Source organism: Cajanus cajan, chromosome 10, assembly GCF_000230855.2.
Source record: "Cajanus cajan strain Asha chromosome 10, NIPB_CcT2T_4, whole genome shotgun sequence".
In the NCBI taxonomy this organism is placed as follows: domain Eukaryota; kingdom Viridiplantae; phylum Streptophyta; class Magnoliopsida; order Fabales; family Fabaceae; genus Cajanus; species Cajanus cajan.
Genome location: NC_138526.1, coordinates 11191595 through 11263683, shown reverse-complemented (window position 1 = coordinate 11263683; position 72089 = coordinate 11191595). Strand labels below are relative to the sequence as shown.

The 72089-nt window shown below is 34.4% G+C and overlaps 2 protein-coding genes across 2 annotated transcripts; one reads left to right on the top strand and one right to left on the bottom strand.

Moving 5' to 3' along the window:
* Positions 1-9350: 9350 nt before the first annotated feature.
* Positions 9351-9737, bottom strand: LOC145952296 (uncharacterized). The gene has a single exon (XM_083064638.1). The coding sequence runs from the start codon at positions 9735-9737 to the stop codon at positions 9351-9353; it is 387 nt and encodes a 128-aa protein (XP_082920764.1).
* A 40342-nt stretch (positions 9738-50079) lies between these two features.
* Positions 50080-52405, top strand: LOC109805432 (uncharacterized). Its single transcript, XM_020367498.3, has 3 exons — positions 50080-50728; positions 50821-50950; positions 51586-52405. The coding sequence occupies exons 1-3, from the start codon at positions 50599-50601 to the stop codon at positions 52295-52297; spliced, it is 972 nt and encodes a 323-aa protein (XP_020223087.1). The 5' UTR covers positions 50080-50598; the 3' UTR covers positions 52298-52405.
* The last annotated feature ends 19684 nt before the right edge of the window (positions 52406-72089 follow it).

Below are 72089 nucleotides of genomic sequence, written 5' to 3'. Positions count from 1 at the left end.
TCAATTATTCTGTACGAGTATTATTTCGGCAAGCCTCTCCAGGCTCAGTTATTTTGTACAATTTGTTGGGTTTTCTGTATTTCGCCTTTTTTTGTTGATTTTTGGCTTTTTCTGTATTTTTGCCTTTTTTTGTCGATTTTTCGACTTTTTCTGTTGACCGCTGCCATACACAAGCAATTTTTCCTATTTTTCTATTTTATACAATTGCCTCATGAAGAGGTCTTTGAAAATTTCTTTGTGGCTAATACGGCCATATCCATTTCAGTACGCCCGTATTGAGTTGAAAATTTGTTCATAACCCTATTTTTAGTACGGGTGTACTGAACATGATACGGGCGCATTTGTTTTTTCTGAAGTTTGATTTTTTTTTTTTTTTTTTTTTGAATAAACAGAGAATAAGTGATCTTCCATTACACCTATCATCTGTATGCATGTATGCGGTATGATGCACCTAATTCTATTTGATTTATCTTTCAAAAGAATTAACCGATGCGTTTTTGTTTGGATTCTGCCATTCCTCAAGACGGACTGTGCGCTGCCGTCTTCTATAACCGAGGAATGATGCGTATTATATTGAGATTTGGTGTTATCAACCAAGTGATTCTTCCCTTCCTTTAGAAGATATGTCAACCCTCCTATTGACCACTATATCTCCATGTTTCCACTAGATTATTCTAAAATCGTTTGGGACAAGAGAGAAAAGAAGGGAAAGGTATATTTTTTGTTCGAAAGTTTGTGTTTTAGAGGGGATTTTATTTTCATTTTGAAAAATGGTTTTTGTAAGAATGGCTAGCCGAGGTAGGCTTATGTGTTTAGGCTTGTTTGATTAAACACTTATGAAGTTAAGAAAATCTTTGTTTATTGACGTTGTGACTTGACAACTTAGATAGCTTCCCTTGAACCTTTCTTGAATTCGGCTCGGGGTACCATCATGGATTTCTTTTGTTTTTTGATTGTCCTTATTTTTGCCTAAAACACCCTTTTGTGGCGTTTTAGCGGACTTTTGTTTTTGTTTATTTTGCAACCCTAATTTTTGCCTAGGTCACCCTTTTGTGGGATTCCTAGCGGGTTCTTTGCTCTTATTTTTGCGCAGCCCTCTTTTTGGGTTTCCTGCCGAGCTTCTTTTATTTTAAAAGATTTCTTTTTACCCATGATGGCACTTGTCGAGGCCAAGGGAAGGTGCTCCAAGTTGTCACACACACTTCCACATAAAAATGATGCGGGTTTATTATTATTAAGATGATTTTAACCTCATTCATGTTTATTCAAACAGGGTTAAAAATAATGTGGTTTAGAATTTTATTATAAGCAAGAAAAGAAGCAAAAAGAATGATTTCATTATAATCATAGCGGAAACATGTGTCCTTATTTCATCACTGATATGGGTCCCAATGTTGACCTCTTTTATCTCTCGGCCCTGCCCCAAATTCACAGTCTCCAATTTCTCTTGATACGGTTGGAGTAGACGAGCTTCTTGATCTAGCAGTCTTTGCAGATCCGGAGAGATGGCCTCCTCATCACTGTCCAACTCAACCCATTCATCCTTAACTTTCGGATCCCGGTCAGAGCGAACAATTACAGACATAATTATTTTATTGGTTCTGTTTAGGTTTAGAATTATTAATGTTAATGAGGAAAGAGAGAAAAGAACAAAAGAGAGAATGATATGTGAAAAATGCCTCTTTATTGATATGTATTAAAACTGTACAAAAACCCTTATTTACATGAAAAGGTTCTCATGATCTCGGGTACTGATCATGAGTCCCTAAAAGAGAAATATGAAGGGGCCCTATCGTGGCTTGTTCTTCTCTCTATTCCTGCTTTGGCCGAGGATTCTTGCTCACGTCGGGCGCTGTTGAATCAAAAGTGATCCACCCAGCATCGATAAGGTTTTGGACCTTATATTTGAGAGCTCTACAGTTCTCCGTTGAATGCCCCGGTGCCCCCGAATGGTATAGACATTTATCTTGTGGATTGTACCAATCGGGGTAGGGTGGATCCATTTTCTTTGGTGGAACATAAGCTAGAAGACGTGCTTCCACTAGCTTCGGCAGGAGGTCGCTATATGTGGTCGGAAGTTTATCAAACTTCTTCACAGGGTTGTATTGCGACTTTCCTGACTTCGAAGTGGAAGAAGATGAAGAAATATTTACGGCATTGACTCCTCTCTCCTTCTTCTTCCTAAAGGTCTTCTTAGCTTTAAATGATTGGGAAAGTTTAGCTAGCTTCCCACTTTTCAGCTCTTGTTCCACTCTTCCTCCAACATGATGGGACTCATGGTCACTGTGCTCAGCCCCGTGTATGTTGTGGTGACGCATGAGTTCCATCATTTGCGCCATTTGCTCCTTGAGCTGTGAGAGCTCAGCTGTAAGCTTCTTATTTTGTTCCTCCAACGCGTCCATCTTCTTGATTTTCTGCGCGCGCGTGAGGACAGAGAGATGACCAGCCACTTTCTAAAAATGAATATTTAATCTAATTTTATTTATGGAGTGAATACACTCTTGACATGAGCTTGATAACCCTCCATTTTTAAGGCGCTGCCTTCTTAAAACAGAGTGTTACCACCCTCCTTGACTTATGATCCCTCCCCAACGGAGAAACTCGATGATTATGGGTCTCTTTTACTCATGTCAAGAGGTATTGGTGAACCTAAAATGCATGGTTTGTGAGGATGCATGATGTCTTATTGGTAATGATGCACATGCTCCTCACTTTTATTATATTTTTGCACATGGTCTTTCCTCTCATGTCATGGTATTTTCATGCATGGGGATTATTCTTTAGACCTTATCACGAGGTTTTATTAATGCACAAACAATATCACATAAACCTATACACAAACAATTCACTCATCCACGAACAGTCACGAGCGAATCACGAGGTAGGGGTATCCTGCAGAAAAGTGCATATTCAAGGTGGATCTAACTGTTCTCACCGGTCTGAGGCCCCCAAGGTGCCCCCATTATAGGGACCCAATTCCTCTTGTCGTAAGTCGATGGAAAGTTCCAACGCAATGTCGGACTCGAGTTCATGGTTATCACCTTGAGTGATGCTTTCCGACAACGGTCTACGGGCAGCTATAGACCCATTCGACAACCGGCCGTACTAACATCCACTCCCTATGGCTTTCCACTCATGCCCCCGGGTATAGAGGGAACTGTTGTGTGCAAAGGTTTGTGTGCAGTTTTTATTTCAAACAATTGCGGAAAATTAAACAAACAACAGTTATTGAAGCCAAATAGATAAACATGTTATCATACAAGTGAGGGGTAATGAAGTAATTTTTAAACTATTATTTTAAAAATAATCCATCACTAAATGGGACTGACTCTCGAGGCTTCCCCAGTGGAGTCGCCATCTGTCGCCACCCGCCGAAACGGACCTTGGCATTCGCGACGATGGTTGGACTCGTTTTAAATTTTGAAAAATGATGGATTGATAGAACGACTTATTCTCAAACTGAGACCTTGTCGAGCTACCAATTTTATTAAATGATTCACCAATCCATATTAATCCCAAGCGGGACCCTCTATGGATTAGTGGTTTTCGCAAAAGGTAGGGTTCTTGGAGTCGCCACCAATGTTTTACTCAAAACATTGGAAAAAGATTTAAGGCAATTGATTTTATAAATCAACCTTGGCCATTACAACCAGAGTTGGGTAAGGGAGTCGGTTACGTGCGGGGAAGGTGTTAGCACCCCACAACGCCCCTTTCGGGTTCCCTATGACGGATTATTTATTAAATAATAGCGTAAAATTACTAAATTACCCCTATTTATTATAAACGATTATATATTAAATATCTACATGATGACGAATTTAAATATGCAACAATCAGAAAGCGGTAAAAGAAGGGATTTTTAGAGAAGAAACCTCTTGAAGCGTGCTTTTTATATATCAATGAAGTTTAGGAGGCTTTTTGGCGCTCCCTCCCTCTACAAGCTCGCTCGCTCCTTCCTAAAAAATAATTTTTACTATGGAAATCCAAAAGATTTCCCTTCGACTAAGTTCGAGACTCAAGCAAATGGCTCGTGACTCAAGAACTTCGTCGGATCGACTCCCAGAGAGATTTCTAGGGCAGAACACTGCTCAAAAACCCCAGAATACTCAAGGAGGGAGTCAAAACTGTGTGTGAAAGTGTGGAATGACGTCCAAATGACGTCCTATTTATAGGATGAGGCGCAGTACGGCCCCTGGGATCAATACGGCCCGTATTGAGTTTTTGTACTTCAATACGGCCGTATTGAATTCAGTACGGCCGTATTGAAATACAGAAACTTCAATACGGCCGTATTGGTTTCAATACGGCCGTATTGTAGTACAAAATGTGCAGTACGGCCGTACTGAACTCCAAGGAGGCCGTATTGAGCTCCAAACCTCCCACTTTCTTATTTTTGGCTACTCTAAGACCTCTAAACCTACAGATAGTCATCCTATGGTCTTCTGGGAGTCCTTCTGGCTGACTTTCCTTTGATCTTTGAGAGTCTTCGAGTCTTATTTCCGACCCGGACAATTTTAGGGGTCTACACACCCTTACTATAATATAAACCCGCCACTAATTATAATTGTTCCTGCGTAAAAACACTCCTCTTATCGTTCTTCCTTCTCGATCTTCTAAGTCTTCGGTGCCGACCAAATCCTGTCTCTGTGAGGTGGGGAGGGTACCTGCAAAGGCACTCCGACGATCAAGTAAGTATTTGGTACTGAGCAATAAGTGCTTTTATATGGAATAAATCGTACCTCTTTTATGTCCCATCACCTGTGTATTTATAGTGACATGTGTGGGCCTGGTGGGCCTTTTGTCTTGGGAGATGGGTAACATTTTAATTAACCTTAATCTTCTCTTAATCAGGCATGGTAATTATTGCATAATAAGCATCTAACTTGCCACGTGTTGTTTGTGATCTGTCTTTTGTTGAAGTCTTCGGCTAGGCCTAAGGCCGAAAGGGTGTTCGGCCTTCCCCAAGGCCGAAGAGGTGTTCAGCCTAGGTCAAGGCCGAGGAGGTGTTCAGCCTAGGTCAATGCCGAGGATATATTTGGCTCGTCCTTGGTGGTGGTTGGGGTGTTCGACCTATCCCAAGGCCGAGGGGGTGTTCGGCCTACCCCAAGGCCAAGAGGGTGTTCGAACTATGTCAAAGCCGAGGAGGTGTTCGGCCCAGCTTAATACCAAGAGGTTTCGCTGGGTGTCCACTCCTAGTGGTAAAGGAGTCCTAGGGTGCCCCCTTTGGCCGAGAGGGTGTATTCGGCCCGTCCTCCAGCCGAAGTGTTGGTGCGTTTTCCTTAGCTCGGGCACTCCGTTCGGCCCATTGCCTGATTGAAGGGGTGCCAACTGGTGTGTTTTCCTCGGCTCGGGCACTCCGTTCGGCCTATTGCCTGACCGAAGGGGTGCCTACTAGTACACTACCCCCCCAAGCCCAAGGATGGAAGACGAAGGGGTTTTATGTGCTGAAACGGTTTGGGGGTTTTTAGGGTTTTGATTTTTGGGGGGACGTGTTTTTCGGGAGGTGTGTCGTGTTGATAGTGTCCGTTGCATGCCATGGCCGCCTTTGGGTTTCACGCCCTAGGGTTATGTCTCTTTGCATTCAGGCGCATTTATGACGAGCCTCTTGGGTTGCCTTGTGTGGCCTATATAAGGTGTGGGGGTGGAACTCCATATCTCACGCCTTCTCAGTAGTTATACAGCCTCAATATCATTTCTCGTGTAAGCCGAGTACTCCTAAAAGGTTCGTTCTTTTGTTTTTAGATTATTTTTTTATAATGGCCACCGAAGGTGTGACATTGTCGTCAGGGTCCTCCGCCGGTGATAGGGTGTCGGCGCAAGATGTCGAGGCCGAGATGTTAGCCTTCAACTACGAGGTGGAAATGATTGGGGTCATATTGGGTTAGGGCCTGAACGTAGTGGGGAATCTGGGAGTTCTTCATCCGGGTCGGACTTGCCTGACGCCGAGATGAGTCCTGGGGACTATAGGCAGAAATACCCTCCATGTGAAGTCCCCGGGTACGATTGGGTAGATGGTGAGGTGGCAGCGTACTTCTCTCGTTTTCATGAGAGGGCTGCCGTGGTACGTCTTCTAAGTCTTTGCACGTTAGGTCGATGGGAAGGTTGGGATCCTTATCCCATCATGTTGCGTCGATGCCGGGCTGAAGGCCCTGGGGAGCTTGATCTGGTTTTTCTTGCGAAGCGGGAAGGTACCGGAGATTTTTTCTACATGTACGAGTGCTTCTTCCGAGAGCTCGGAATGTCGCTCCCTTTCGACGATTTTCAGATGGGTGTCCTTCGCGTGTTGAACGTAGCCCCGACGCAGTTGCACCCGAATGCATGGGCTTATATGCAAGCATTTCGGGTGCTTTGTAAATACCATTACATAGAGCCGACCGTAGGTTTATTTTTACATTTTTTCTGTACTCGTCTATCCAATAAGACTGTGAAGTGGCTTTCTTTGATTCGGAATGTTGACCGACCGCTCTTGACGCCCTTCACATCATCCTTTAAGGGTTTTAAATCGGGGTTTGTGAAGGTAATCATAGACCCCGTAGCCGGACGGAATTATTTTTATGATGTCGAGCAAAAACCCCTTTTTCCTTTTTATTGGACCCGGCAGCCTCGAAAGTACGATGACTTTCCGGAGGACATGATGACCGACGACGAGTTGTCGGCTTTAGACGTTCTTAAAGGATTGCCGAAGTGCATCCCCTCTCGGTTTCTGGTGCTGCTGCCCAAGTCGTCTCGACCTCGTGTTGATTTAGAGGGTATGTTTAGTTATTTCCGATTGATTGTGCTTGTTAAGTTGATGTGTGACTCTTTGATTTTCGCAGGCTGGATGGCGCAACAAGGTTTAGGATTGTCGTATCGGCAATTGATGAGGAGCAAAGCTCCGGCCGGGACCTCCGCCGAGGATCATCGCAGCGTGGCCATTGATCAACAACCACAAGCCATGGATGCTCCTCGGCCAACACCTCCTGTTATCGCCCTTTCTGATCCTAAGGGCAAAAAGAGAAAGGACAAGGGGAAGAGGAAAACCGATGCCTCAGGTACGGAAGTCTCTCGGCCCAAGCAACGAAGGGTTGAGGGTCCTTCAACGGATTTGGCCATTCCTTCGGCCATTGTTGCTAAGGACTTCATTTCGGAGGAGATCAGGCCAGCCCGGATGATGACGTCGGATCTGCTATCGGCCCAAGGGCATGTAATGCTCGACTCGGCTACTCCTTCAGCTCGATGGGCGATGGCTTGCGAATTGCATGTGCGGGCCACCGCCATATTTCGGAAAATGGCTTTGGAGCCGATGGGCGACTTGCACAATCTCCAGAAGAGCCTAGAGGACACTAAGTCGGCTCTGCAACAATCCCTTTCGGCGCAAGAGGCTCTATCCGGCGAAAGAGCGTCGTTGGAGGCTGAGGCGGCCCGATGGAAGGAAGCTTATGAGGGGATGGAAGGCCGAGTTATGGCGGCGGAAGATGCTGAGCGAATGCGTGTCGAGGAGGTGAAGGAACTCCAGGCCGAGGTGGAACGAGTGAAGGCCGAAGCTGATGCTGCAATGGCGACCTTCTGGGCTGAATGTGAAAGCAAAATCGTGAAGGAGCACGAGGAAGGGTTTTGGCACGCCGTTCGGCAAGCCAATCATTTCGGTACTTTTCCCCCGGGCTTCTCCTTCGAGCTGAGCAAGGACTTCTTTCAGGGGGAGTTTATGGATTTCGCTAACGCGCCGGATGACATGGAGCAGGATGACGTGGCGTCGCCCCGGTCAGCCCTGGCGAAGGATCCGGGGACGACCATGAATGAAGACGAGGAGACCGAGGAGACCACCCATGCGGATTGAAGGGTGTTAGTGTGTTGTTTTTTGATTATACATCTGTTTTGTTAATGATGTATAGATATAGGGGTCTTTTGCTTTTTGATTCTTTTTGAGCCGTTTGAGCCATACTTGTTTGTACTTTTTGGCCAATAGTGCCGCTTTGACCTCGGAGTCTTAATGAATTCATTCTCACTTTTATTCATATTCTACTTTGTTTCTGTACACTTTAACTGTGAACAATTCAACATTAAAAATCGAAGTGTCTCGGATCTGTGCTATATAAAGGAGTTTCTTTCAAGTTTTTCTTTGGCCGATGGGGTCGGAATTTCCTTTTTGGTGGGCAAGGTGATTTTGTTCGGTTTTGGCCAAGTGAGGGAGTATTCAAGTGAAATACAATAATTTTGACTTCGGTTGAGGAAGTTCCTCGGGAAGTAAACTTTGGTCACCCTTAGCCGAATAGTAGGTATTCGGACAAGGGCTAAGGTTTCTTCCTTGGCCGAAATGGTCTCGTAGATTCGGTACGACACTGGCAGGTGAAAAATGTTCTACCTTTGCTGATAGGATGTCTCGGGAGGGGTTATGTCATTCAACCTTGGCCGAGAAGATATCTCGGGAGGGGTTCATTTCATTCAACCTTGGCCGAGAGAGAGTGCTCGGGAGGGATTATTTCATTCAACCTTGGCCGAGCGAGAGTGCTCGGGAGGGATTATTTCATTCAACCTTGACCGAGAGGATGTCTCGGGAGGGATTATTTCAACCTTGGCCGAGAGGATGTCTCGGGAGGGATTATGTCATTCAACCTTGGCCGAGAGGATGTCTCGGGAGGGATTATGTCATTCAACCTTGGCCGAGCGAGAGTGCTCAGGAGGGATTATTTCATTCAACCTTGACCGAGAGGATGTCTCGGGAGGGATTATTTCATTCAACCTTGGCCGAGAGGATGTCTCGGGAGGGATTATTTCATTCAACCTTGACCGAGCGAGAGTGCGCAGGAGGGATTATTTCATTCAACCTTGACCGAGAGGATGTCTCGGGAGGGATTATTTCATTCAACCTTGGCCGAGAGGATGTCTCGGGAGGGATTATGTCATTCAACCTTGGGCGAGCGAGAGTGCTCGGGAGGGATTATTTCATTCAACCTTGACCGAGAGGATGTCTCGGGAGGGATTATTTCATTCAACCTTGGCTGAGCGAGAGTGCGCGGGAGGGATTATTTCGTTCAACCTTGACCGAGAGGATGTCTCGGGAAGGATTATTTCATTCAACCTTGGCCGAGAGGATGTCTCGGGAGGGATTATGTCATTCAACCTTGGCCGAGCGAGAGTGCTTGGGAGGGATTATTTCATTCAACCTTGGCCGAGCGAGAGTGCTCGGGAGGGATTTAAGTTTTGGCTTACGATTAGACTGAGCAAAAAAGTTTCTTGAAGAATAGCTTGTTTCATTGATATGGTGCCTTGTTAAAAACCTTTTCTCAGGAAAACCTCTTTTCACATTTTTCTAAGAGGAGAAAACCTGAAAAAGGAAAAGAATGCACCGAAACAGAATTACATGGTGTATGCTAACTAAAGTAATGCTTCAAGTGTGTTGCATTCCACGTCCGAGGGATAGCCTTCCCTGTTAGTTCTTCCAACTTGTATGCTCCGTTTTGTAAATTGTGCATTATGCGATAAGGGCCATCCCAGTTAGGTGCCAACTTTCCTTGGGATTTGTCCCGTCGCGCGTCTCCTGTAACTCGCCAGACCAAGTCGCCGGGTTGGAATTCGCGGGGTTTGACCTTCGTTTGGTGTTTCCTGATTAGCTTGGTTTGGCAAGCCTCCATATTGATGAGGGCTTGATCACGTGCTTCCTCAACTAAATCCAGTTCGATGTTTAGTGCTTCCCCATTGGTTCGTTCATCGAATATTGTTCGTCTCAAGGAAGGTTCACCTACTTCCACTGGAATCATGGCATCTGTGCCATAGGTTAACCGAAAAGGGGTTTCTCTAGTTGAGCTTTGTGGGGTACAACGGTAGGCCCATAAGAGTTCGGGCAAACAGTCGGGCCATGTTCCTTTAGCTTGCCCGAGTCATCGTTTCAACTCTTTGAGGATGACCTTGTTTGCTGCTTCGGCTTGCCCATTTGACTGGGATGTTCCACCGACGTCATCTTGTGCTTGATCCCTAGTCCGGCCAGAAACTCATTGAAACGGCGGTCGGTAAATTGCAAACCATTATCGGTGATCAAAGCAAAGGGAATTCCGAAACGTGTGATGACGTTCTTCTAGAAGAATTTCTGTACGTTGCTGGCCGTGATGGTAGCTACTGCTTCTGCTTCGATCCACTTAGTGAAATGATCGATGGCTACAAGGAGGAACTTAACTTGGCCTTTTGCTGGTGGGAACGGCCCCAATATGTCCATTCCCCAGTTAGAAAACGGCCAAGGAGTGGTGATGGAATGCAACTCCTCGGGTGGTTGATGCGTCAAGGGTCCATGCTGCTGGCAAGGCCTGCACTGTTGAACAAAATTGACGCAATCCGTCAGTAGAGTTGGCCAATAGTATCCTGCTCGGATAACCTTGGTGGCAAGAGTTCGGCCGCCCGAGTGAGTTCCACATATGCCTTCGTGGATTTCCCTGATCACGTATTGTGCCTATTCCAGTGCCAAACATTTCAGTAATGGTGTCGACATCCCCCTTTTGTACAATTCCCCAGCAATTAAGGTGTATCGAGCCGCAACGACTTTCATCTTTTTTGCCTCCAAGGGATTAGTGGGTAATGATCCGGTTGCGAGATGTTCGACTATCCCAGTCATCCAATTGGGCGTTGCTTGCTGAACCTGCAAACATTCAGCTTGGGTAATACTTGGCCTGTGTAGTTCTTGCTGCATCATGCTGCGCAAATGACTGGTTTTCTTGCTGCTGGCTAGCTTAGCCAACTGATCGGCTCTCGTGTTGAGCTCTCGGGGTGTGTGCTTAACTTGGACATCTTCAAAGTTACCCTTCAGTTTCTGGAAAGCATGGAAGTATAACAGCAGTGTTGGTTCCTTGATTTGGAAAGTACCATTAACTTGTCCTGTCACCACCTGCGAATCGCTCCAACATTGTATCTTGGTAACACCCAGGTCCTGCGCCAACCTCAGGCCTGCCAAAAGGGCTTCGTACTCGGCTTGGTTGTTGGACATTTTAAAGCCGAACTGCAAGGACTGTTCGATCACTACCTGCCCAGGGCCTTCTAAAATAATGCCGGCGCCACTGCCTCGTTGGTTTGACGACCCGTCTACATGTAAGGTCCAGAGGGGGGGCTCGGGGGCTATTTGTGGCGTGAACTCATTTACGAAATCGGCCATGCTTTGTGCTTTGATGGGCCCTCTTGGTTCGAAACGAATGTCGAACTGAGACAGCTCGATAGACCAGGCGACCATTTGCCCTGCCGATTCCGGCTTGCGCAAGACCTTAGTTATTGGGCTGTCTGTTCGGACGAGCACCCGATGGCTCTGAAAATAGTGTCGAAGGCGCCTGGCGGTATGTACAAGAGCCAAGACCGTCTTTTCAAGATGTTGATATCTCGTCTCGGTGTCTTGTAGCGCTCGACTGACGAAGTACACTGGCATCTGTTCCGTTCTTTCTTGCACCAACACGGTGCTGATGGCCTTGTCCGACACTGATATGTATACTATCATGTCGAGACCAGGGTCCGGTTTGATTAACAATGGTGGAGTTGTGAGTATTGTCTTGAAGTTCTGAAAAGCCGACTCACATTCCTTAGTCCATTGGAACTTGGTGGCCTTTTTCAGCAAGGACATTATGGGTTTTGACTTTTCCGCCATGCATGGCAGGAAACGTGCCAGGGAAGCGATTCGTCCGGCCAACCGCTGCACTTCTTTTATGTTATGAGGACTTTTCATGTTGATGATGGCTTGGCACTTGTCGGGGTTGGCTTCTATACCCCTTTTTGACAACATGAACCCTAAGAATTTTCCGCTGGCTACCCCGAAGGTGCATTTTGCCGGGTTCAACCACATGTGATGTCATCTAACTTCTTCAAAGATGGTTTTGAGGTCTTTTAAGTGGTCACTGGACGAATTGGATTTGATTACCATATCGTCCACATATACTTCCAGGCAGGTTCCTATTTGGTGTCGGAAGATCTTGTCCATGAGTCTCTGGTAGGTGGCACCGACATTCCTCAAGCCGAAGGGCATTACCTTGTAACAGAAATTTGCCGAGTCGGTGATGAACGCAGTTTTTTCTTCATCCGGCGGGTACATGGGTATTTGATTATACCCCGAGTATGCGTCAAGGAAGCTTAATCTTTGATGGCCTGCCGCTCCGTCCACCAGTGCATCGATGTGAAGTAGGGGGTAAGCGTCCTTTGGGCATGCCTTGTTCAAGTCTGTGTAGTCGGTGCACATCCTCCAGTTACCATTCGATTTCTTGACCATAACGACGTTGGCCAACAAAGTGGAATATTTCACCTCTCTTATAAATCCTGCCTGAAGTAGCTTCATTGTTTCTTCCTTCACTGCTCGGGCTCTCTCCACCCATTTTTCTTTTCTTTTGGGCGATTGGTTTGGCGTCGCGGCATACCGAGAGCCGATGACAGTGGAAACCTGGATCTATGCCCGGCATATCTGTTGCCGTCCAGGCGAAAAGGTCTGGGTACTTCTGTAGGACCTGCTTAATGTCTCTTGCTTCCGTCTCGGACAATCGGGAACTCAAATAAGTGACCTGCTCCTCACTTTTTTCGAGTTGGAAAGGGATCGTTGTTTCTATGGGTTCGACCCTATCCTCGTCCTCCATTCTTGGGTCAAGTTCCAAGCCTTCAATCAATCTTTGCTTAATGTCGCCGATGACGTTGACGTCTCGCCTAGGTTTCGGGGTTGGAGGAACCTTCAGGCTAGCGAAGTAGCATTCTCGGGCCATTTTTTGATCAGCGTGTAGAGTAATGATCGTACCTTCCTCCGAAGGAAACTTCATGGCCAAATGGGGAGTGGAGACAATGGCTCGGAGCTTGTTCAGGGAGGGCCGACCTAGTAAGATGTTGTATGATGTGCTTGCATGCACCACCACGTAACGTACCTTAATCCTTCTTCCATACTGTTCTTCTCCGAAGTAAGTGTACAAGTCTATTGTTCCCCGAGTGTCTACTCGTTCACCCGAAAATCCTACCAAAGGCTCATCATAAGGCGTCAGCTCCTGTTCAGGGATGCCGAGCTACTCGAATGTTTTCCAGTATAGGATATCCGCCGAGCTCCCCTGGTCAATGAGAGTTTTCTTCACAATGCAGTTGTTGATTTCCACGTTGATGACTATGGGGTCATCTTGCACAGGGTCGACGCCTTGAAAGTCCTGATCAGTAAATGTAATGGGGGGCATATGAATTGGGGCTGCTCGGCCAATGGTGTTAACCGACTTGATTGCCCTCAAATGTCTCCTGCGAGCCGAGGACGAGCTTCCACCACCCGCGAATCCTCCGGCGATGGTGTTGATTATTCGTCTAGGTTGATCTCGGTCCTGCTGTTGGTTCCTTTCTTGAGACCTGCTGCGTTCACGAGATCGTTTCCTTGGAGGTGCTCAGTCCTAATTCTCCCTTCTATACTCCCTTCTCTCAGGACGGTAGTCATTCCTTCTGTTATTTGTCGACCGGGTAAAGTTTTGAAGGTGGCCTGCTTTGATGAGATCTTCGATGCGATCCCGAAGCGCAGAGCACTCTTCAGTAGTGTGCCCCCTATTCCGGTGGAACTGGCATGCTTTCGTCTTATCCGCGTGGGGCGGAGTCATAGCTCTCCGAGGAACTACTAGGACTTCTGTGGCCAAGGCCTGTTCCAACACTTTGGCTCTGCTGGTGTTGAGCGGTGTATAGTGCATATATCTGGGACCCCTGGTATTCTTTTCTCGATCAATTACGTCTCGGGGTCGGGGCTTGGAAGGTTCCTTCTAACTTTCTTTTTTGGCGAGAAATAGGTCGAGCCGGTTCTGACTTCAAAATTCGGCCAATTCTTCCATCTGCATGTATTTCGTGGCTCTCTGCCTCAGGTCATCCAGGTCTCGGGGTGGTTTTTTGCACAGGTTGTTGACGAAGGGTCCGGGCCGCAGCGCCGTGGTCAGGTGATGCATTGCTACGGCCGGGTCCAAGTTATGAATGGATAATGTCATTTTTTCGAACCTTTCCATGAAAGTTCTAAGAGGTTCCTTCTTTTCTTGGCGGATGTTAACCAATGCGATTGACGTGAGCTGATGAGGACGGCTCGTGGCAAATTGTATCACGAACCAGGAAGATAGGGCCGTCAATGAGTCTACTGATCCGGGGGGAAGCCTCGTGAACCAATTGAGTGTCGGCCCCCTCAGTGAGGTGGGGAAAACTTTACACATAATTGCGTCATCCTCGGTGTACAAACTGACCTGGGTAGACGGGCTCCGGCAATGTCCGGGGTGAATGGAGTCCTTCCCTGTCGTCGCTGTTGATCAAGGGTAGTAGTCGTCACTCCTGCTGTAGGCCTAGGGTCCCTCGTTTCCTTGTACCATCCGGACGATTCCCCATGATCCCGGGTTGATTGGGTATTGAGGATATCGTGGGACGGATGCCATGATCGGTTATCGCTTCTTAGCTCTGCATTCTCCTTTCTCAAGAGCGACAGCTCGTGGGCGTCCTTTTCTCGGAGCCTTTTGAGTTCCATCATTTCGGCCTTCAGTTGCTCGATGGCCGACGACGGGTTAGGCTGTTGAGACCGGTCCACGTACGACTCTTCCATCCCATCCTCATTCTGGTTAGTTTGCCGCCTAATGGTGTCTCGGGGCATCCCGAAAGGGTAGTCAATTGCGCTCTCCTGCTAACTCCTGGTTGTTACCATCTTGCTTCAGGGTCGAGAACCGTTCTGGTTTCGACCCCACGGTGGGCGCCAAAATGTTCCTGCGTAGAAACACTCCTCTTGTCGTTCTTCCTTCTCGATCTTCTAAGTCTTCGGTGCCAACCGAATCCTATCTCCGTGAGGTGGGGAGGGTGACGATCAAGTAAGTATTAGATACAGAGCAATAAGTACTTTTATATGGAATAAATCGTACCTTTTTTATGTCCCATCACCTGTGTATTTATAGTGACATGTGTGGGCCTGGTGGGCCTTCTGTCTTGGGAGATGGGTAACATTTTAATTAACCTTAATCTTCTCTTAATCAGGCATGGTAATTATTGCATAATAAGCATCTAACTTGCCACGTGTTGTTTGTGATCTGTCTTTTGTTGAAGTCTTTGGCTAGGCCTAAGGCCAAAAGGGTGTTCGGCCTTCCCCAAGGCCGAAGAGGTGTTCGGCCTAGGTCAAGGCCGAGGAGGTGTTCAGCCTAGGACAATGCCGAGGATATATTTGGCTCGTCCTTGGTGGTGGTTGGGGTGTTCGACCTATCCCAAGGCCGAGGGGGTGTTCGGCCTATGTCAAAGCCGAGGAGGTGTTCGGCCCAGCTTAATACCGAGAGGTTTCGCTGGGTGTCCACTCCTAGTGGTAAAGGAGTCCTGGGGTGCCCCCTTTGGCCGAGAGGGTGTATTCGGCCCGTCCTCCAGCCGAAGGGGTTGTGTGTTTTCCTCGGCTCGGGCACTCCGTTCGGCCTATTGCCTGACCGAAGGGGTGCCTACTAGTACAATAATGATTTTTGTATTTATATTATAGTGACTAGTGAGATCAAGACATTTTATGTTTCAATGTGTTTTGCTTAAAAATACTATAAATTAAAATTAGAAATAATATAAGTTACAACATATACATCAAGTGAGATAATGTATAATTAAAAAAAGTAAAATAATCTTAAATAAAAATGACTACAAAATTATTATTAACAGAGACAGAATAAAAAAAATAATTGTTTAGTGGGGAAAAATTATGCATCATAAAAAAGAAATTTATATTTAATTTTTTTTCTTTATATAAATTAATTTATCCATCAAATTATAAACAATTAAAAACCTTACATATAAATATAAAGAAAAATATTTAAAAGCTATTAACGTTCATAATCAAAATTGTACGCTAAAAAGTTAACGTAATTAAAAGTAATTAATATATAATTACTAAAAAAAAAATTTTGGTAAAGAATATAATTACTAAAATTATATAGCAATACAAAAAATCAATTTTTTAATTAATTTGAGAAAAAAATAATATAACAATTAACAAAAAAACTATTATAGCTAAAATTAATTTGAATAATTAAAAGAAATTAACTTATATTTGTTTATTCCTCTTTTTTCTTTTAGGTTTTCTAATTACTTTTAAAATTATGAGTGTAATTTTTTTTTAATAAATATCACAAGTATTTTTTATTAGAAAAATAATTATACTCAAGTAAAACATATAAATAAAAAATTGTTCAAGCCAAGTAAGTTTTTTTTTTAAAATATATAACACAATTATATATTCAAAACTTAAATTCAAAATGATTTTGAAGTTAAAAAATACTGCAATATCTATACTATTAATAAAGAGAATTGTACTATTTAGCGTCTATATTTTTGGACAATTTTGTAGTTATAACTATCCTTTTAAAAATTATAATTTTTACATATTACTTTTTAAAAATAATTTCACTCTATAATTGCATGTATTTTTAATAATTGCCCACTATTCTATAATTTTTTTATCTTGTATTATTCTTTTTATTCATGGAGTACCTTTTGTATAAGACGTTGATTTTATAAATTCATATTTTAAGAAAAGTTAGTGAGAAATTAGAGAGAAAAAGACTTTGGAGTCCAAGAGAACATTTTAATTTTTTTCTTCTGACTCCATAATAGTGCTCAAATCCTTTCCATAGCTGAGTAGTGGTGGTAGTTTGATGGATTTAAGCTTGTGAGCTGAAAATCAAGGTCATTGTTGTTGTATGACAAACCTTGGGAACCTCTTTCTTCGCCAACCTCTATTTCCTTTTCTTATTTTTCGAGCGATTCTAAATAAGGGAAGTTTAGTGATTGATGTTAATTGTATTTGCTTATTTCTGCTTGAATTCTTACTAAATGTTGCTTATTTGAGCAAATTAAGAAGTAAAGCTCTTTGTTTTGAGTTTTGGTTCATTTTGGATGTATTGAAAGTAAATTGATGATCTTGAGTTGTTGATGGTTGCATGATGATTTTGGTACTGAAATTGAGTTATTTGAGGTGTATATACATGCATTATTGATATCTGCATGTTGATTTGAGATAAAGATTTGCAGGTTTGAGCCAAAATCGCAATTTTGTTAAGTGTAGAAATTGCCATCACCCCAGGTGCAACATCATGACATCAGGTGTGATGCAGGTCAGGGGCTTTTTGCGCCGCTAGTGCTTACTGTAGGATTGGTAGTGTCAAGCATGAGTTAGTTAGGAACTTTCTGACTTGGTCATGTTGGGTGTGGAATGAGAGGTCCTAGACGTGATTGTTCGAGGAGCTCTCTAACTTGGTGATATTCGGCGTAGGTTGTGTAGCGTCAGGTATGATCAAGATAGTGATTCTCTACTTGGACGATGTTGGGCACGAGTTTTGTAGCATTGGATGTGTGTTAGGTAGAGGCTTTCTACCTAAATAATGTGGGGTGTGTGATTTGTAACACTAGACGTGCTGTACACAAGAACTCTCTATCTAATTCTCCATAGGCGTAGGTGGTTTTGTATTAGGTGTGAGTGAGCTAGAGGCTTTCTGTCTCACTAAATTCGAGTGTTGGGTGAATGGCACTAGACGTAGTTATGTTGAATGAAACTTGTGATTTTAGTTACAAAAGTGATGAAAATATGTTGAGTATGCTGATGGCTTACATGAATTTTTTTAAGAATTGATTTGAGTTCATTATACATTGAAATATGATAATTATGATGATGTTTAAGTTGGAAGTTTCCTAATTGTTCATTAGTTGTTTGAGTTGAAAGTTGCATACTATTCGAAGTTATTGTATGAAGAAAGTTGTTAGTTAATTATAAACTATATGATTCATGTGATACATGTTTAAGTTGAGTTGCATAAAAACTAGAAGAAAGGAAAGTTATTTTAGAAATTAAAATATTTTATTTTGTGGATATAAGTTGTGGTGCTCGAAAAGTTAAGTAAGATGTCTCTTGAATGAAAAAATTATTTTTAAGTTGTCCCCTCTAGATTTTTATGTGGGACAATATGGAGGAGGCCAAACCATTTTTGTTGTAAGTGGCTATTGAATAAGGTACAAGGTCTGGGGTGAAAATCTCTAACTAAGTATTAGAAAAGTGCATAATATTTGAAAGGTAGTTGGCAGAATAATTTCATATAGGCTTAGTTCTACATGTTATGGTTGTAGTAGACTCACATCTAGTTGTCTTATCCCTGACAATATTATTAGACTTTCCTAATTTAAGTGATAAAATTTAAGAAACCAAAATAAGTCATTAAACATGTACGTGCTTAAAGAGGCCTAAAATTGTTTATACTTGACTTAGAGAAGACAAGTTAGACATTGTGGTTTAGTAGAATTAAGTCACATAAACTACTCACCTTAGTTGTAGGAGATCTCTATAAGTTGATATATGTGACGTTGTAGTCGATTAAGTTGTTTAGTTGTAATTAAAGTTGCTTATGTTGAGAATGTTATGCATTTTATCAGAGTATTTTGGATCTTAATTTCAATCAAAACTTTTCTATGACAGAATTTCCAAATGAAGCCCTCCTAAAGACTTGTTATGAAATTATGAATGCAATGTGCTCACTTGATTACAATATAATGAGGTTCAACAATAATGTTCAATTACAGATTTAAACCATCAAGATTCACATACACTTGTTAATCAAGTTTTATCTTCTTTAATATTCAATTAAGAAATTACTCAAAGTAAGAGATAAGGTAGAAGAAGATTGCACAAGTCTTTTATACTGGTTCAGCCACTCCACATGTGACCTACATCCAGTCCTTAATCAACACCTGATTAAGATTTGTTCCACTATCTTTAATCAAGAAGGTTTACAAGCAAACACACATGCATATACTTCTATACTAAAGATAATCACTTTCTTGACCCCAAGAAAGCACCCCTTGTAGAACCCACTACAAGAAACCTTATTACTTGAGAAACCCTTCTCAAGATTTTCCACAAAGATTCACAAAGAATAAAAGGAACGAATTCACCTGGAATTCTTGAACAAATCTTTATCTTCCCCTTTCAAGAATATGATGATGATGATCTTCTATCAAAGCTTTTCACAAACGTTTTCACTCTTGGATTTCACAAAGAAAACTCTCCAAGAAGTCACAAAGACTCACAAAAACGTTTTTCACAAATTGTTTATCAGTTCTAACTCATGTCTGAAGTTTCTCAAAGTTCAAACTATTTATAAAAGTTTTATACACAGATAATCGATTATTTTAAAGAATAATCGATTATTTTGTTCTTCATATTTTCTGGAAATCAACCAAGAACAATATAATTGATTATTTAGCTGGATAATCGATTATTCCAGAGAGTTGTTCCTGAGATAATCGATTATTTTGGCAAATAATCGATTATTACAGCAAGGCATTCCACTTAGCCTATTAGCTGAAATAATCGATTATATTTAACAATAATCGATTATTTTGAGTTAGTTCTTAAAACCTCATTTTAAGACTCAAAATAACTTTTCAATGTTTTTAACTCATCATCATATACTCTCTACTTAGTTTAGATAAGATTTGATTATGCACAAAGCATAGCAAGCACACACAATACAAAAATTCATTCACAACAATTTATTTCCTAAGTTCTATTACATAGCTCCAACTCATAGCATTTTCTTGACTCTTCTTTGACTTTGTTTTTGTGCTCCAAGTTGTTGTTCTCATGTTGTGATTATCAAAACTCTTTAAGCTCTCCGAAGCTCAACAATCTCCCCCTTTTTGATGATGACAACCCATGGTTCATATTGAATCATCCCAATGCTATTGTGCCTTTAAATCATTTCAACCTGCACAATACACACACATAAGCACAATACCTGCAAAAACAACAACTAAACACACACCATACCATACATCTACCATACACCATACCATTTCTCCCCCTTTGGCATTATCAAAAACAAAGTAAGCCAAGTTTAACAAATATAAGCATTGGTTCAGCATGTCAAACCAAGTCATTTGTGCATTATACAACCACAATTCAGACCAAATTAAACCAAGCAAATATGTCCACCATATCAAAAACAGAGTATGCCAATTAGAACCAAAAATAACCACACTAATCAACATATATGCTCACAAAAACAGAGCATTTTGCATCAGCATCCCAAATCATACTTTGGAATCAAAAATCAAGCCAACACATTAGCAAACCAAACTTCAAATTCATCAAACTTAAATTGTTCAACAACAAAAAGCAATAAAATTGTTCAGGAATTAAAATCATTACAACCAAATTGAACTTAAATTGTTCCAAACTAGAATTAAAAACTAATCAAAGAAACAAAACAGAAATCAATCCTCATAATCCGGAATACCAAGCTGGGTCTTGATCAGTCTCACTTCATAATCCAAATCATCAAATCTGTCAAGAATTCCAGAAAACAAGGATTCATGCCTCTGAGACATTTCCATCATTGCATCCATTTTGTTGATCATGATTTGCTCAAACTGTGAGAACGGCTTCAGTTCCGGTTCACCTTCCCTAGGCTCAGCTTCCACCTGTGGTGGCTGATCCTCATTATGAGAAGGAACTCCATCCTCATCAGTTGCTGGCTCCGGTGTAGGAGGTACATCTCCTTTAAAAACCCACTTGTCTTCTTGCTTCAGCATCCCCATATGATGCAAAGAAGACTTCTCAATCTTATTTGAAGCATGCAACACAATCTTTCTTTCACCTGTCAGATCTACACCAGCATTTTCAAAAATTTTGGATAGCAAAAGAGCATATGGAATTGGACCGTCTTCCTTTCTCCTTGCTTTCCATATGCAGTCATTCACAACCGATACCCAATCGATTTTAATTTTCTTCTTAATGACATGCATCAGCAAAATATCGTCCCGTGACATTTGAGCATGGTTGTGCAACCTCGGTTTCAGCATCTAGGCAATTATAAAGGAAATTAAGCGAGAGTTCTTTTTCATACCTCCCGCCAAGAATTTCTCATAGTTGGTGTTTGACGGAACCCTTTGACAGTCCCGAAATGTGGTCAGTTCTTCAAAATCTCCAAAATTGAATGGCTGGGGTTTCTCTACTCCAGTCCCGCTCAGACCCGCAGCCGCCTTCAGAGTTGGTCCGTCCAACTTAATCAGTTTTGCCTTCACCACAGATTGCATAACTCCTTCGTTAGTTGAGGCAAAGCAGAGAAATAACCTGATTAACTCAGGATAATAGGGACCATCCATTTCCAAGAATGCCTTCAGTTCCTGGTGCTCTAGAAAGGTTGGAAAGCTAAACCCCTCGTTCTTGAACCAATCAAGCTTCAAGGTCTTCGGAGGAATGATTCTCCGACCGGCGTACCACTCAAAGTAGTATTCTTGAGCTTTCTCATCCGCAAACCACTTTGTAATCAGCTGCCCAGAGGGAAGAGGATGCTTGCTCCCCCTCACTTCAAGCTTCCTTGGTCTTTTGGATGAAGATGCCATGGATGGGTCTTGAAGAAAATGAAGAAGATGAGAGATTTTGAGAGAATTTGAGAGGGTTAGGGTTTTGAGGGTTTGAGAGAAAATGAGAGAATGAGAGAAGATCAGTTGAGAGAAGTGTTTTATGCCCTAACACATTCCGGGTATAAGGGTAATGGGTAGTTTTAAGGGTTGGCGCGTAGATAACCGTTTCAGGAAATTTCAAAAAACCGCCCAGATAATCGATTATTTATGCAAATAATCGATTATTTGCATCAGTAAAATCTCTTAAAAACGAAATCTGATATGAATAATCGATTATTTACAGAAGATTGTTTTTCCTTATTCATCCCAGATAATCGATTATTTACAGAATAATCGATTATTCCAGTGGCCTTTCAGATTCCACTACTCAGATAATCGATTATTACCCAAGATAATCGATTATTACAGTGACTCTTGAGTTCCTTCTTACCAGATAATCGATTATTACCCAAATAATCGATTATTTCAGAGACTCTTAAAATTCTTCATGTTCCAGATAATCGATTATTACCCAAGATAATCGATTATTTCCATGAATTACTTAAGATAATCGATTATTCCAGAGAAATTTTGCTTCTATGAGATTTTAACTTCTCAAATTTCACCAAGTCTTTTTGTCACTGTTAAATACATTCTTCCACACATATTTTACTTCCATTCTCTCAGCATAATCAATTCAAACTTGACTCATTGATTATCCCTAACTCAATTCTCAATTGGTTGAATCTTTTCCTTGGTAGAGGTTTTGTAAAAATATCAGCTAATTGCTTGCTTGTTTCCACAAACTCTACAACACAATCATTCCTTTGAACATGATCTTTCAAAAAGTGGTGTCTTATCTCAATATGTTTAGTCCTTGAGTGCAAAATTGGATTCTTGGTCAGATTTATTGCACTAGTATTGTCACACCTCAAAGGAATTTTGTTCAACTTAACTCCATAATCTCTTAACTGTTGTTTCATCCAAAGAATTTGAGCACAACAACTTCTAGCAGCTATATATTCAGCCGCAGCTGTACTCAAGGCAACACAAGCTTGCTTTTTGCTATGCCATGAAACAAGTGCACTGCCTAGCAAGTAAAAAGTTCCACTTGTGCTCTTTCTATCTAGTCTACACCCAGCATAGTCTGAATCTGAGTAGCCAATCAGACTTAGTGAGACTCCCTTTGGATACCACAAACCAACATTAGTTGTACCTTTCAAATACTTAAGGATTCTCTTCACACTTTTCATATGAGATTCTTTAGGATTAGCTTGGAATCTTGCACCTAGGCACACAACAAACATTATATCAGGCCTACTTGCTGTCAAGTACAAGAGTGATCCTATAATGCCTCTATACTTTGAACTATCAACAGCAATTCCTTTCTCATCTAAGTCAAGATTGCAATTGTTTGATATTGGTGTGGCAGCCTCCTTACACCCTTCCATACCAAACTTTTTCAGAAGTTCATTGCAGTACTTGCTTTGACTTATGACAATTCCATCATTCATTTGTTTAACTTGCAATCCTAAAAAGAAAGTTAGCTCTCCCATCATTGACATTTCAAATTCTCCTTGCATGATTTTTGCAAATTCTTTACATAGAGAGGTATTTGTAGATCCAAACACAATGTCATCCACATATATTTGTACATACATCGTGTCTTTTCCAAACTTCTTGACAAACAATGTATTATCCACTTTTCCTCTTTCATAATTACTCTCAATTAGGAATTTGCTCAGCTTGTCATACCAAGATCTAGGAGCTTGCTTCAAGCCATAGAGTGCCTTTTTGAGCTTGTACACATGATTAGGATTCTTGAAATCCACAAAGCCAGGTGGCTGTTCCACATATACTTCCTCTTGTATAAACCCATTGAGGAAAGCACTTTTCACATCCATTTGATAGAGCTTGAAATTCTTTATAGAGGAATAAGCAAGAAGTAATCTAATGGCTTCTATCCTTGCTACAGGGGCAAAAGTCTCATCATAGTCAATTCCCTCTTCTTGATTATACCCCTTGGCCACTAGTCTTGCCATGTTTCTTAGAATTATTGATGTGCTTCCACTTGGATGCACATAGGAGGAACTTCAAGTCTCCACGGATCCTTGGAAGAGGCGTCAAGGATTGGAGCTCCAAGGAGACTCAAGGTGGCCGAAGCTTGCTTCTAGCTAAGTGCCAATGAAGAAAGGTGACCTAGCTCTACAAAGAGAAGCACTCAAGGAGGGTAGAGAAGGTGACCAAAGGACTTTCGGAGGGAGAGGTTTCAAATGCAGAAATCTCATTCAATTAATCCAAAAGTAGTATAAGTCTCGGCCATAGGAAGATTTATAGAAGAAATTAGGTTAAGAGTTTAAGTTGGGTTCACCTAGAGTTAAGTAGAACCATGGTATGGTCTACTTATCTCTAGGCGCCAAAATTTGAATTCTAAAATTCAAATTTTGGTGCCAACCGGTTACTCACTCCATGTGCACGCATTTGGATGTGATTTAGTATCCATTTGAGTTGCATTTCGGTCACACCATGTGCATGTGTGCACATGGCCGAAATACACCTTCAAATGACACACTAATGACATTCAAATGAAAGTGTACATGTAACCTAAATTAACCCTAAATCTAAATGGCCATGAAATGAAATTCCTATGTCTAATGGCCGGAAATACAAGGCCCAAACAAAATACAAGGCACTAAGGCCCAAATCCTATACTACCCTAAGCTACTTGGGCTTGGGCTAAAACCCAACAAAATAAAGTGATGGGCCTTTCTTGGGCTTGGGCCCACTCTTCATGCATCCTTCTTGCCATTTCCCTAGTAGTTGGGCCCTTAGCCCATTGGCCTCCTCCATCATCCCCTCCCTCTTGAAGAGGATTTGTCCTTAAATCCAATGCATCCTCCGCATGGGTAGCTAGTCCTGTAAACAAAGAGAGATCAGAAACATTGAAACTAGAACTAACACCATACTCAGAAGGGAGATCTAGGACATAGGCATTGTTATTTATTTTCTTAAGGATTTGGAAGGGTCCATCTCCTCTAGGACTAAGCTTTGACTTTCTTTTGGAAGGAAACCTATCCTTCCTAAGATGTAGCCAAACCCAGTCACCTTCCTTGAAGATAACTTCCTTCCTACCCTTATTATTGTATTTTTGGTATTTTTCTATTTGGGATTGAATATGATCTCTAACCCTCTCATGTAATTTCTTAACAAACTCAACCCTAGATGTACCTTCTTTATGAATAAAAGAAGCCACATCAGGGAGAGGTAATAAATCCAAAGGGGTAAGAGGATTAAAGCCATAAACAATCTCAAAAGGAGACATGTTAGTGGTCTTGTGAACCACCCTATTATAGGCAAACTCCACATGAGGAAGATAGTCATCCCATGACTTTTTATTGCCTTTGAGGATTGCCCTCAACATAGTTCCTAGAGACCTATTGACTACCTCAGTTTGCCCATCAGTTTGGGGATGACATGTGGTAGAAAATAGAAGTTTAGTTCCTAACCGTGCCCAAAGAGTTTTCCAAAAGTGGCTTAGGAACTTAACATCTCTATCTGAAACTATAGTCTTAGGTAACCCATGTAGTCTCACAATTTCTTGAAAGAATAATTTAGCAATATGACTTGCATCATCCACTTTGTGGCATGGAATAAAGTGTGCCATTTTGCTAAAACGGTCCACTACCACAAATATGGAATCCTTTCCTCTTTGGGTTCTAGGCAATCCAAGGATAAAATCCATGGAAATGTCTACCCAAGGAGAAGAGGATATAGGCAAGGGAGTATATAGCCCATGAGGTTTAGTGGTAGACTTTGCTTGTAAACAAGCAATGCAACTACTACAAAACCGTTGGACATCTCTCTTCATATGAGGCCAAAAGAATTTCTCTCTCAAAAGTGAAAGAGTCTTCTCAATTCCAAAATGCCCCATGAGCCCACTCTCATGGCTCTCCCTAACCAAAAGTTTTCTAATAGATCCTTGGGGTATACAAAGTTTGTTTTCTTTAAAAAGAAACCCCTCATAAATATAGTAACCTTGGTAAGGTTTTTGAATACATAAAGAATAAAAGTTAGCAAAATCAAGGTCTTTCTCATACAACTCCTTGATGTCATCAAACCCTAGTATTTGAGAACCTAGGGTGTTCAATAAAACATGTCTTCTAGACAAAGCATCAGCTACTACATTTGTAGAGCCTTTTTTATATTTGATGACATAAGGAAATTGTTCTAAATACTCAACCCATTTTGCATGCCTCTTATTTAATTTATGTTGACCCTTCAAATATTTAAGTGATTCATGATCACTGTGTATGACAAATTCCTTGGTCACAAGATAATGTTCTCAAGTTTGAAGGGCACGAACTAAAGTATATAACTCTTTGTCATAGGTAGGGTAGTTCAAGGCAGCCCCATGAAGTTTTTCACTGAAATAAGCTATGGGGTGGCCACCTTGTAACAACACAGCTCCTATGCCAAGTTCTGAAGCATCACATTCTAGCTCAAAAGTTTTAGAAAAATCAGGCAGAGCTAGAACAGGTGCTTGAGTAAGTTTATGCTTTAGATCTTGAAAAGCTAAGTTATGTTTTTCCGTCCATTCAAAGACCACATCCTTCTTCACCAACTCATTGAGAGGTGAAGCTAATGTAGAGAAGTTAGGAACAAATCTCCTATAAAAGCTTGCCAAACCATGGAAGCTCCTAACTTCACTTACAGTAGTAGGAATAGGCCATTCTTGGATGGCTTTGATTTTCTCGGGGTCGACATGAACCCCATTTTTGCTTACCACAAACCCTAGAAAAATAACATTATCTACACAAAAAGTGCACTTGTCCACATTGGAAAACAAGTGATTGTCTCTAAGGATAAGAAAAACTTGCCTTAGGTGATCCACATGATCACTTAGACATTTGCTATAGATTAAGATATCATCAAAATAAACAACTACAAACCTACCAATGAAATCCCTAAGGGCATGATTCATTAACCTCATGAATGTGCTAGGTGCATTAGTAAGCCCAAATGGCATTACTAACCATTCATATAATCCAAACTTAGTCTTAAAAGCGGTTTTCCACTCATCACCTTCTTTGATTCTAATTTGGTGATATCCACTCTTAAGATCTACCTTGGAAAATATGGATGACCCATGCAATTCATCAAGCATATCATCAAGCCTAGGAATTGGGTGCCTATATTTTATGGTGATGTTGTTGATGGCTCTACAGTCACAACACATCCTCCATTTTCCATCTTTTTTTGGCACCAAGATGACAGGTACAGCACAAGGACTTAGACTCTTTTGAATCCAGCCCTTCTCCAACAACTCTTGTTCTTGCTTCTCTATCTCCTTGGTTTCTTGTGGATTAGTCCTATAGGCTGGTCTATTTGGAAGACTAGCCCCAGGCATAAGATCTATTTGATGGTCTATTCCCCTAAAAGGAGGAAGTCCAATTGGGACTTCCTTGGGAAATATATCATCAAATTCTTTTAAAAGATTTTTAACCACAAGAGGTAGAGAAGTTTCCAAAGAAGAAGTGGCAGTGCAAGTTAGTGTTCCTCTACACATGAGGATATGAGAAGATGGTTCAATAAAGAGAGAAGTTTTGTGTAAAGGTTTTGGTTGAAAACTCTCTTCTTGAACTATCTCTAGAGAGGGAACACTGGTCTCTCTAGAATCCTCTTTTCCACTATTTTTTAGGACTTTTTTTTTTCAATTTTTTTTTCTTTTCCTGCTCACGTTTGGTCTTCATTTGAACTTGATCTTCCATCACTTGTGAAGGTGATAGAGGATGAAGTACAAACTTCTTACCCTTATGTGTGAAAGTTATTTTATTAGTTAGACCATCATGATGAGTTTGTTTATCAAATTGCCATGGTCTACCCAATAAAATATGACAAGCCTCCATAGGAACTACATCACATTTAACTTTATCTTTATAGTTCCCTATAGAAAACTCTACTTCCACTTGTTGGTTGACCACCATATCCCCATCATCATTAAGCCAATGAAGTTGATAAGGTTTTGGGTGGGGAGTGGTAGTCAAATCCAACTTTTCAACCATCCTAGTGCTACAACAATTGCACCAAGATCCACTATCCACTATGAGAGAACAAGCTTTGTTTGAAATGTTACATCTTGTATGAAAAATGTTCTCTCTTTGGGATTGTGTCTCACTAGGTTGGTTATTGAGGACCCTTCTCATCATAAGAAGTTCCCCATTATAAGGATAAGTGACCTCACATGACTCTTCTTCACTTGCTTCTTCTTCATCCTCACTTGAAGATGAAGAAGTAGTAGCTTCATCTTGGCTACTATAAATGTCTTGGCCCCTTAAAATCATAACTTTCTTAGTAGGACATTGAGAAGCAATGTGGCCTCTCCCAAGACACTTAAAGCACTTTATGTCACTAGTCTTAGTGCTAGTGTGTGAAGTGATTGTTTTTTTCTCTTTTTCCTTTTCTTTACCCTTGTCTAGGTTTTTAGAGGGAAAAGTGTTTTTTTCAAAATCATTTTTCTTGCCCTCCCTCTTGTAGTCAACTTTAGAATAAGATGATGAGTATGAGCTTTTAGAACCTTTTCTCAAATTTTGTTGTTCAACCTTGATGCAAAGTTGAACCAAATCATTCAAATCCCTATAAGGGAGAAACTCCACTTTATCTCTTATGTCAAAAGTCAACCCACTTAAAAACCTAGCAATGGTAATATTTTCTTCCTCCCTAATACCAGCCCTCATTAAGTATAATTTCATCGTTTGTCTATACTCTTCCACAGTCATATTTTTTTGATGGAGTCGTTGGAGCTTATTGATAAGCTCCCTAGTGTAGTAAGAGGGAATATGTCTCATCCTCAAGGCACTCCTTAATTCATTCCAATATTGAATTGGAGGGTCATTATGGAGACGCCTATCTCTCACTAGAGAAGTCCACCAATACATGGCGTGACCTTGAAAACTTAGAGTGGCTAGGGAGACTTTTCTTTCTTCACTCACTTGACGGCAAGTGAAGATTTGTTCCACCTTCATTTCCCAATCTAGGTACCCCTCAACATCATCCTTTCCATGAAAATAAGGGAGATCTACCCTAGATTCCCTTGGCTTGGGGGTCCTATGCACCCTTCTAGGAGGTGGTTGATAATGATCTCCTAAAGCAAGGCTATCATCATTCATTGACTCTCCTAGGGTTGAACTATGTTGGGAGCTATGTCTACTTCGGTGCTTGTGATGTAATTTTTCTTCTTTCTCCTTTAATAAACGAATTTCTTCCTCTAAGATAGCAAGTTGAGCCTCTCTTTCAAGTTTTTCTTTAAGTTTTTGCTTGGCTTCTTGCTTCTTCCAAATCTTAAGTGATCTTAATTCATGTGTTACTTTTGACAAGTCATTGTAATCACTTGAATTACTATCACTTTGAGGAGTAGAAAACTCTTCCATTATAGGAGAAAGTTGCTTTTTGAAGAATGATCTTTGAAAATCAATTGTTTTTATGCAAGGTTAAGACTAAGTACTTAGAGGATTATGTATACAAATTGAACTTTGGAGGGAGGTGAGCTACTAGGAGCCACTTAAAAACCAAGCCTCTTCAAGTAAAAATTACTAATCCCCTTTGTAGTTAATCTCTACCAAATTCTTTTCAATGAAAATTGTTTTTGATGTTTTTGTGAACTATGATAAACTAGACGTATGAAAGCAAATAAAACAAGTATTAAGCAAAAAATTAAACTACCTAAACATGTCCTAGGGTGAGAGCTTGAGAGATACCAAAGATCAATCAAGGACCACTCCCACCAAGTACTAACGGAAATTGTAAACTTAAGGAGAGATGGTTGTGTACCAAAGACACTCCCAAGACACTCCTTGAAATGGCCAACTACAAAATATAAACAACAAAGAACAAGTGGTTGGAATGAAGAAATTAAAAACAGCCACAAAGAATTAGTGATGGATTAGTGACCAAATTTTGCAACAAAATTCAAATTGGTAAGGAAAAATCGGTCACTAAAATTCGTCACTAATACTTATATATTTTATTTTTTTTAAAATACAAATACAATTCAAATTGAATCTCCTTCAATCTGCACGGTTTAATCCAGTCCAGCAGCTACACCAATCCAGCCAATAATGTGTTTATGGTTTGTGTTTAAGTAGTCAAAACCGAGAGTTCTCTAGCTTCTTTTCTCCTCCTTTCCTTAGGCTTCTTTTGATGACCCTTGTAGAACTAGCTTCTAGGAAGATAGGCTAGGTCAAACTTAGGCCACACTTTGATTAAATCAGATATAGGAACAGCAAAGGATAGTGAGGAAAAAAGAACAAGAGTAGATTAAGAGATGACAAGATTATATGACACAAACAAGTAGTTGACTAGAACAAGAAGGAGTTGACCTAGGAATAGTTCTAGATTAGATGCACAAAACCAAAAACACTCAAAAATAGGTGAGCTGAAAATTTTATGATGCCAAAAGAACATATACAACCGAGAAGCAACAATTTAGATTTCAAACTCCTTAATTGGCTTTTGCTTTTCAAATTAGGTTTAGCTATTTTTTTTTTAATTCACTTTTGTTTTGAATTTTCTTTTGATCTTTCTTCTATATTTTTTTTTAAACTTAGGAGTTGCCTTTTTGCTTTTAGGTCAAATTGTTCACACTAGTCTCGGTCACTCTTGATGAAACACTAAAACTGGATTTCAAATTTTTGAAGTACCAAATGACAAGCAAATAAGGTTCAAATTCAAACCAAATTAGTCATGCTTTTTATGCTTGTAAATTTAGAAGGCACATGCACGGTTTTAGGCTCCACAATTCAAATTCAAATTTGAATGACAAACACAAATTTCAGCACACTCCAATTATACAAGATCAAACATTAACGGATTGAAGAATTCTTAAGACATTTTCAAAATTTTGGAAACCTAAAAATTCTAGGAAAACTACTAATGATCTAATAGTAGTTCATGAACTCAATTTAAAACAAAATTTGATGAGCTTATACAAACACTTATGGATCTCGGTCAAATCCAGAAAAAATTGATTCAACTAAAAGAAAAAAAAAATTCAAAAGGATCAACAAGCAATGCTAGGAATGATGAACATATAAAGGACTACACAACCTTACTAAACATGGATTCAAAAAAAAAATTAAGACTCAAGCAATTTTCAATGACCGAATAAAATTCAAAGAAGACTCAAACAAATCAAAAAGCTAGTAGGCAGAAAATTCCTAATTAAGCACAAGAAGAGAGCATGATTCATGGAAGCATATAACATAGGCGCATATATGAATCATTCAAGCAACAAGAACTAGATCCATCAAATTTTAAGGCTCAAATTAGATCTAGGAATGAAGCAACTCTCATGTGACAAGAACTCAAAAATAAGATGAACACAAAATTGACAAAATCAACCACGGATCACACTACAAAAGATAAGGATCAAGACTTATCTCTTGAAGACAAAACCGGATGCTCTTGATACCACTTGATGTGCTTCCACTTGGATGCACATAGGAGGAACTTCAAGTCTCCACGGATCCTTGGAAGAAGCGTCAAGGATTGGAGCTCCAAGGAGACTCAAGGTGGCCGAAGCTTGCTTCTAGCTAAGTGCCAATGAAGAAAGGTGACCTAGCTCTACAAAGAGAAGCACTCAAGGAGGGTAGAGAAGGTGACCAAAGGACTTTCGGAGGGAGAGGTTTCAAATGCAGAAATCTCATTCAATTAATCCAAAAGTAGTACAAGTCTCGGCCATAGGAAGATTTATAGAAGAAATTAGGTTAATAGTTTAAGTTGGGTTCACCTAGAGTTAAGTAGAACCATGGTATGGTCTACTTAACTCTAGGCGCCAAAATTTGAATTCTAAAATTCAAATTTTGGTGCCAACCGGTTACTCACTCCATGTGCACTCATTTGGATGTGATTTAGTATCCATTTGAGTTGCATTCCGGTCACACCATGTGCATGTGTGCACATGGCCGAAATACACCTTCAAATGACACACTAATGACATTCAAATGAAAGTGTACATGTAACCTAAATTAACCCTAAATCTAAATGGCCATGAAATGAAATTCCTATGTCTAATGGCCGGAAATACAAGGCCCAAACAAAATACAAGGCACTAAGGCCCAAATCCTATACTACCCTAAGCTACTTGGGCTTGGGCTAAAACCCAACAAAATAAAGTGATGGGCCTTTCTTGGGCTTGAGCCCACTCTTCATGCATCCTTCTTGCCATTGCCCTAGTAGTTGGGCCCTTAGCCCATGGGCCTCCTCCATCAATTATTCCAGATTCATCAAGCTTATTTCTGAAAACCCACTTGGTTCCAATAATTGGATAGTATTTTGGTAATGGCACTAAATCCCACACTTCATTTCTTTCAAACTGATTTAGTTCCTCTTGCATGGCCATTAACCAATGCTCATCTTTAAGTGCTTCATCAATGTTCTTAGGTTCAACTTGTGACACAAATGCCATGGTGTTGCAAATATTTTTAATTGCACTCCTAGTTGAAACATCCTTACCAATGTTTCCAATTATGTTGTCCATTGATAAGTCTCTTGTGGTTTTCCATTCCTTAGGCAGTTGTTCACTTGTTTCCTTTGCTTTTTCATGTGATTCACTCTCCTTAGGCACTTCATTAGGTTCATTCTCCAATAGGGATTGATCAAGCAACTCATTTAAATCTTCAATTTCAGTTTGCCTAGTCTCTTGCTTATTTGACTCATCAAATACCACATGGACAGATTCTTCTACAACTAGAGTTCTCTTATTATAAATTCTATAAGCCTTACTATTTGTAGAGTATCCTAGAAATATTGCTTCATCAGCCTTTGCATCGAACTTCCCAAGTTGCTCTTTCCCATTGTTCAGCACATAGCACTTAGACCCAAACACTCTGAAGTATGAAATGTTAGGCTTCTTACCTTTGTAAATTTCATAGGGTGTTTTCTTTAATATAGGCCGAATCAGAACTTTGTTTAACACATGAGAAGCAGTGTTAATAGCATCAGCCCAAAAATATTTTGGCAAGTTTGTTTCATTCAACATTGTTCTAGCAAGTTCTTCTAAGGACCTATTCTTTCTCTCAACAACCCCATTTTGTTGAGGTGTCCTAGGTGTCGAGAAATTATGGTTTATACCATGTTCCTCACAGAATTTTTGAAACAACATGTTTTGAAACTCACCTCCATGGTCACTTCTTATAGAGGTGATGTTTGAGCACTTCTCATTTTGAACAAGTTTGGAAAATTTTCTAAAAGCATTAAAAGCATCATTTTTGTTTGCAAGAAACATGACCCATGTGTATCTAGAATAGTCATCAACAATTACTAAGCCATAGTAGTTTCCGCCTAAGCTCATGGTTCTTGAAGGACCAAACAAATCCATGTGAATTAATTGCAAAGGTCTAGATGTGGAAATCTGATTTTTGCTTTTAAAGCTAGCCTTCACTTTCTTGCCCTTTTGACAAGCATCACATAGTTTGTCTTTTCCAAACTTAAGTTTAGGTAGACCAACCACTAATTCTTTCCTACACAGCTTATTTAGGTGATCCATATGAATGTGTGCAGCTCTCCTATGCCAAAGCCATATATTTTCTTCTTGAGTTATTAGACACTTAGTATTTGACATTGTTATGGAATGTTCTAAGTCAAGCATATATATATTGTCTATTCTTTTACCAATGAATCTGATTTCTTTACTCTTTTTATCACATATCAAGCAACATGTATTATCAAATTCAATTTTAAAGCCTTTATCACTCAATTGACTAATACTCAGCAAATTATGTTTCAAGCCATCAACAAGCAAAACATTTTCAATCAATGTTTGAGAGGAGGGATTACCAACATTGCCATGTCCAAGAATTTTCCCTTTGTTGTTGTCACCATAGGTAACATACCCTCATTCTTCAATTTCAGACTTGAGAATTTTGAAGGACCCCCAGTCATATGCCTTGAGCAGCCACTATCAAGATACCAAAGTAGATTTTTGGCCCTCAAGCATTCAATTGTGTCATGGTCAGTTCCAGCCATCAAACACAGGTTGTTCTCCTCATTTTTCAGATTCTTCACTTGTTGTGCTTGAGTCATTGTCTTCCCAAGCAATATAGGCCCTTTTTCCTTTTCCCTTTTTCTTAAACTTTTTCTCCTCTTGTTGCTTCTTCAAGAGATTTGGACACTCAGCTTTCATGTGTCCCGGTTTTCCACATTCAAAGCAATTAAAGGAGGATGTGCTTGCTTCCTCTTTCTTGTTTGTCTTTTTATTGAATTTGTAGGGGGAATTCTTCTTTCTTCTCATGAACTTTCTGAACTTCTTTACCAGCAGATTGAAGTTCTCGGTTTCAGAATCATCGAAGCTTGTTTCTTCACACACCTCTTTACCTTTGGCACATTTCAAGGCTTTCAATGACACTCCTTTGCCTTTCTTATCTTGCTGCTCATGTTCATCAAATATGTGCAGCTTTTGCTCATGCTCCCTTAACTTCCCAAAGAGAGTAGCTAGTGTCAAGGAGGTCAAATCCTTTGATTCTTCAATGGCTGTCACCTTTGCTTGCCATGATCTGTCCAAGCATTGCAGCACTTTTAAATTCAGCTCTTCCTTCTCAAATTTCCTGCCAAGGTCAACAAGGTGATTTATCAAGTGTGTAAATCTCTTTTGAAAATCAGAAATAGATTCACCATTTTGCATTATAAACAGCTCATATTCTCTTATGAGAGTATGCTTTCTTGATCTCTTTACATCACTTGTTCCTTCATGAGTGACTTGCAAAGTATCCCACATTTCTTTAGCAGATATGCATTGTGAAATTCTAAAATTCATCAATAGACAATGCAGATGTTATAATGTTTTTGGCTCTCTTATCATGTTGGGCTCTTTTCTTTTCCTCATCACTCCACTCACTCCAATGTTTTTCCTTAAGCTCACCATCATCATCTTTTTTCATAGGAATATAGGGTCCATTTTCTATAGCATCCCATACAGCAATATCAATAGCTTCAATGAAAATTCTCATCCTAATTTTCCAATAGACATAGTTCTCACCATTGAAAACAGGAGGTCTATGAATAGACACACCCTCACCATAGGGTAAGTTGTTGTTGGCCATTTTTAAAATCTTGAATAACTCTCAAGAACCTTGCTCTAGATACCAATTGATAGAAAAGAATGGCACAATCCAAGGGGGGGTGAATTGGATTCAATGACCCTTTAAAAATTTATCAGAGTATTTTGGATCTTAATTTCAATCAAAACTTTTCTATGACAGAATTTCCAAATGAAGCCCTCCTAAAGACTTGTTATGAAATTATGAATGCAATGTGCTCACTTGATTACAATATAATGAGGTTCAACAATAATGTTCAATTACAGATTTAAACCATCAAGATTCACATACACTTGTTAATCAAGTTTTATCTTCTTTAATATTCAATTAAGAAATTACTCAAAGTAAGAGATAAGGTAGAAGAAGATTGCACAAGTCTTTTATACTGGTTCAGCCACTCCACATGTGACCTACATCCAGTCCTTAATCAACACCTGATTAAGATTTGTTCCACTATCTTTAATCAAGAAGGTTTACAAGCAAACACACATGCATATACTTCTATACTAAAGATAACCACTTTCTTGACCCCAAGAAAGCACCCCTTGTAGAACCCACTACAAGAAACCTTATTACTTGAGAAACCCTTCTCAAGATTTTCCACAAAGATTCACAAAGAATAAAAGGAACGAATTCACCTGGAATTCTTGAACAAATCTTTATCTTCCCCTTTCAAGAATATGATGATGATGATCTTCTATCAAAGCTTTTCACAAACGTTTTCACTCTTGGATTTCACAAAGAAAACTCTCCAAGAAGTCACAAAGACTCACAAAAACGTTTTTCACAAATTGTTTATCAGTTCTAACTCATGTCTGAAGTTTCTCAAAGTTCAAACTATTTATAAAAGTTTCAGACACAGATAATCAATTATTTTAAAGAATAATCGATTATTTTGTTCTTCATATTTTCTGGAAATCAACCAAGAACAATATAATCGATTATTTAGCTGGATAATCGATTATTCCAGAGAGTTGTTCCTGGGATAATCGATTATTTTGGCAAATAATCGATTATTACAGCAAGGCATTCCACTTAGCCTATTAGCTGAAATAATCGATTATATTTAACAATAATCGATTATTTTGAGTTAGTTCTTAAAACCTCATTTTAAGACTCAAAATAACTTTTCAATGTTTTTAACTCATCATCATATACTCTCTACTTAGTTTAGATAAAATTTGATTATGCACAAAGCATACCAAGCACACACAATACAAAAATTCATTCACAACAATTTATTTCCTAAGTTCTATTACATAGCTCCAACTCATAGCATTTTCTTGACTCTTCTTTGACTTTGTTTTTGTGCTCCAAGTTGTTGTTCTCATGTTGTGATCATCAAAACTCTTTAAGCTCTCCTAAGCTCAACAGGTATAAGAACAAAACACGAATAGGTTGGAGGGATTTACTTGGTGGATGGTCATGCTGGAGATGACCTGGTTTTAGTTGTACTATTTTGATGTAATATCTTGTATAGAGTTGCTTAACCGACAATATAATTTTATGTTTCCAATATTTTGTACCTTTGATTTATATTGTATATATGTATAGGGTTTATATAGACTTTATGTTTTCATGTCATATTAGTAGGAGTTGTTTTATGTTTTCTACATTTTATACATATATCTGTTGCATAAATGTCTAAATTTTGTTGTATAAGAATCCTAAAATAGTTGAATATTTTATGTTTTCCATCATGTAATAGTTTTACTATATAAAGTGTAATGATCTATTAAGTCGTTACAATTTGTATAGAAATATGTGAAAATATTTTATCAATACACTCAATGTTAGTGTTATGTATTGTAATACTAGACTATTCTTAATCTAATAAATAATATTTTTGTTTATTAGATACATAGTAAGTAATTTATTTTAAAATTTTAATTTAATAATAATGTATGTTGAACTCAATGAAAAAGTATTTTTTTTTTAAATATTAAAAGTGATTGAGTTTTAATTAAAATGAGTATTAAGATTGACTCAATTGGTTTATAATAACTATTAGAATTTGACCTAGTCTCGTTCCTAATTCTCTATTATTTGTGTTTATCTCTTGGAACCCTAGTGTTGTATGTAAAATCCCATCATAAAAGTAAAAGCTTGAGTATCGTGGTTGCTACACCTTTGATTTGAGAGAGTGAATTATTTTGCTCAATCTATGAAACAAATTGTGGATAGTAAAATTGTCTCCCAACTTTATAATTATTTTTTTTTTTCATTATTAGTGCATCTTTTGGATGAGTTATGAACACCTTGATGCTCTTGTACGTTTTATACTTTGGTATGTTTAGAATGCTTGGTCTTGCTTTGGATTTTAATCTGTCATAAGATATGTGATTTTATGGTTCCTTGGTTTTGAATTTATCATTGAATTATGAAGGATTTGTGTATGATATGCAATTGGTGAGATTTTTGGTATTGCATGAGATATATCTCCTCCCCATTTCCACAGGTCGGTGATCCTTTGGATTTGTTACTTGGAGAATCTGCACCTTGTTTCCTCCTCATTCTTTTGTCGTTTCCTCCTTTCATCAAGTGTCTCAACTTCCCTTTTCGGATCAACGCTTCAATTGTGCCCTTCAACTGAACGTAATTCTCCTTGTCATGGCTTGGGCATTTGTGGAATTTGCAATATTTGGAATTTATATAAATTATTTCCTTGAGTCTCAATGACTTTGATCGATTAATGCCCTCTTCACAAACTGTGACGTGGTATGCTTTGTTCAAAATTCCCACCTCAAGGTGTTCAAAGGAGTGTGATTGTGATAATGAGACGGGGTACTAATCCTTTATAAGCTTGTTTTCTCAATCGATTTTGCATCAGACCCTAATTTCTTTAATGCTTAACACCTTTCATTCTTGGTGACTTGATAGTATTCTCTTCATTATTGTGCTTCTATTCCTTTCTTGAGAATTCATCCATGGTGGTCAATGGTGTCTTAGATGTGGAAGTATGAAGAAAAGTTCTCTCATAAACTCCATCTTTTGCTAACATTAACATAATATCGCCCTTGTAAGACTAGCATTCTAGCAGCTCTCTGCTCCTTAACCTTCTTGGTTCTCTCTCCAAATATTACTGATTATTTACTTTTCACTAAAATATACTTAACAATTGAAGGATACTATTGGCTTAAATAATTCAAGTTTTGGGTTTAAAGTTGATTGAGTGGAGAGTTGGAGTGGAGAGTTGATTGAGTGGAGAGTTGGAGTGGGGTCTAAAGTTAGATTTTGGCTAGATAAGTGGGTGGGGCCTACTAATCTTGCAGTTGCATTCCCTAGATTGTTCATTAGCTCTGATCAGCAACTTGCTTCTATTGCAGAGATTGGGGCATTTGTGAACGGAGAATGGGTGTGGCACCTCAGGTGGAGGAGAAATAGATTTGAGTGGGAAATTCCTTTAGAACAACAACTTTTGCGCCTAATTAATAGTCGCATCTTCAATTCCTCCCAATGCGACTCTTGGAGTTGGGTGGCAGAGTCCTCAGGGATGTTTTCTGTTAAGTCGGCTTATCAGATCATATTAGCTGAGTCAGTCACTATTGAAGATCACGATATCTTCAAGTTAATATGGTCTATCCCTGCCCCTCCTAAAGTTCTCTTCTTTGCTTGGAGGCTTCTGAATCGAGGACTCCCAACTGTGGATAATTTGGCACGCAGGAATATATTACTTGGCGAGCATGAATCTAGATGTATCTTTTGCAAGGTAGATATTGAAACCACTACACACATCTTTTGTACATGTCCGATGGTTGATAGAGTTTGGAAACAGTGCCTCTCCTGGTTAAATTGTCCTGCACCTCTTCCTAGGCAGATCTTCGACCACTTTTCTTTCCTCCCAGCACCAATTCAAAACGAGTCAGAGGCAGAAACTTGGCATACTGTGTGGCTAGCTACAATGTGGACCTTATGGAGGTACAGGAATAAGTGTATCTTTGACGGCGGAACATTTGAGCAAGGTAGTATAGTTAGAGACATTCTTATTTTTTGTTGGAGGTGGCTATCCACCCTCAAACCATCCTTTGCCTATTCTTTCTCTCAATGGAGTAGCAATCCTGGGCCATGTATTTGTTTCAACGGGTGTGGATAGGGTAGCAGGTTCTGATTATGAGGAGATAGAAATGTACTAAGTATTTCTCTATAATCCTGGAAAACTCTATACTTTGTATATGGGTTCAGGTACCCCTTGTACCTGTTATATATTAATTTTGCTGTTTAAAAAAAAAAAAAAATAATTCAAGTTTTTATAAAATAATTAAATAATCCAAGGATATAATTGAGAGGAAAAAATTGATATTACCTTGAAATCTAAAAATGATAGATACAAAGGAACACAATTTATAATAAAAAAATGTAACACTTAAAATATAATTAACGGAGGGAGTATATTTACTATATAAATAATAATTAAATATTACTTTTGAAAAATTTGTGGTGTTACATAAATTACCTACAAGCACTGCAATGCTCAAATCACTAAGATAATGAGCATAATAATATTATGAATATAGTGAAAACGTGTTCAAAATTGTAACACAAGTTCGTATTTATAAAGTTTATGGTTGAAAACCTTAACACTCATAATTAAGTCAACCTTAACATTATGGTCGATCTTGGCATGTCTAATTAAGTCGATCTTACTATAAGTATGTCAATTTGTGGAAGTGTTTTGCGCATAAGCCAATTGATGCAACGGATAAGTTTTGATCGTTAAGGACTTCTTATTAGGAACACTTACAATCTTAACATTTATCTCCTTTGCTTAAAGTGTACTTTAAATCTTGTAGAAGGCCTGTGCTGCATTGAAGGTATTGGCTTGCAACTCAAGACTTCTTCTAGATCCATCATCAACACGAATACAACTTAGCTATGTAGAGGTATTATTTCTCATGGCCAAGGGTTTTCTTTTGCGTTTTATTTATTTATTTTTTATTTTTTATTTTTATTTTTTATAATGAGGATGAACATTACTTTTTTTTTTTCATGGATATAGTACACGGAGTGTAATAAAAGCTGACAGTTAATAATTAATTTACATTCATGGGTAGGATAAATATTGTAGCTCAATTATTTTTCAGTTGTCCTTTCTCTTACAAGACATATTTTTCAATTTATGATTAATTAGTCTTTCTAGTTGTTTCACATATCAAAGTTTTAAAAGCTAGAACGATTATCGAATCGGTCAGAATATTGGATTAGTAAATTAAAGATTAAATTAGTAGATTACTAATTGAATTACATGATACAATTTTTATTAATTATTTAATTTTTATACAAAAATTTATATTAAAATTAAATTAATAATAATATTATTATTATTAATATAACTTTTTTTTACCGATATGTTAATATACTATATAATATATATTGTATTTGTTAAAAAATACCTAAAAACTCATGTGGCATAGTAGTGATGGAGGATTAATGTTAGTTCATGGTTTCTGAGTTCTTTGTATTTTCTGGGACTCTTTTACTTATATTTTTCCATACGATGCTACAGCCTTCCATCAATGCGAGCATCACTTTCCAATCAAATCAAACATATTATGATGCGTGGAGTCGCCCACAACTCCATTTTTTACAAAGGGCACCAAAATATCCTTTTAATCTATAATTTTTTTAATTATGGTATATATTTTTTAGTTTATATTAATATTAAATTAAAATTTACATAATTAAATTATGTAAGGAAAATATTATAAAAAATAAATTATTTTCCAACAATTAATCAATTAATAGGTAATTTTTTATTCTCTTCAACAAAAATCTTCCATAATTGCATAATTTAGGAAAATAAATGTGATATTAATTGTAAAAAGGAAATCGTGATATATACATTTATTTCTTTCTCTTTATCTTAATCTGAAGAACCTTTTTCGGTGCTAATAAATTAGATTCTTTTAGACTTTTTTCTTTCTTTTCTTTGTAATCTCTTTAATTCTCTCTTAATTATTGTGATATGATAGAATCTAAAATCAAATTGGCAACATTTGTTTTTGGTGGCATATTAGTATTGTTAATCTTTTTTTTTTTCACTACAACAAATTGAGAACTTAAGGTAAATATTTATATAAAAAAAATTAAGTATGATTGTTTCATCTCATATTCATTTACTTATTTAAGACTTTTTTATTAGATTTATAGAATATAATTTGGTATTTTTTTATATTTATTTAATTGTTTAAACATATTGTCTAGAAAATATCATATAAGACGAAAAAAATTATGAAAGCATCATTTTACGGTGAAAAATATATATAAAAAATTATACTCATAAGTTTGAGTGCATTACTTTTTTGTTTGTTTAGGATACTAGAAATTTCACGACCAACCCTAAATAACAGATAATACACCAAAGTTTCAACCAATATTTAGCATTGTGTCATTAATTTGGGTTTTGTGGTTGTTTAGAAACAAATTAAATAGTTTTTAAAAGTGTTGTTGTGTGTTTGATTATCTTCATTGTAAAGAAGATTAAAAGTTAAAACTATATCTTGAGCTTTGGTTTGTCTCAAAAGGGTGAAGAAATGGTTGTTTGAACCGTATGCGAATCTAGTACATTGTAGTATGATCGGTCCTATTTTTATGAATTAGAATGCCCCTTCTGCTCTTTATTACAGCACTACGCACTTAAAAGATAATAAAGCACACTCTCATGAGAAACTACAATTGCATTGATAGGTTTTGGAGAAAATTAGATTCTTGAAAAGTCCAAAAAATATGATAATGATTATAGAAGACATGCAATATACTTTAAAAAGTAAAAATGTTTCTTTCTTTTGGATGGAAGCTGTCTTAAATATGGCAATGATGATGGGGAGAAAGTTATGAAGACACCATATATAGGACAATTTCAACCGTGAGAGTGATTCTTCAAAACTATCATTAGAATTCCTCTTGTCCACCCCATGATGGCACCGGAATAATTTGATCCCTAACACTGATAACGGCACATTTTTCTCATGTCAAACTTTATGTTGTTCAAGTAAAAACTTGTTAACGGTATCTTTTTTTTTTTTTAAATATAAAAAAAAATTACAAAGATAGTCGTAATGAGAATTAATCCTAATCCTTCATATTTTTAACTATCTCAATTCTTACCCATCCAATCAGTAGACTAACCATAATAATTTGTTAATGATATTTAATTAAATTTTATAAAATTAGTTTATAAAATAAAAATTATATTTTACTATATTTATTATCATATCATTTAAATCATATGAAATTTCTAATATGTTGTTTCTTCTAAAAATTGAACATTTTGAACATAAAATTTGGTAACCATACATTTGCAAAATCTCCAACACTCTATACTTCATCTCTCTCTGAAATTATTTGGCTCGCAAACTCTTCTTCCTGTCCATCAGATTCCACTGGATATTAATTTGTTCTAACGGGGATTAAGGAAACTAGGAAAGTAGTTTGCTTAATAATGCATTAAATAAAGGGATTATTGTAATGTAGCACGTTTAGATAGGGGACCTCAACCTCGATCTCTCACTCTACCGTATCTTTTTCTCCCATTGTCATCATATTTTGACATCAAAGAATAATTATATTGGAAGCTGAACACATATTACCTGTGTTTAAATTTCAATTCACCTAATCACTAGAGTTATATATGATCACTTAATTCTGCCACATTTTATCATGTTATATCAGGTTATCTGATAAACTCTTGAGTTTTTCTTATTTCATAACTTGTTATATTATGTGAGCATGTTTTTCTTTTTGACACCATATTATGTCACTACTAGAATTTCTCTTATTACATGCGATTTTTCCAGCGAATTTTTCATAAAAATTTGCAGGAAACGTTGTTTCTACAAATTTTTCTGCGAAATTTTATTTGCAGGTAATACCTTCGTGATAATATATTTTTGCGAATTTTAAAATTTGCAGGAAATTTTCCTACAAAATTTCTTGCGAAAAAAATTTGCAGGAAAGTTTCTTGCAAAAAAAATTTGCAAGAAATTTTCCTGCAAAAAAAAATCCGTAGGAAAATTCGCAGGAAAGTTTCTTGCAAAAAAAATTTGCAGGAAATTTTCCTGTAAAAAAAAATTTGTAGGAAAATTCGCAGGAAACTTTCCTGCGAATTTTTTCGCAAGAAAATCTACAGGAATATTTTTTACGAAAAAATAAAAAAAAATTACTATAAATTATATATTTTAAGAATTCATAATATTTTATTTTCATGCCTCATACATAATCTTTTAAATTCTAAAATCCTAGATTATAAGCCTAACACTTAACCATACAATTCAACTTATAAGGTAAGTGTTGTCCCAACTTATATACTCTTTAATTGTTTTATTTTCAATCGATGTGAGACTTGGAGATTTTTTTAAAATATTAAACTTATGAATTTAAATAATTTTTTATTTTTCCTGTGAATTAAAATTTGCAGGAAAATCTGCAGGAAAAGTTACCTGCAAAATTTTTCTACCATTTAGTAAACATTACTTGCGAATTTATTTTTGCAAGAAAATTTGCAAGAAATAAAATAAAATTCTTACAATATTTTCTGCAAATTTTTATCATGGAAATTTTTTTTCCATGATTATTAAAATTGTAGCAAAATTTATAATAAATATCTGTAAATTATTTTTTTGCAGGAAAATTGGTAAAAAATTTCTGCGAATATTCTTTTGTAGGAAAATTCGCAAAAAATTTCTGCGAATATTTTTTTGCAGGAAATTTCGCAAAAACTTTCTACGAATATTTTTTTGCAAGAAAATTTGCAAAAAAATGATACTTTTCTAGAAGTGTGTGAGCATGTTAACAATGCGTAATCATGACGATTATGCATGTTTAATTAAACAATGTCAGAAATATAATCCCACCATCATTGGGACTTGAATCCTTACAAGTCAGTCCATTACAAAAAATATTAAATATAATATAACATACAAAAAATGTCACCATAAATATATAATATATAAGTATATATCTATTTAACATATAATTATACATAATTTTAGTGTTGATTTTGAATGAGATTTAACAATATATTTTGTGTGTCACTATAGTCTATATTCACACTATTTAACAATATACCAACATATATTATATTTATTTTGTGGGTAATAGGAATTTTTAGTAATATATATTGTGTCACTATAGGGTATATGTCAGTATGTCACTATATGACAATTTTTTTGTAATGACTTCAATGTTTAAAAAAAAAAAAAAAAGAGGTGTACATGGTATAAGTATGTAATATATGCTATATAGTCTATTAACTAATCTCTCTTTTATTTTTAATTTCAAAAAAAAAATCTCTCTTTTATTTTTCACTCATGGTAAACAGTGCAACGGTAAGAAAGTCTCTTGTATTCCTTTTCGTTATATATATACACAAAAACAATCCATTAATAAGAATAGAAATATTATTAGCACACCAATATTTTTTTAAACACATTTTCAACTATTAACTAATTTTATGTAAAATTATAACTTTTTAATGCATCTCATTTCGTATTTAATGATTTTATTTTATTTTTTAGATTTTAATAAATTTTAACTAATAACCAAAATGTATAAAAATAGTATATATTGCTTTATACAAAAAAGAGAAAAGAGAAAGGATACAGGCAGGGTAATGAATCTTTTCGCCGAATATAACTTTAGTTGTCTCCAAACTTAATATAAAGCTAAATAATAATAATAATAATAAATTAATTAATTAATATAAATAATATAAATAAAAAACAATGGAAGACCCAAGCATGCTGAGAACATAACAGCAGATGGTTGATCGGCTTTGAATAAACCCCCCAATAAAATGACATGAGGGGAATTCAACTAAAAGTTTTGAAATTGGCTAAGACATGCACTATTAGAATTTCTTTTATTACATACCACTTTTCCTGCGAATTTTTCATAAAAATTTGCAGGAAACGTCATTCCTACAAATTTTTTTACGAAATTTTATTTGCAGATAAAACCTTCGTGGATAATATATTTTTGCGAATTTTAAAATTCACAGGAAATTTTCTTGCGAAAAAAATTCGCAGGAAAGTTCCCTGCAAAAAAAAAATTTGCAGGAAATTTTCCTGCAAAAAAATATCCGTAGAAAAATTCGTAGGAAAGTTTCCTGCAAAAAAAAAATTGCAGGAAATTTTCCTGCAAAAAAAATTTGCAGGCCTGCGAATTTTTTCGCAAGAAATTCTGCAGGAATATTTTTTACAAAAAAATAAAAAAAAAATACTATAAATTATATATTTTAAGAATTCATAATCTTTTATTTTCATGTCTCATACATAATTTTTTAAATTCTAAGATTGTAGATTATAAGCCTAACACTCAACCATACAATTCAACTTGTAATGTAAGTGTTGCCCCAACTTATATACTCTTTAATTGTTTTATTTGTAATCGATGTGGGACTTGAAGATTTTTTAAAATATTAAACTTATGAATTTAAATATTTTTTTTTATTTTTCCTACGAATTAAAATTTGCAGGAAAAGTTACCTGCAAAATTTTTCTACCATTTAGTAAACATTACTTACAAATTTATTTTTGCAAGAAAATCTCCAAGAAACAAAATAAAATTCTTACAATATTTTCTACAAATTTTTACCATGAAATTTTTTTTCCATGATTATTACTATTGTAGCAAAATTTTTAAAAAATATCTGTAAATTATTTTTTGCAGGAAAATTGGCAAAAAATTTCTGCAAATATTTTTTTGCAGGAAAAATCGCAAAAAAAATTTGCGAATATTTTTTTGCAGGAAATTTTGCAAAAAATTTCTATGAATATTTTTTTGCAGGAAAATTTGTAAAAAAATAACACTTTTCTAGTAGTGATGCTTGCTTATGAATGATTGATTACAGTATGTATAGATGAGTGAAGTTAATTTCATCTTACTACAAAAAAGTTTTCATGTCACACATCTTATATATATATAAAGTTGTCATGACATGCATATTATTAGGGTTGACAATGAGTTTTATTGGCCGTAATAGTAAATTCATTCTCATTCTGCTGAATAAAAATTGGTTCTATATCTATTATATATTTGTGCGGGTATCTATAAATTTCTTGAATACCTACAAATATTCATGAATATTTATAAAATTTTTAGGAAATTAAAAGAATTACATTACAAATAATTTTAAGTTTATATTTAATGTCATTAAAATATTAAAAATAAAAATTTAATGTTAATTTTAAACTTGTATTTAACGTTAATTTTGTTGAAATAATAAAAAAATGCAAGATAATCAATAACTTAAAATACATTAATCTTACAAATAAGTAAAAGTCTCATATCACCAAGCTACAATAATTCAATTTCATAATTCAAAATGAAAGTAAACAACTTAAAATATATAAATCTTATTGGTCCAATCAAAGCTAGAAAATTAATCAAATTACATCCAACATAATTCTATAACATGCTTAACACATGTTGGTAACTTCATCAATACTACTAGAAAAATGTCATTTTCTTGCGAATTTTCCTACAAAAAATATTCGCAGAAATTTTTTACGAATTTTCTTGCAAAAAAATATTTGCAGAAATTTTTTGCGAATTTTCCTGCAAAAAAATATTTGCAGAAATTTTTTACGAATTTATTTGCAAAAAATAATTTACAGATATTTCTTACAAATTTTGCTACAATTTTAATAATCATAGAAATTTTTTTCTATGGTAAAAATTTGCAAAAAATATTGTAAGAATTTTATTTTGTTTCTTGCAGATTTTCTTGCAAAAATAAATTCGTAAGTAATGTTTACTAAATGGGAGAAAAATTTTGCAGGTAACTTTTCTTGCAGATTTTAATCCGTAGGAAAAATAAAAAAAAATTTAAATTTATAAGTTTAATATTTTAAAAAAACTTCAAGTCCCACATCGATTGAAAATAAAGCAATTAAAGAGTATATAAGTTGGAGCAACACTTACCTTACAAGTTGATTTGTATGGTTGAGTGTTAGGTTTATAATCTACAATCTTAGAATTTAAAAGATTATGTATCACATGTTGGAGGTATGGAAACAAATACTTTGGATGAATTCATTTTGAGTATTTGAAAGTTGGAAAATTATTAATAGAATTTATAATAATTTTTTAAATTTTTTTCATAAAAAATATTCTTGCAAAATTTCTTGCGAAAAAAATCGCAGGAAACTTTCCTGCAAATTTTCCTACAAAATAGTTTCCTGCAAATTTTTTTTTTGCAAGAAACTTAACTGCAAATTTTTTTTGCAAGAAATTTCGTAGGAAAATTTCATGCGAATTTTAAAATTCGCAAAAATATATTATTCACGAAGGTATTACCTACAGATAAAATTTCGCAGAAAAATTTGCAGGAACAACGTTTCCTACGAATTTTTATGAAAAATTCGCAGGAAAGTCGCATGTAATAAGAGAAATTCTAGTAGTGCAACCTCACTTTTGTAAAAAAAATAAGATGAGAGAGTGTAGTTTTATTAGGATTATGTGGTACAAAGATAATTATGATATTTAAGAAATATTATTAAATGGGTACCTGCGGGTATGAATATCATCATATCCGTCCCTGTCCCGTTTATAAACGGGTAAAAAATTATCCATCTCCATTATTTACATGTACCCAATTAGCCTATTTATTTATTATCCGTAGCGGATTTTACCCGCAGATACCTACCGGTGCGAGTATTTTTGTCATCCCTACATATTATATATAATAATATAATATTTGTTACTGAAAATTATTTTTTATCTATATTTATATATTCATAATTGTTAAAAAATTATAAATATATGTAATAGTGACACAATATATTTCGTTAAATTCTATTCAAAATCAATACTAAAATTTGTGTGAGTATATATCAAATAGATTTATATTTACATATATTATATCTATAATAACATTTTTTGTATGTCACTATAGATAGTATTTCTTGTAGGGACTTAAACTTAACTCGTAAAAAAATGTTTAAAACTTAGTTACTTTAACAAATTAAATTAGTAAAAAATTAAAGGTTAAAATATCTTTGTAGTCTCTGTAATTCTACATTACATTTTAATTATTATAATTTCAATATAGACATTTTCAGTTTATATATACAATTTTTTCTTTTAATCCTTTTTTAGTCTCTATATTGTTAATTTCTTTGTAACGTTGTTTCTATATGAGTTATGTGAGCTTATTAAATTCATATGGTAATGATTTATTTAGTTTTTTTTGTACAATAATATATCATTTAATATATAGTTTATTATGTAATAATCAATAATTTGACTGCTCATCTAAATTAGATGATCATTGTAAATATTGATTGTCTACAAAATTATGCAAACTCTTTATTTTTTTTCCTCCCAAACCATTAAGTGACATCACAATCTACAAAATCAAATACATCACTGTCACATGCATTTAATAAGTTCAGATCACTCACATAGAAACGATGTTATATAAAAATCAATGATAAAGACTAAAAAGAATTAAAAGTGTTTATTTTAAATTATAAGGACTTAAAAATGAAATTAATAATATTATAAACACTATAAAGTTTTTCTAAACCAAAATTAAGTACAAAGCTTAAATTTAAATTAATATAATTAAATTTGAGCTTATTTGTGTATTAAAACAAACAAATTTAATCAATCTCTTAAATAATTGAGTTTGGATAGTCTATGAATATATTACTAAATTTATTCATACCCTTAGATTCCTACAAGGATAACTAGCCCTCAATCACTCAACTCTGACTAAAAACAAAATGGGATAGAATTATTCTCAAAGATCATACTAACTTTCTTGAAGATTTGATAGACCCACCGAAATGGATTTACTAGGACACCATAATTTTTCAAAGTCTAACGTGCAATTCATGGTATACATAAATTAGATTATTCATTCTCATGTGTTTCCCTGTTGTTGAAGTACACTTGCTTCCGTATTTGTGACTCAAGATTTTCTGTTTTAAATTCATCTATGTTTATTGTCGGGGTGCAATCAATGGCATGGGCCTCTACCTATGAAAGTCCATAGTGATTTTCAATTAGCACTCGTCAGTGTCATGGCTACAAAGACACTCAATTTGACCTTGGAGGAACAACAATTCATGAGTGAACCAGAAGTTTCAAGTCCAGCTCATTTCTCAAAATGTGATATGCTTCCCTAAACCAATGGGGTCATTTGATCATTGTTTCATCTTTTACTCTTATTTAATTCATATTTGATTGTCGGTTTCTTAAATGGGCATGTCACATTTGACTATTCATGGGAGAAACAAGTTAAGTAGCTGGCAAAGGAATAGCAAATAGACAAAAAGGAAAAACTTTTGTTTGGAATAAACTTTCGAACATTTTGTAAACATACTTTTTTTTATTAAAATTTATATAAGTTTCATTCTATGTTTTATGAGTGTCATTTACTCTATAATAAGTATTATACGAATTTTACCTAATAATTGAAAGTATATTATAAACAGTGTATTAAAAAGTATAAAATTAGTATTCAGCCAGCGTTGCTATTAAATATGAAAATTTTCGGTAAAAAATTTGTAAATCCTACTTTATTTTTGTCTGCTAAGAAACAAATATAATATAAAGGTATAAGGGTACAAAAACCCATATACAAGATATAAAATGTGTAAATCCTACTTATTTACTACTTTTTATTCTATGATCATATAAAACAAGAGACAAATAAAATTAGAAAACGTGACAATAACATCGTTTCTCATCATTCATTCACGAATTCCTTCGTGCTATAAATTTTGTCATGAATACTGTTTTAATTTCTTTGCTCAATAATATTTATGGATCTAAAGAAATTATAATGTTTGTAATATTGTCACAAAATGTCGGTTAGGTTCACGAATATTACATATTAATTAATATTTTAATTTTTATAAAAAAATTCTATACTGCATCACGCTTTCAAAAGAAAACATGCATGTCAATTATAGAAAGGCTAAATGCAAAAAGGCGTAAGTAGATTTACGCAAATTAGGCTTTGGTTTTGCTATAAGATATAATTTTAAATAAAAATAGTTAAAAAAAATAAAGAAACCCATTAAAGTTTTGTTGCACTAACTCTAAAAGTAAACAGATTTTGTATATTGTGCATTGATCAACACTAGTAGTTTTTAAAACTAGAAACACAAACACCATTTTTCTCATTTTTGCGAGGAATTTCGTCAATTTTGTTTTTTTTTTTTTTTAAATTTCATTTCTGATGGAAGAAAAATGCTAACAATACCTATGTTTCTGCATATAAATTTTATCCTATTTATAAACTTACTATTACTTTTTCTTTAACTCATTTTAAGCTCATTTTCTTCATAGTTTTTTTTTTATTACATCACTTATAACTAAAGATGACAAAAAAAATCTATTATCACGAACATTTGTAGATAAAATCGACTATAAATTTTAAATGAATATTCAATAAATATTTACTTAATAATAAAATAGATACAAATAATAATTCATATCTACGGATACCTACATATTAACATTTTAAAAATACTTGTAATTATATATAAAGTAGTTTAATTTAATTTATTTTTATACTAAATATGTGTTATAATTATTTATTTTATTATAAATATATGTTATAAATTTATATTTTAATATAAATATATGTTTTAAAATTATTTTATTTTATTTTTATTTTCATTTTACTTTTTTATTTCAAATTTTGCTTTTTTTTTTCTTCTTCAAATATCTATGTATAATCATGGATATTTTTGCAGATATATAAAAATTTCATAAATTACTATTCCTCCCAACTTATTGCCATTCCTACTTGTAAGTATATCATTTCCTTTCCCTTTTGTTTTTTGCTTTTTCTTTTTGGGGCACCTCAATTCACCACGAAACGGGTGTGATTTTATATTTTTCCTTTGAAAAATGGGTAAAGTACTGTCATTACCTCATCACACAGTTAGTCCTCTTAAGAAAAGTCAGTGCACATTTTTTGCCGTTTGGATAAATGATAGGAAAGACAGATCCTTGCACTTGTCACTCTAGTAATAAACCTTCCCTCTCACTATTGACCCCACCAAATACATTTGTACAATGAGTTAGAATTTGGATACCACAAGGGGTGGGACCCACATGTATTATATGCACCTCTAAGTTCTCCATTTATAAATGAAGTCTTGCAAAAACACTAGTGCTCAATTCCCTCAAGAAGAAGTGTGTGCAGTCACAGAACTCAAACATGGGTCACCGTTGCTGCAGCAAACAAAAGATCAAAAGAGGGTTATGGTCTCCAGAAGAAGATGAGAAACTTATAAGATACATCAACACACATGGACATAAAAGTTGGAGTTCTGTGCCAAAATTTGCAGGCAGGCTTTTCTCTATTATATATGTATGTGTTTTGTTGTGTGTATGTGTGTTATATAACAAATAAAAGATGATGATGTGGATTTTTTTGCAGGCTTGCAGAGATGTGGGAAGAGTTGCAGATTGAGATGGATTAATTATCTGAGACCTGATCTGAAGAGGGGTTCCTTCACTGCTGAAGAAGAGCAGATCATAATTGACATTCATAGAATTCTTGGAAACAGGTAAAAGAGATAAATTACGAGCACAGAAAATGAGACAGTTGAAAAAAGGTAGTAAAAGGGAACATGAACTTCCAATATCTTTTTATTAAAAATAATATAAAATGATTTTGTATTATTTTTTATTCACAAATCATTATACATAATAAATTTATTTTTTACAATAACAACCTTACAAGTCATATACCAAAATAAATTTATGATTGATTGATAAAATTATTTTATATTGTGAGAGCATATCTATTAAATCTGTTTTTAAAAGACAACTTTATGTGAAAGTATAGTGTCATTTTATCCTTATTACAAGATTTTGCGCACAACCAACCAAGGATCAAGGAACTACTGATGGATGAAAATCATCCCTTTTGATATCCATTTAATCCATAATAATGACCTTAATTATCTAATCAACTTTGTCTACAATAAGATCTTTGTCTAATTATAACCTTCATCCTCTCAAAGTATAATTTTAGCACAAAATTGTATTCAAATTTTGTGTTCTCTCTCTTGATAGACGTTAAAAAACATAAGACATATTTAATGTTTATGAGTAAAGAGATAGATATGAGACAGGATGTATATAATTCAGTGCAAGGGCTTGCATATTCATTAATGCATGTGTTTTTGGTCTACTGCAGATGGGCACAGATAGCCAAACACCTACCAGGAAGAACAGACAATGAGGTCAAGAATTTCTGGAACTCCTGCATAAAAAAGAAGCTCATATCTCAAGGGTTAGATCCACAAACTCACACTCTTCTCTCTTCTCATAGGAGAAGCTCAGCATGTACCATCTCCAACATTCATCAAAATTCCAATTCCATTTTCATTGTGAGTTCAAATATACCAAATGCACCCGTGGAAACTACTAGTCAAACCTTTTCTTCACTACCTAAAGCTCAACCAAACATTGTTCAAACTCCCTCTAGCATTGTTTCCTCTGAATATCAAACATCAACTATTCTTTCAAATAAATTCTCATCAGATTTGCCTTATGAGCTATTACTGGAGAACACCTCCAACATTTGTTCACCTTCATATATGAACCCCGAAGCAGTTGAATTGTCCAACTATGAGAACAATGTGAATTGGGTTTCAAGAGTTAATGTTGAAGATTTCAGTGCTCAAACACCGGAAGAGGGAACACAAGTGCAGGTGCATCAAGAGAAGAACAAGACTTGTGAGAGTAAGGGGATTGATGTTAGAGAAGTTAATAACAAGGGCAATCTTGAAACCAGTGCTTCTTTCGAGAGTTCTAACTTTGATTTTGGGTTGTTGGAGAGTGTACTTACCTCCGAATTTATCTCTCATGATTTCAACTGTATGGATGAACTTGCATGGAACTTTTAGACCAGTTTCAATCATATATATCCCTCGTTTATGTTTATTATTAAGTTTCCTATGTGCATGTTATTGATCGATAAGAAATCTGCAAAATATTATTGCAATTTTGCTTTAGATTAAGGCTACTTGGAAGAAGAAAAATAGAATTGCATGGCATGAAATTTGAAAATGGTTCGGAGCTGGTAGAAAATGAGATCTTGAGTATTGGCATTTGTAGTTGTTTCTTGTTAATAAACATAAACCTGCTCAGAAGAAACTGCGAGCATTCTTAATGCAAATCGTGGTTCCTACGTCGTCCTTTATTTATTATAACTATTTAATCATAGTTATGAATGACTTATAGAAAAACAAGGAATGTAACGGAAACTAAGCATTATCTACACGTACTGTACATAAGCAGAAGTACATAAATAGAATAGGAGTTTGTGTAATTTCTTTTTACTCTCCACATTTTTTTTTACCATCGTATCTATATCAATATTCCAACGTATTCAATAATACAAATTATTTACTATCATCTGACTTCTATTTTTATATTTATACTTATTGTAAAGAAAATTATATGTAACTGGTTTTAGTCTCTATTTTTTAATAGATTATTATTTTCTTTAAATATTAAAAAGATAATTATTTCTCATATTCTTTTCAAATAATCATCTACAACCATCTACTCTATTTTTTCTCTTTTTTATTCAATTTTTATTTTTAAAAAATTAAGAAGCACAAAATACCTCTTTTTCCTACCAGTTATAAGAAAAAAGGTTTGTGTAACTTTTTTTTTTGTCTCTACATAGTTTAGTCCATTGTACTCCAATAATTTTAAACTACTCAATTTTCAAATACAAATAACCTATTATCATCTTACTTTATTATTTATTTATTTTTAAGAAATAAACATATATAAAAAGATACAATTCTTACTACTAGTACTGTCGCAAGCTACATATTATAGAAAACACAAAACGTTCTAATATTGTATATCGATTGTACAACATTCGCGAATACATTTAAGTGTTACTTCATAATTAAGAATGACCTTAGAATCAAGGTCTTGCCATCTCAACTCAATCCGGTGCCAGAAAAAAAGAAACGAATATAAATAATTTAAATATAATGTCACAGTCACCAAAATATTATCCTAGTAAGTTGCAATCACATCAATGTTTTATACAAGCTATCATATTATATTAAATGAATGGTGTAAAATAATAAAATAACAAAAATCATTAATGTTTATGTCATTTAATTTTGAAAGCTAACTTTTCCATGCATTTTGTCCAATTTCGAGTGATGTGTAAATTCTTTTTCTTTCCTGGACCCTTTACATGGTTCCAAATCGTGGAAGGTGGGGTAAAGGTGGCTGGAAAATGGTTTGTATGACATTATGATAGTAGTTACAATTCGACCTTTGTTGTTGGATAGAGATACAAATTAAGCGGTGGTGTTGATTCATGATTTGTATATTGCTTATTTTAGACCACATCAATAATTTGTATGGGAAAAATGATATATGTTTGTGTCTAAGTTGAAGTTGTGACTGAGAATGATGAAATTCAAGTAGGCTTGATTGGTTGTGGAGAAGTTCAAGGTTGTAATTTGATAATAATGTTATTGTATTTATTTTGGTGTGTTATTTTTTATCCATACATTCATGTTTTGGTTGCAAGGTGGGGTGAGTTATGTAGAATGGTCGTCTCTTCGTTCATATACATCTTGGAAGTGATATGGGAGAGAGTCTTTAACATGGATGTGAGATAATCATGACTGATTGTAATGCCTCAATTAGGTCCTAGTATACATCCCTTAATTAAGAGTGGATTGAGAGGGTCACCTAGTGTGTGGTGATCTAGCCCATGACTCTTAGGCTGCCTTTAATTAGTAACGATGAGGAGATTGATATCACATGTATGTAGAATTTAACATATGCATTTGCACGAGTCTTTATGTTTATAATTAAGATTGATTGAATTACATGACTAGCAATTTTGGATGATGAATAAATGTATATATGGAGTGGTTGTTAGACTTTTGACAAGCATGCCAATTGTCACAATGAGTAAAATAGACACAATTTCAATAATCGAATTCATATAGACTTGTGTAATAACTAATTAATCTAATTTAATAGTAATTAGAGAAAAATAAAAAGATAGATATTATTTCAAGAATCCAATAAAGATAAAGGACATACTTTTAGGGATTTTGAATAATAAAAAGATTCAAAATATAATTAAAATTTTATAATATTATAAAAGTTGTTAGAGATTGATTTCAGTAACCTTCCTCAAATGTATCCTTCCCAATTATTAATCAATTTTAGTAATTATCAAGTTAATTAAATAACCAACCAAAATATTTTTACTCTAATTCCTTAAGTGAGAAATTGTAATTAAGAAAAATCTCAATTTTATGATAAGTTTATTAAGCAACTCGCATTAAGATTGAAGGTCTAAAATGTTGACTAATAATATGACTTATCATATTTCTATTAATAAGTGTTAACAATTTTGTTCTTCATATTGTAGTTGCAAAAGTGATTTTTCAACCTCAATTAAATCTATGAAATTGTGCAATAAGTGATCCAGGCAAAGAAAACATTATGAATAGAAAAGAATAACATAAATAAAAAAATATTGAATATGAACATAAAGAATTACATAGAGTAGAGTCAACTATGTCAATCCCAACCAAGAACTTCCTTTATTCTCTCAAATCTCTATAAAATATATAATATGTGAAATGTCTTTCTATTTTCTTCAAATCCCATTTTGATAAGATTTTAAGTGGGATTTCTCTAATTGGGCTTGTGATGTCCACTAGCTTAAAGCGACCAACTGGCTCACTTGAGAAGGTACTTCATGAAGAAATGTTTATGTGCTTTCTCACATAAGCAACCATGATGATTGCTTTAGCAAGCTTGATGACATGTTTTCATTGGTGATGTTGTCTTAGCTCACTTAGATGGCTCGCTTGAGTGAGCTCTTTATGATGCTCTATGGATATCTTCTAAGTTGACTTGATCACTCACTTAGAGCACCCAGATGACTTGCTTTAAGCGAATATTAGAGCAGTTAAAATGGGCCACAACCCAAGAGCCAACCTAACCCACCACGGGTTTGAGTTGGGTTGGACTAAAAAAATTTGCAAATTTTAGTATTGTTGAAAATTCAACCCGACCCACTAAGAACCTGACTTACTCGAGTTGGACCCATAGTGAGCCAGGTTAGTTCACGAGTCTACTCACACAAAAATATAAAAACCTATATAGTCCACTTATGCGAAATAAATAAATAAATAAAAACCCACAGTCCACTCACAAGAAAAAAATTAAAAACCCATAATCCACTTATTCATTCAACCAAATGTCATATAGGGAGGGTTGTTTATTCGGTCAGAGACTTATTTTTGTAAGAGAAAAGGAAAAGAAATTAGAAAATATGAGATTGTGTGGCTCAATATTAATATATATATATATATATATATATATATATTAAAAAAATAGATTTGGTTGGATAGATATTTAAAAAATAAATTTAAATAAATAGATATTAAAAAAATATAGTTGGACATTAGAAAAAAAATTGTTTTAATTTTTTTTAAAATTAAGCGAGTTAACCCATTTAACCTATTAACCCGTGGTTGGTCAGACTAAACTCATTTTTTGTTAGCTTACTAGAAGATGATCCAAGTTGGGTTGCCCAATATATGTTGGTCAACCCATGGTAGGTTGAACCTAGTGACTTGTTTTGACAGTTCTAGAAAATAGGAAGTTACTTAGAACACACTTCCCACTCACTCAGAATGAATACTACCAATGTTCAACTTCTTTGTCATTAGATCCTTCCTTGCTATATCTCAAAACTAATGAGGTTTCGGTTTCTTGGAACTTCATGGATTACACTTCAACCTCTTCTTGCAAGTTCCTTGAGGAGATTCATGGAAAGAATTCGGAGCTTGAAAAGGCAATGTTGCTTCCAAGATGTGCTAACCTTATCAATTTAGAAGGTGAACTAGTCTAAGGCTCCAAAGAGGAATGCTCAAGGAGGCTATGAGGAGTGAAATATCCTTAGAGACTTTCAGAGAGAGAATTGGAAATTTGTGCAAAGATTAATTCTCATTCATTCCAAAAGTGAACACATACACATATGAAATCCTATTTATAAGCCACAGAAAGTGTGCATGAGAAGCTAAGTGGCCGAGAGTTTAAATTAACCATGGTATGGTTAATTTAAACCCTTGGCGCCAAAAGATTCAAATTTGAAATTCAAATTTGAATTCCTTCCCTAGATTCTCGACACCTAATCCGTTGCCACATGTGGGATTTGCATCTTAATGTAATTTGGCTCACATTTGGAGTGGATTTGAGTCACACCATGTGCACCACCCACATGGCCGGTCACATGACTCTAAATCCATCCTTAATATGTTTCAAATTACATTAAAAACAAACTCACATGAAATGAAACTACAAATGGGAGAAATACATGGCCCAAAATCAACCTATTCTAAGTGACCAAAATACAAGGCCTTCAAACAAATTACAAGCGCATTGGGCCATACCTACTCTACATGAATTTCAATGCACAACCCAACTAAACAATACTATGGGTTTCTTGATTATTGGCCCATTCTTCATTCATCCTCTTGACCATGGCCCTAGTGATAGGGCCCTTGGCCCATGGGACTCCATCATCCCCTCCTTCTTGAAGAGGATTTGTCCTCAAATCCATTCTTGGCAAACAAGTGATTATTCCTAAGGACTAGCAAAACTTTTCTTAAGTGTTTCACATGTTCACTTAGGCTTTTTCTATAGATTAAAATATCATCAAAATAAACAACTAAAAATCTACCTGTGCAATCCCTAAGGACATATTCATTAGCCTAATGAATGTATTTGGTGCATTAGTAAGGCCAAAAGTTATCACTAACCATTCATGTAATCCAAACTTGGTCTTAAAAGTAGTTTTACACTCATTACCTTCTTTAATTCGAATTTAATGATATCCACTTTTAAGATCAATTTTAGAAAATATGATGAACCATGCAATTCATCAAGCATTTCATCATGCCTAGGAATTAGGTGCCTATATTTTATGGTGATGTTGTTGATGGCTCTACAGTCACACACTACTAGAAAAATTAATATTTGTGACGGAAAAAATAGCATCGCTAATAGTGACGGATTTTGTGAGGGAATTTAAGTTTTGTGACGGACTAGAATTTATTGACTTTTGTGACGGATTTTGTGACGGAATATATTCCGTCTCTAAAAATCCGTCACAAATTTCGTCACTGAATCAAAAAAAAAAAATTTGTGACGGATTTTGTGACGAAAAAATTTTCGTCTCTAAAAATCCGTCACTAATTTCATCGCTAAATAAAAAAAAATGTTTGTGACGGATTTTGTGACGGAATGAACTTCGTCTCTAAAAAATCCGTCACAAATTTCGTCACTAAAATGAAAAAATTTAGTGACGGATTTTTCCCTCTCAAAATTCCGTCACAAATAGGTTAAAATATTTTGTGAAAAATTTGTGATAAATTGTTTCCTCTCAAAATATTAAATTTTATTTATGAAACTTTTATATTTAAGAATTATGCATAATTAAAGAAAATATGTTAAATTTTTTTTAAAAAAATAATAAAATTAAAAATATTTTATTTATTAAAGGACTGAAAAAATTATGAAATTCATTTAATTAAATAAAAAATCGTCAATTTTGAACATAAGAAACTAAAACATTCATTAAAAATATTTAAAAAAAAACTTGTGAAATTAAAAAAAAAAAAGAATATTAATTTAATTTTGGCTTAATTACATTTTTGATTCCTCAAGTATTGTAATTGTGCAATTTTGATCCCTAAGATTTTAATTGGATAATTTTAGTCTCTAAAGGATTGTAATTGTGCAATTTTAGTCGTTTAATTTTTAATTGAACAATTATAGTCCCTCAAAAATCATAATTGTGCAATTTGAATCTCTCCCATTAAAAATTTAATAATTTTAAAATTTTAATATATATATATATATATATATATAATAATAATAATTTAAAATTATACAATTATTTGCTTATTTAAGTTAACATATACTATAATTTTTATTAATGTAACAAATGATATATATTTATTATTACTAAATAAATAAAATATTTATATTATTAATAATTTAATATTGCTAATAAATTAATATCAATAATATTTTTAGTATATTTATAGATAAATTGATAATTTGATAAATATAACTTAGTATATATTAATATACTTTTACAAAAATATAAATATAGTAGATAAGATATGTATATTTATATTTTTGTAAAAGTATATTAATATATAATAAGTTATATTTATCAAATTATTAGTTTATGTATAAATATACTAATAATATTATTGATATTAATTTATGAATAATATTATAAAAATATAATATATATATATATATATATTATGTATTTATTAAGAATAAATATATATCATTTGTGTGACACTCTCTACCCCACATACCATAACACAAATAACAAAAATTGAATAACATAATCTTTTTCATATTTAAAATACCAAACATGTTTAATTCAAATCAAAACTCATGTATTTGTGGAATTAAATAGATATTCATACATCTCACGCAACAAGGAATACAAGAGAACAATCAAAAAGTAAAATATAAACTTGCATAGTTTATTTGTTTCTCTCAGGATTCTCTTAAGAACCTACAGAGTACTCTAATCCATACAATAAACATCTTACTCATATAATTGTCTCTTACAATTGCATTCCCTTATGGTGTGTTTGGATGAGTAATTTTACAAATTCAAGGAATTTGAAATTCTTGGTATTTGAATTACTTTGATTTCAATTTCTATCATTGTTAAAATATTTTGTTTAGATAAGTCAATTCAATTTTTTTTTTAAATTTTAAATTGTTAATATGGATATGATAATTTGATTCTATCATGATAAAATTGCTTTTAAAAATATATTTATATGTTGAGATTTTTAAATAAAATTTTATAAAAAAAATGTTAACCAATTTTTAAATATTTAATAATTTTAAAAATTAATTTAGATAATATTTAATAATTTTTAAAGTATTTTTAAATATTCAATAATTAAAAATATGAAGATATAAGATAAAATATATAAGTGAAATAAGGGGAAAATAATATGAGGAATTTCAAATTCTTACATTTTTGGGAGAATTTGAAATTCTATTATTTCAAAGAATTTCACAAATGCTTGGAATTCAAATTCTTTGTAAATTCTCCATCCAAACAAAGTATTTCACCTCAAAAATTTAAAATTCTTCAAACAAATGAATTACCCCATTAAAATTCCTCATCCAAATATACTTTTAGGTTTCTCATAGGAACCATAGAGATATTAAAATTATACATTTTTGATTATTAAAATAGTAATAATTATTAAAAACCTTTAAAACATTCTATAAAAGTCATTAAAATAACTATAAAAAGATAATGTCCACAAATATAAATAATTGGCTCAATTACATTTTTGATTCCTCAAGTATTGTAATTGTGCAATTTTGATCCCTAAGATTTTAATTGGATAATTTTAGTCCCTAAAGTTTAGGAATTTAGATAAAACTGATTTAGGAAACTAAACAATAAATTAAGAGAGTATAAACTAGTATATCTAAACTATATCTTATAGAATTATCTTAACAATTTATATTGTTTATGATATATTATAAAAAAAATTTATATATATATATTAATTTCTTTTTTTTTATATTTTAAATTTCACAATGAAGATAAAAACATATTTAACAATTACTTTGATCTCTTGACTTGATTATGTGAATTTAATTTATTTAATTGAATGATCAATATTAAAATATTTTAAGAACTAACTCTAATCTTTTCAAATCACTCGGTTGTTATTTGAGAATAATAATCAATACTACCAGAGAGTTGTTATATGGTATACTTAAGAGTGATTTTTTTTTTTAAATCTGTTGATCTAGATTGTATTTGAGAGAAGAAATTTAAGTAGCTTATTAAGTTATTTTAACTAGTTTACAAGCTAATCCGATTAAATAAGCTTGTTTAGTATGGATGTTTATAATTTATTTTTATAAATTAATTGAAATAACTCAGTTTGTAAGTCTTTTTTTTTTATTCTTTTTACTTTGTTATCCTTATTATTTTTTTGAAATTAATTTTTATTCTTTTTAATTTAAAAACTACTTTATCTTTCCTGTCATTTTCTCATCCTCGTTATAAGAATTATTTCTTGACATTTTATAATTATCAATTAGCCTACAAAAAACTTCCAATTCAATTAGCTAGTTCACAAACTTCTAATTTTTCAGTTCTTAACTAATAAGTTTTCAGTTTCCAATTTATAACTTATAAATTTTCAGTTAGTTTATGAGCCAATTTTACTAAAAACCTTTAATTAACTTTATAATTCTTGTAACTTTTTTTTTTTTTTTTACAATATAACACTGCTTATTAAATAATTAGTAGCAAGTATTTTTTTTTAATTATAGTCATTTTGTACTGGTTATCTAACTCTTGCTCGTATCAGTATATATAAATTTAATACATTTAATTATAATATTATTGTAGTAATTTTGTGTATGAAAAAGCTTATTAGTGCAGTTGTGGTGGTTCGTCGATGTCTGGAATCAATGTTATTTCTAATCAGCTGTGACTATTAGGGTGGAAAGAAAATTGATTTCAAGATGGTTTGATTGGCTAGGAACTAAAATTTGTAGTCCTTTTTCTTATAAACTGATTGATGAGCCGTAATTTAGTGCTTCAATTCATATCATTATGGCATTGATTACTTCTCACATTTAGGGTTAATTTCGTGGTTTTATCATGTTTGCTAATTGTCATTTGAATTATGGGCCTAATTGCAAAACTAATCAAATTTCTATTTCTGGACAGTTTGACCTTCGCTCGGTTTTTTGGCTCTATCTGGAGCTACAGGACTCCGAATTGAGCAATCTTGGTGGCGTTGGAAAGCTAAGAGAAAAAGCTACAAATGTCTCAATAATGTGCATCTCCTAGTTCGAAGCCTAAGATGGTCAAAATGGAGCCCGAAAATGACCCACGGAATCTGGAAACGTTTTGGGCCTTGTTTTGCAATGTTCAAATCAGTTTGGGCCCAATTTGACCCAAGCCTTCTAGAAGGGCAAAAGGGTAATTTAAGAAACCCTAAAAGAGGGCAGAAAGGAGCCCTCTTCACACATTCTCTGTCTCTTCCCCAAAACCGTAACCCTAACCCCCTTCCTCTCCCGCTCCCTCTCCCTCTCTACCACCGCTCCTCCCTCCCTCTCCGCCCTCTCCTTCCTCCGCCGCATCTCCCTCGCGGCCTCCCCCTCCCTCCGCTGCTTCCTCCTCCCCGCCACCCCCCTCCCTCCGCGCCCTCTCCACACGCGCCACCACCTCCTCCCTCAACGACCCCAACCCCAACTGGTCCAACCGCCCCCCCAAGGAAACCATCCTCCTTGACGGCTACGCCTTCATCGAAGAGATGCGCCGCGAGGAAGGTCACGCCGCTGTGAACTGTTCAGCGGTAAAGCGGAAGAAACCATGCTATGTTTGCGGTGGTTTGGGACACAATGCAAAACAATGCACTAAGGTATGTCTTATAGTCATATTCTGTCATTTTATTGGAATATGAGGGTTTAATGTGTTTTGTTGAGATATGTTTTATGCTCCTACAGACGCAAGATTTCTTTATCTGCAAAAAAGGTGGTCACCGTGCTAAAGACTGTCCAGAAAAGCATGCGCTTAAAGTGTGGAAATTCTGGGCATGATATGTTTTTTTGCAAGAGTGATTATTCACTGGATGATCTCAAGGTTGTTCTGTTTCTTATTGTGCTTTTCTTTTATTGTCAAATTTGGGAAATGTTTTTGGTTGGATTTGCATAAAATTAGTGGCTTCTGTTGGATTTGAATTGCTAAGTCACTGACTATTTACCTTTTCTGTTTAATTAGGAAATTCAATGTTATGTCTGCAAGAGGCTTGGCCACTTATGCTGTGTCAATTCTGATGATGCAACACCATGAGAAATTTCTTGTTACAAATATGGTCATTTGGGTCATACGGGTTTGGTAAGTTTTATTTATTTAATGGTTTCACTACAAGAAAATGATGATTTTGCGACGGTTATATGACCTACATTGCGACGGTTAGAACTGCCGCAAAGACAACATTGCGACGGTTTGGGAACCGTCGCAGAATTGTCCGTCACCAGGCGATTTTGCGACGGTTATCAGAACCGTTGCACAAACCGTCGCAAAATTGGAATTGCGACCGTTTCATCAACTGTCGCACCAAATGCCTCTATATTAACATTGCGACCCTCATATTTGGCCTTTCAAGGATTTTATTTCACGATATTTCACTGTTTAACATGTTTTATCCTTACTTGTGCAATTTCTGGGAAACTTCCCAGAAGGTCACCCATCCCTGTACTACTCCAGGTCAAGCACGCTTAACTGTGAAGTTCTGATGAGTAAGCTACCGAAATGTATATGTATGTTGTCAGTATAACTTGTACAAATTAATTCATTTAAGTCATCCTCAAATATACAATCTCATATTTGTACTATAATAATAATATATAATAATTTTATATTACAAATAATAATAATAATAATAATAATAATAATAATAATATATTTAGTTATTCTTTATTTATATGTACTTACTTTTATAATTAACATCTACTTATTTCGATTTAAAATTATAATTTAAATTATTTAAATTTTTTAATTTATAATGATAATATAATTTATAAAATTATAAATATTTATTTATTACATACTTATAAATTAAATTTTAATATTTTAAATAAATTATTAATTAATTTAATATATTTATTTACCTTAAATCAAACATATAAAATTCAAAAAAAATGTATTTATCCTTGTTTAATTTTCTAATTATCAACTATTAATAAAATACTAACTTAAAATCTTATCTAATTATATATAATATTCTCATATCAAATTTAAAATCAGATATTAGTTATACAAAAATATTAAGATCATATAGTAAATTGTCAATAAGATTTTAGTTAAATAATTTAAAATAATTAATGTTTCAATTATATTGTTAATTAGCAAATAATTTATTCCAAAACTAATTAATTTTTATATATTAATTATTAGTAAAATTTAATAATTTTTAAATTAACAATTAATTGGATCGATGAAATTCAACACACACGATGAGTTATTGAGCGGAATAACTTTACCAAGAGTTATTTTGTAAGTTATCTTATATCAAACATATAAAATTCAAAAAATGTATTTATCCTTGTTTTATTTTTTAATTATCAACCATTAATAAAATACTTACTTAAAATCTTATCTAATTATATCATAATATTTTCATATCAAATTTAAAACCAGTTCTTACATTTTCGACAAATATAAATTTTTCTGAAATATTCCATCAATAATATAGCTTTTCCTACAAAACTTTTCTCATCGAAAATATAAATTTTCCGACAGATTTAATTTTGTTTTTATAAGAAATCATCTTCGATTAATATAACATTTTGTATATATGATTTAACAGTAAAAGATTTTCAATTTAACGGTTAAATTTACAAAATTCACATTTAATATAAAGTTATTGAGTGGTGTAACACTTAGTAAAATTTACACTGATGTAATTATAAACCCCCTCATATATATATATATATATATATATTAAATGTGACTTTTACTAAGTATTACACCGCTCAATAACTTTATATTAAATGTGAATTTGGTAAATTAAACTGTTAGATTGAAAGTTCATATCTCTCATAGATTATATATACAAAACTTTATATTAACCCAAGATGATTTGATACTTCATTTTTATAAAACAAAATTGATGTAATATATTCATTTCAAAATACACTAAAATATAAACAATTTGATTACCTTCCAGTTGTTGTTCAATTTTAACAAAATTTGATATACACTTATAAAGTGATATGAACTTTCAATTTAACGGTTAGATTTACAAAATACACATTTAATATAAAGTTATTGAGCAGCATAATACTTAATAAAAGTTACATTGGTATAATTATAACCCCCTATATTATATATATATATATATATATATATATATATATATATAGGGACGGATGCACGTTTGGAATAGTGGGCACTTGCCCCACTACTATTTGACATATACATAATTTTTTATCTAAAAAAATAATATATTTGAAAAAATAAAAATTATATTCTAATAAAATAAAAATATAGATTCAGAAAAAATGTTTATTTATTTTATATCTGTCAAATTTTTGAAAGAAATTAATTCTCATGTAATAAAAAAAATTTCTTAATAATGAATTAATTTTTAAAAAAAGTTTAATTATAATATATATATGTATATATATATATATGTCTTAATATTCACATATATAATGTAATATATTAAAATAAAAAGTTTTTTGATAAAATAAATTTTTTACCATGCATGTTTATCTTTTATGTTTTTTATTTATTGTATACGTGGATTGAAAAAATCAAAATAGTAAAATTGTATATATTGATTAAAAAAATCAAAATAAGAAAAATCAGAAGATTTATGTTCCATTTAGAATTGTTATTATAAGATATATTTTAAAATAAATTATTATCTAAAAATATATATTAGATATTAAAAACATATTTATATCATAAATAAATTAAACTGGATTTTTATAAAATTTAACATATTTATTTTTATATTTTTAATAGTGTTAAAAAGATGGACATTTAAAATAAAATTTATAAAATTTAACATTGTAAATTATTCAATAATATGTGATGTGATAACTCAAAAATTAAGTTATAAAATGATAATTATATTTATTTATATACTCTAACACATCTTACATATAAGATAAATTCATAAGTTTGTTGAAAGATAAATTAATATTCTAGTCACGATTTTGAAATTATATAAAGAAAAAAAAATCGTGTACCTCATGTTAAAGAAAGTATATATAAAATTGTTAATAAAATATAAGTTCATTAAGATAATATACATAATACTTCAAAAAAAAACTTTTAAATTCTAATAAAAAAATGCTGATAATTTTGCGACGGTTTATGACTAACTGTCGCAATGTTAAATTTGCGACGGTTTATGATTAACTGTCGCAATGTTAAACAAATTTTGCGACGGTTTACGATAAACCGTCGCAATGTTGAACAATTTTGCGACGGTTTTGAAAAACTGTCGTATGAAGGGTCGCAATATCAAAGCGACGACGGTTTCTAGATAACCGTCGCAATTTGTCCGTCGCAATTTATCATTTTTCTTGTAGTGTTTAATTGTCTTGCCTTATTATATATAGCTCTTTTGCATAATCTAGTCTACTCTTACTGTGTGACTCTTATTCTCTCTTAGTAAGGGGGGAATTTGTTTGATTGTTTCTTTCTTTTTGTTGTTGTCATCTTTTTCATACCAGGCATGCTAAAATGTTTGCAAGATTTAAATTTTATTTAGTGGAAATAAATAGAAGAAAGTTGAAATAGCCTGAAAATGATATTTCACTTATTGCTGAATTGCTTGTTAACATGTATGTGAAGGAAACCAATCATTTTTCTAAACCTAAATGCATCAGTGACAACCATTTTGAACTTTCTTTCCCTTCAAAATCATTAGTTATCCTTGCACTCTGTTAAAAGCAAATTTCATCCTGAAAACAAATGAATAATATGCTAGTATTCAAGGTATTAGCTTTCAGTTGCTTTGATATAGAGAAAGGAAAATATGGCAACTAATAGGAACTACTGTCTTGGCCTTTGTGTTCTGATTGTACTAATGGTTACCGGTGTTAAACAACCTTTTACTTGTAGAGATGTGAGTTTTCTTTGTTGTCATTTTCAAAATATCACATTTTATAAAATAAAAAATATATGGTACAATAACTTGATTAAACAATAGTTAAATCTTTAGTTGCCTGATTGTTTTCTTAGATTCTGTGGAAGTATAATTTTAGAGTAGCTTGGTTGTGGTGGAGTGTCATTTTTGAAAATCATTGAGGGGATTATTGTCATCAACTCACATTCGGGTCTTTTTAAATAAGATATATTGGCATATGTAAATTTGATAATCAATTGATGCAGGCATGTTCAAGGCATGTTAATTTTTTTGGTGTCTTGATAGTTTTAATGACTATTTTACTGTAAGGCTTAATTGTATGTGCATGTTTGTAACTTTTTTGGGACCTGGTCTCAACAAGGCAGGCATGTTTTATTGTTTTGGGTTTACGATTTTGATCCTCTTGGATGTTCTAGAGTGTACTTGGTGATTTGCTTGTTCTGATTAGTTCACATAATACATTGCTGTGTTCTTATTAATTTCTGGTCACATTGCGCTATATTGTATTTACTTGGATGTTTTTAAACACTAACTACATAATTTTTTTAAGTGGCTTTGGTTATCCTTTTGAATTGGCTCTACTATCCCTTGCTTTTAATTTGATTCCCTGCTTTTTAGAATTGTGATATTTTGGGTTTCTGATTTCAATATTGCTTTAGCTGAACCTTATTTTGATATTTTGCACCACTTTGCAGGGAAGTTCCCAACACTTGTATTAAGACTTATGCCCACATGATTTTTTCTTATATATATTTTTTAATTTGTCAGTTCATATATTTGCTTTGATGATGCTGGTTTTCCTTTAGTTTCCACTAGCCAGTGACGAGACAATGTTGGAAGAAGGTGATATATTGAAAATGTAAGATTTTTGAGCATGGTTTTTTTTTTCTCAGTAGGAATTTTGTTATGAGTGATAGGGGAATGAAATTTGTGTTTTTCGCTATTACTGGGAAGTTGATGGTAGTTTCTTTGGTTGTTTGTAGTGATTTGGCTTGTCATATAGATGGTTTCATCGCGGCTGTGGCTCACACTCATGTTCTTCAGGAAGGTCCTGTCACAAGAAGGGCAGCTGATGTTATTGCTACTGCAAATACTGCTGCTGAGGTGGCCTTGAGGCTTGTTAGGCCGGGAAAAAGGGTAATCAATTTTAAGAATTTTTTCCCTTGTATTTGAATTTTTGTATGATTTGATTTGGAATTTTCAACATGTTGCCTCTATTAATTGTATGTTTCGTAGATAGGTATAAGGTCATCACTATATAAGCAATCTAGCTTAGTAAAATTAGGTTGCTTCATGTGTATTGTTTGAAGGGGTTTCTTTGCCTAAATGTGTGCCTTGTGGATTTTGATCTCTAAATGATGAAAAGTATCATGGCTATGGATATACTCCAATGAAACTTTATTGTCATAGTTACACTGATAGAGGTCATTCATTATTTTTCATGTGTTGTCTTGCCGATTAAGCACATCATTAATCTTGGGAACTCCTCTTGATGTCTGTATTGTTCTTTTATCTTCATTTTAAATGATATCATGCATTTTCATAAAAAAGACTTGATATTTTTTTTTGATTGAAATTGTTTCAATAATAGCTCTGGTAATCGATTACAAGAAATGGGTAATCGATTACCAGAGACCCTTTTAATAAGTTAATTTCGAACATATATATGATTTCCATTGTCTGGTAATCGATTACATGTATAGGTAATCGATTACCAGAGTTTTAAAACAATAGTTTTCTCAAATTCAGTAATCAAACAGTTAGCGAGGGATTCATCCCAGTTAGTGACGGATAAAATCCGTCACAAATAGCGAGGGATTTAATCCCTCTCAAATAGCGAGGGATTAATTAATCCCTCTCAAATAGCGAGGGATTTAATCCCTCTCAAATAGCGATGGATTTTACATACCTCTCAATCCCTCTCAAATAGCGAGGGATTTAATCCCTCTCAAATAGCGAGGGATTTTACATACCTCTCAATCCCTCTCAAATTGCGAGGGATTTAATCTCTCACAAATTGCAAGGGATTTAATCCCTCACAAATTGCGACGGATTTTTATTAATTTCTAAACATTTATTGTTACAAATTTGTGACGGAAATTATATTGTTTGTGACGCCTTAATTCCGTCACTAATTGTGACGGAGCAAATAATCCGTCACTAAATATTTTGTGACGCCAAATTTTGTGACGGAATCATTTCCGTCACAAATTCCGTCACTAACTTATTTGTGACGGATTTTATGAAGTTTAGTGACGGATTTTTTCCCTCTCTAATTTTAATTTTTCTAGTAGTGACAACACATCCTCCATTTCCCATTTTTTTTTGCACCAATAAAACTGGCACAACACAAGGGCTTAAGCTCTTTTGAACCCAACCCTTATCCAATAATTCTTGGACTTGCTTCTCTATCTCTTTTGTCTCTTAAGGATTTATTCTATAAGCTAGTCTATTTGGTAGACTAGCTCCTAGAACAAAATCTATTTGATGTTCTATACCCCTAAAAGGTGGAAGACCAATTAGTCATTCACTAGGGAATACATCATCAAATTCAATTAAAAGATTTTGTATTTCAAGAGGCAGAGAAGAAGGTAAAGAATTTGTGGCAGTGCATGTGAGTGTTCCTTTACAGATGAGGACATATGAAGATGGTTGAATCATGAGAGATTTTTTTAAAGATTGTGTTTCAAAAGTTTTTCCTTGTTGAACTATCTCTAGAGAGGGAACACTATGGTCTCTAGGATCCTCACTACTCCTAATTTTTAGGTTTTTTTTTACTTTTTTTTTTCACTCTATTTTTCTTTTTCCCGCTTGACCTTCATTTTTACTTGATCCTCAGCCACTTGTGAAGGTTAAAGAAGATGAAGTACAAATTTCTTACCCTTATGTATGAAGGTTATTTTATTAGTAAGGCCATCATGAGTAGTTTGTTTATCAAATTGCCATGGCCTTCCTAATAAAATGTGGCAAGCTTCCATGGGAATTCCATCACATGTAACTTTGTCTTTATAATTCCCAATGGAAAACTCAACCTCCACTTGTTGGTTAAGTATCATATCACCATCATCATTAAGCCAATGAAGTTGATAAGGTTTTGGATGAGGTATGGTAATCAATCACAACTTTTCAACCATCCTAGTGCTTCAATAGTTGCACTATGAACCACTATCCATAATGATATAACAAGCTTTATTAGCAATATTACATCTTGTATGAAAAATGTTCTCCCTTTATGAACTAGTGTCACTAGGTTGGTTGTTAAGGAGTCTTCTTACCATAATAAGCTCCCCATCATAAGGATAAGTGACCTCACATTTTTCTTCCTCACTTGTTTCTTCTTCATCCTCACTTGAAGATGGAGAAGTAGTAGCCTCATCTTGACTACTATAAATTTCTTGGCTCCTTAAGATCATGACCTTCTTATTAGGGCATTGAGAAGCAATTTGGCCTCTCCCAAGACATTTAAAACATTTTATCTCACTAGATTTGGTAATAGTGTGTGAGGTATATTTTCCTTTTTCTTTTTCTTTACCCTTGTCTAGGTTCTTCGAGGAATCAAAAGAAGTTTTCTTTTTAAAAATTTTGCCTCCCCCTCTTGTGTTCCTTTTGGTAATAAGAAGATGAGTAGGAGCTCTCTTTCTTGAAAGTTTTTCTCAAAATTTGTTGTTCAACCTTGATACAAAGTTGAACCAAGTCATTCAAATCTTTATAAGGTAAAAGCTCCACCTTATCTCTTATTTCCAAATTAAAACCAGTTAAGAACCTAGCAACGGTAAGGTTTTATTCTTCCCTTATCCCAGCCCTCATCATATATAGCTCCATGGTTTCCCTATACTCTTCAACAATCATATGTCTTTCTTGGAGCCTTTGGAGCTTATTCATAAGCTCCCTACTATAATAAGAGGGTATGTGTCTCCTCCTTAATGCACTCCTCAATTCATTCCAATATTGAATAGGAGGATTATTATGGAGATGTCTATGTCTACCAATACATTGCATGGCTTTGAAAGCTCAAGGTGGTAAAAGAAACTTTTCTCTCTTCACTCACTTGCATTGGTGGCAAGCGATGATTTGTTCTACTTTCATTTCCCAATCTAGGTAAACCTCAACATCATCTTTGCCATGAAAATAAGGGAGATCTACTTTAGATTCCCTAATTTTGGGTTCCCTATGAGACCTTCTAGAAGGGGGTTGATAATGATCACCTAATTGTAGGCTATCTTCATGCATGGCTACCACTAAAGTAGAGCTATGGGATTGAGAACTTCTACTCCTACTTCGTTTTTTGTGATGTAGATTTTCTTCCTTTTGCTTTAATTTCTAATTTCTTCCTTTAGAATAGTAAGTCGAGCCTCTCTTTCAATTTTTTTTAGCTTTTTGCTTGACTTCTTGCTCTCTCAAGGCTTTAGTGATTTCAATTCATGTGCAATTTTTGAAAAGTCTTTGTAAGCACTTGTATCACTATCACTTTGGTGAGGAGAGAAAATTTTCATTATAGGCAAAAGTTTTTTTTTTTACAAAAGAACTTTGAGAAGAAATTTTGAAAGCTTAGACTAATTACTTGCAGGACTAAGTATTGTCGCAACCCAAAAATTTTTGATCTCGCGACCTATGGTTTAGAAATCCTTTGAAAATCTCATCAATTAAAGAATGCTCCGACACCAGAATAATCCTTAATCAATGGTTTTGAAAAATAGGTTCATGGAGTCGCCACCAATGTTTTACTCAAAACATTGGAAAAAGAAAAGGTTTTTTAAGGTCCAATAATGGCCTTGATAACCAGAATTGGATTCGGGGGTCGATTACGTGTAGAGAAGGTATTAAGCACCCCTACAACGCCCTAAATCGGTACCCTATGATGAAATTAACATGATAAGAATTAATAAATTAAATGTTGAATCCCCTTTATTAATGTTTATTTACATGCTTAAAATATAAATTAAGCGATTAACCCTAAAATATCTACATTATGACGTTTATTATAAATAAAAATAAAAAGATAAGGATGAGAAATAAAAGGCAGAGAAGAAGATTGACTGAAATACCTCTTGAATGAGCTTTATTGAATCTTCAAATATGGAGAAGGTGCTTTGTGGCGACCTTTCACACTACAGTATGCCTCACAGATCTCAAGAAATACAATAGGAGGGAGAGAGAAGATAGAGATGCGGCACAAATCTCAAGAAATACAATAGAAAGGAGAGAGATAGAGAATTTTCATGCTCAAAGGAGTCTTATTCGAAAAATCTCTGGCCGCCTGGAAAACTGTGCCCGAGTCTTCTATTTATAGGTATCAGAAGATGGCCAGAACGGCCTGTTCTGGATTCGGAATGGCCCGTTCTAGGCTAGTCCGTTAAGGGTAAAATAAGAATCTGAAACTGTAACACCCCGGATTTTTCTACTAATACTACAAATAATTATTATTTATTTTTGTATTTATGAAGATTATTTCCTTATAATTATTTTGATTAATTAAATGGGTTTGATTGAATTTTTAAAGGTTTTTAATAATAATCATTTATGAAAATTATTTTGTGTAATATTATTAATTATGATATTTTGTTATAATTATTATTTGAAGAAAATCATGTTTTAAATTGTATTGATATTTTATTTTAATTTGATATATATATATGTTATTTATTTATTTATTAATTAGTAATTCTGGATTTTCATAGCCCCGGAACGGGCCGTTCTACTTTGAGAACAGGTCGTTCCAACTCGAGCATGCATGGGTAAAATTTCAACCCAGAACGGGCCGTTCGACTTTGGGAACGGGCCGTTCTGGATATGGTTTTAAAGAACAAAGTATTGACTTAGAATGGGCCGTTCTGGTTTTGGAACGGGCCGTTCTTAAAGAAGCTTTTGTACATGTTCTATGGGCCCAGAACGGGCTGTTCCGAATTCAGAACGGGCCATTCTGGCCAAATCCTAATGCCTA

What these genes read in the sequence shown, in the direction of transcription:
- LOC145952296 (XM_083064638.1), bottom strand. Translation starts at nt 9,737, where the DNA reads ATGATTCCAGTGGAAGTAGGTGAACCTTCCTTGAGACGAACAATATTC.
- LOC109805432 (XM_020367498.3), top strand. Translation starts at nt 50,599, where the DNA reads ATGGGTCACCGTTGCTGCAGCAAACAAAAGATCAAAAGAGGGTTATGG. An exon ending in TTCTGTGCCAAAATTTGCAG is followed by an intron (nt 50,729 to 50,820) that starts GCAGGCTTTTCT and finishes ATTTTTTTGCAG; the next exon opens with GCTTGCAGAGATGTGGGAAG. An exon ending in CATAGAATTCTTGGAAACAG is followed by an intron (nt 50,951 to 51,585) that starts GTAAAAGAGATA and finishes GGTCTACTGCAG; the next exon opens with ATGGGCACAGATAGCCAAAC.